The sequence below is a fragment of the Cupressus sempervirens genome, chromosome 5 (genome assembly GCF_028749045.1).
Source record: "Cupressus sempervirens isolate cs-2001-9-10 chromosome 5, ASM2874904v1, whole genome shotgun sequence".
NCBI lineage: Eukaryota > Viridiplantae > Streptophyta > Pinopsida > Cupressales > Cupressaceae > Cupressus > Cupressus sempervirens.
The window spans coordinates 436,774,432-436,846,520 of NC_143122.1; the positions used below are offsets into that span (position 1 = coordinate 436,774,432).

General features: G+C 36.7%; 1 protein-coding gene across 2 annotated transcripts; it reads right to left on the reverse strand.

Annotated features, from left to right (window-relative positions):
* Positions 1-4,493: 4,493 nt before the first annotated feature.
* LOC149556654 (uncharacterized) lies at positions 4,494-59,026 on the reverse strand. 2 transcript variants are annotated; one of them, XR_016364740.1, is made up of 3 exons: positions 58,632-59,026; positions 5,146-5,226; positions 4,494-4,878 (listed from the first exon to the last, which is right to left on the reverse strand). XR_016364740.1 is itself a non-coding variant. In XM_089831078.1 (2 exons), the coding sequence occupies exons 1-2, from the start codon at positions 58,882-58,884 to the stop codon at positions 4,820-4,822; spliced, it is 312 nt and encodes a 103-aa protein (XP_089687204.1). In that variant the 5' UTR covers positions 58,885-59,026; the 3' UTR covers positions 4,494-4,819. The 2 variants fall into 2 exon arrangements, 1 of the variants encoding a protein (XP_089687204.1); XM_089831078.1 differs by lacking the exon at positions 5,146-5,226.
* Between the last annotated feature and the right edge of the window lie 13,063 nt (positions 59,027-72,089).

The following is a 72,089-nucleotide window of genomic DNA, read 5'->3' on the forward strand; positions in this document are numbered from 1 at the left end:
TGTCACTACGAAATTGGTAGAGTAATCAAAGTCTTTGCCACAGCTTGTGTATCTAATCAGTGCACATAGTTGCGTCACTCCTTAGAGGGGGCCTGTGCTTTTGCCTTTTCGTAAGCTCAATGACACATTATGTGAGGGTTTCCCCAATGTCAAAATGGTCACCTCTGAATTCCCAAGTGGATACTTATGACAAGTGTTTTCAAGAAAGAATCTTCTCCCTCCTTGCACAAAGATTAAGACTACTTTCGAGGATCCTCTATTTTTAAGAGAGTTCTAAACTATAGGTTGTGATTATGGCCTCCATTCACAACTATCCCCATAGTCCTGCAAGAAGGATTAAGGCCTCTCGGTCATACAAGTAACCAAGATAACATAGTCCTGCAAGCAAGATTCGAGATGTTCGCCCCTACGAATACCAAGAGCATATCAATGGTATAAAAACCAAGGATAGAGCTAGCTATGTCCTTCGAGACTTTACTACCGAAAGGCTTCTTTTTATAGCAGGTTGGAAGAGCTAACATCTACTCATTCCCACTTGAGTCATACTTGAGAGATGTTTTTATTCCCACTTGAGTTATACTGAGGAGATGTTTTTCTCAACCAGCAGGCTCTCTAAGGTTGAGAGCAATAAGTGAATTGGCAACATCTAGGGTCTATATTTATGATTCCCTGCTAGGGAGAAAGGCATGCTCTCCTGCCCATGTTGTTTTGCTCCAAGACACACATTCATTCCAAGGTATTTCAAATGCCAAGATAATTGCCTTCTAGGTTTTTAATTTTCCTACTTGGAGAAAAGAGCATACTCCCTTCGTTGTCAACTAAAACACTTGCAAGCAACCTTACTTTACTAATGTGCCTAATAAATCACTTAAGGAAAACACATAGTTTTGGTTTATGTAGTATGACACAACCTGCAACCACAAAGCATTAGTAGTTGAAGTATCTAGGTTGCATGTTTCTAGATTTAAGTGTGTCAATCTTATTTGCATAAATGTTTCAAATCATACTAAATGATCCATCATCAGGATGAAAGAGAGTTGCATGGAAGAATTGAGTATGATCTAAAACGTTGATGCAAATAAAATTGATGCAGTTAAATCCAAAAACACACAACATAATTGCTATGGACTGTGGAAAGTTAATATCAACTAGTTGAAGTATCATTCTTTGACCAAGGCAACCTATGAGCATATTAGCAATTTGCAATCAAATAGGACACAAAATACTCTACACAAAATCAATTAGGTTACAAAATCATAAGGTTAGGGAGCATATGAGATCGTATCAAGCATTAGATAATTTTTTTAAAGGAAGCTTTAGACCCAAAAAACCACTCATTGGTTTTGAAATGATGAAACACAAAGATCGATTTTTCACAATAATATTGTACGATGAAGCCTACTTCTAGAAATGATAAAAGAAACAAAATCTTTTATCGTACAATGAAACTTTGAATTGGGTACAACAAAGCACTAAAGTGTTTGATTGTACGATGGGATGCTCCTAATAGGTACAATGAAATGGACATGCAAAATGATGAAACACTCTAACTTGTTTCATCATGCAATATACAACATGTTCCCAAAAAATTGGGCAAAAAAGGTGCAAAATGGACCTAAAACCTGGTTCTAGACCCACGATGAGTGCCAAAAATGTGTGTAAATCATGGTCAAGTGTTAAATCACCTATACTCGATAAATATTTACTTCTAAGGAGTTGGTGGCAATAAATGATTCAAAGCAAATAACAACCAAAACGCAATAGAAAACAATCTATTGCTTCCTAATTAAGGGGAGTAATAGACTTCTTATTTTGCTCTCAAATTTGATATGCAAGACAATCAACTAGATAACCCTAAAATGCAAGATTCAAGATGACGGGATGCAAGAATTGCATACTCTACTCAAAGATCATGTTCCATCAATGAATTTAAATCTAAAGATGATAGGCAAACCAAATACAAGTTATGAAAATAAGTACAATATAAGTAATGATGTTAAGCTAAAGCTATCAATGCAAATCTACCTAATGCTTATAAGTACAAAATGGCATTATGACTCTACAACGCAAATGATTGATCTAAAGATCTAGGGTATAACATGCTTTTATAGGTTTTTGGCTAGGATGCAAAGGGTACGAAGAGTTGAGATTCTCCCTCCCTTATCCATGTGAGTCCACTTTATAGGTAAAAATGGTTTCCTTTGTCTTTCATATGATTTTACCTTTTTATTGAGTTTCCAAATAGTTGTGTGCACATGTCAATGAGTCTACTTTTAATTAAAAGGTGTGAGGACTTTTAAAGTGGCTTAGTTATTACTTTGCAAGATAGCCTTCAAGATTAGGCTTTTATGATTTAATTATTTGATTAATTACACAAGTCGGTGGATACATAATAAGGTCAAGCAGTAGCATTCAAATTAATTATTCAAGATTAGGGGCACCTGCTAGGCCAATTTTAAGTGATTACAAATTGGGCAAGAGCTCCAAGACAATAAGAAACCAGCCATTCAAACTTGATTCAATGAGCCAATGATTAATATGAGAAGCATCATATTGACAACATTTGATAGGCCCATCACAATACATAAGCATGTGTTTTATGTGTTTCCTAGAATGGGGACATCTCAATGGAACAAATACATAATACCATACCAATCCCCAAGATCTAGCCCCCATAGAGGACTGTAACCAAAATGTCCTTGCAAAAGCAAGAACAGGACATTTCTCTTTGGGGAAATATGCTGTACAAATCCTCGCATTCCCAATACAGTTAGAGGAAACATAAAGACTCAGATAATGTGAGTAGAACTTCAAAAGTGATAAAATTATGAAAAATGTCATGAAGCGTGATGACTTCCGTGTCCACCCCAAAATCTCAACATTGGTTTCCACCTTGATTAATGCTTCTATTATGTATTCAAATGATTCAGAAAGTAAATACAATTATCTTAGTGAAGATGCTTGGATTCTAATGTGTACAATTGCGATAGAAATACTTATAGACTTCTTTTACACTCTAGCAAATCCCTTACCTCGGAACATGTCAAAGCTATTTGCAGATGTTAGAAAACAACCCAATCATAATTGAGCTGGCATCAGTGCCTTTTTTAAATTCATTTTTATAAATAATGTTGGGGCCTAAAAATCTTTTCTAAAGATGCTGAAGCAGCAAGTTTTATTATCCTTGGACACAGCAACCACAGAATAGGTCAGAATTTGCTTAGATTGTTCATGGCATGGCTGACATTGAGCTATCGGACAATGCAAAAGATGGTCCTACAAATTCAAATAGTAAAGTCTTGGTCAATTGAGCACTCGATGCTTAAAATAGTGGCGAAGGCTCATTATTAAATTTGCTGTCTCTTCCACCTAGCTAGAGACAGCAGTAATACATTGGAGTTCCATCACATGTACAATGTGAATAAAGAACTAAATATTTCAAGTGGACACTATCAGTGCAATTAAGATCATTAGTGATCAACCAGCAAATCTCAAGGTTCTTTATGGGAATTTTTTGGCACATGCAAATATATGACAAAGAGCTCTGAAAGAAAACTCTCTTTATACAACCAAATAATTCCTTGGAACAGAAAATCTATGAACTGGCAATTCTGCGGAAAGAGTACTTTTGTCTGTTCATAGGCACTTGATAGCCATAAGCAAATAATACCTCTCATATTTTATTTTTCCAGACTTAAAACGACTCTAGCTTTTAATTTACCCTCTTTTATCATATAAAATATGTGGCGAGCTGACATTGTCACAGGTTAAGAAAAACTATCATCATTCAAAACCTATGTTACCAAATTCTTCCTTGGCAAGCCCAAAGTCTGGCCCCATTCTTGCAGAAGTCTGGTCCTTACAATATTCTTGCAAAAGTCTGTCCAAATTCTGTTAGATGAACCCAACACAAATTTTGTAGTTTCTATGGCAAATTGCCAAATCTGCAGCAGGACCCATGCTGGATTTTACCAAAAAATGGAATTTGTTTATTTTGTTAAAAAAAAAATTGGTCCATCTTAGTCAACCCAATCCTCCAACCCTAAAATAGACCACAAAAAAGGCTAAAAAGAGAAAACATATGCTATTTGGACTAAAGCACTAATATATATATATGGTGGTGTATATTGCTATGTTGCTTTACTATTAGCATAGTGGTGTATGAAATTATTTTCTGCTGCATACATATACATATCATACATACATACATATATAAAACATATGTTTTTGTACGGACGAACCCAAAACGAATTCGAACCCACCCCAAAAAAATCTTGAACAAACCCGAATCTCAAACTCACATCCGAACCCGATTCCAAACCAGAAACCTCGTTCAAAACAGAATGTGATAGGTTACTATAAAATATCACAGGCATACAGGAAATTGTGTTCAGAAAACTAGCACACAATTATATAGCACTGGCCAGAGAAAAATTAGCTCTGGCAGTTAATGCATTAGACATGACAGGAAAATGTTTCTTTTGCAATAAATCTATCCAAATGGAATACCTGTACAATAAAGTCAATAACCAAAAGCCACAAATGGTACAAATTTTGATGAGCAAAAAGATGCAGATTCAAGAAGGTTCCTTGTCAATTTGGTTTTCCACCATAAGATGGAAAAAAAAGCTAGGAAATCTAAGAAAATATGTAACATAGTAACTTACATAATATTTAATAAAGTAGCATATGAATTATCATATTGTCTGAACATTATCCAAACTATGGAATGTCCATTGATAAATTTCATCAAAAAGGAACCAGGAAATGTCTTGCCCTGATCAATTCCAATGTGCCTCTATATTGGTCATTCCAGTGGTCATCGACTTTTACAAAATGTACATAATTGATAAGAAGCATAAAAATAACCCTGAAGACCTGCATAGGACTACAGCATATCAGTAGCATTTACCCAAAACTCATAAAATATAATAACAATGAAATTCTCTGGTTGTAAAAAGGAATGAAAATGATAATAAGTAGAAAACAATGCTGCAAACCTCTTTGTATTAAAACCCATAGCATGAGTTAGAATCTCTTTACAAATCCTAGACGTGTCAATTTAATGTAACCAACTTTTGATTACCCAGTATGTTACAAAACTAATAATAGCCAAACAGTTTAGGAAATGACACTAAAAATGACCTGTGTTCTTCTGACTTCATGCAGTTGCTGGAATGGATTACTCGAGTGCAGAAACTCAACCCTTATTGGAGATGGCCACAGCTGAATTAATTTGAGACATCAAAGTTTTCAGAGGTACTGATTAATATATAAATATAAATTAAAAGTGTTGTTAGAGTCATGATGAACAAAATCATCCTGAGACAAAACCAATTGTTCCAGGATCATTCTTGCAGATGTTAACGGTCGTACATTTGGAAGCCCCTTCTGTAGTTGAGACAAGATAAGAGCATCTAAACACGAGGCAATTGAATGGTTATTCTAAAAGCCTTTGAATTGCAAAATTGATTTCGAATAGTCATTCTAAAAGCCTTTGAATTGCAAAATTGATATCAGGATTCCAATTCCCTACAAAGCCTTGAAAGAATTCTGCCATGAGCACAAACAAATTGCAGCAATGCTATGATTTATTCCAAATGTGAACTGTGGCAGATATAAGCCAGTTCAGCGGTATTCGTTGCAAGTGTGTAGATAAGTAAAATGTTTCACATTTACACATCACTACAACCTAGTTATGTCAAGCCTTTCACTGCAACCATTGTTCCAGATTTCATAAATGATCATTAGCCTACACGGTTGACAAATTGTGTATGAAATGAGTGTTTGTATTAATATCACATTGACAACCACCTCGCACGTCATCCTGAAATTTGATTTTTTACCTGAGACAAAGTAGAATACGATTTGCCAAGAATATCTATAAGTATAAAGAACACATGCATTGCTCATGATGATGAGCTGATTGCAAAAAATGATTATCTTCTGAAGAAAACCTGTTTATGCCTCCAAAACAACAGAAAACAGTCATCGTAGCCATATCCTTCAGCTTTCCCTCTACTTTGTTCTGTTTGGACCTCTATACTTTCACATAATTACAGTTTTATTCAGAGATCGTTTAAATCTTACCTTTTCAATCTTCTGTTTTCTCATATTTTACATGCCCTTTATATGCTGTTTTTAATTTTGAAATTCCATCGTGTTAACCTGCAATTACATACACTTCTGAAAAATATTTACCTATTGGATGCTTGACCATGGAGGCCCATTGTTCCCTCCATACTTTATTTAGCTAAACAAGAAATACTTGTCCAAGCCTTGATCATATTCATGCCACTTATCCTATAATTTTCCAGAGCAAAAATTTTATCAGTCTCTTGAATAAATTGGAATAAGCCATATGGTTAGTTTTATATTTGGATTAAATCAAAGAAGGAGAAGGAAATCATTTCATGCTAAAGATTTTGAAGGCATAGGGAAGTACAAGAATTTGGGCAAAATCATTAAAGCATAGATAATATTTTACATTTTCATTCAAATAAAAATGACATATTTATAGGATTTCCATATCCTATTTATAGGGAAGCTCCTATAATAACTCTCCTAAATATAATGAGTTGCTTTAACAACTCAAATCTCAGCAAATACTTTGTTTGAGTTGTCTTAACAACTCATATTATTATTCTCACGTATAACTGCACATAATATTATATTAAGTCGCTCCTCAACAAATTAATATTTACATAACTTCACCATATAATATATATATTATAGTAAACCTAAACACAAGTGCAAACACAAATTTCTAACACCCCACTTGTGTGAACATGGGGTGAAAGTATATCACAATAATTGACAACCACATTTGTAGTTCATCATAAGATATGAGAAGGGAGAAACATATCTACTCATATCAAATAACAGTAGACCAAGCCTCGCCATGCTTACTATACTTTCATCCACAGATAGGGACTAAGACATCAATCCAAGGTATTATATCAGGTTTGTATAGAGACAGAAACATCTATCTAACATCAGTCATGAACAGGGACACACACATCTACTCACAACAATTATGATTGGGGACAAACACATCCAATCCTAATCACCAACTATTGCGACTCAGGACAAACACTTCCAATCACTTCACTACATCATGAATGGGGACAAACGTATCCATTCACTAACACTCAAGAAATGTGATTGGTACATACACATCCAACCAAAAATAAAAAGTTTGAGAATCGAGTCTTCGTTATCTGTTGGAAATATGTCTGGTTGTCTTGATGTCAAATATTGTGGTCTAAAGGTGATTGAGGTGTTTTCTCTAACACTGTGGTCCAGAGATATTTGTTTCTGTCATGTTCTGGTAAATTTTTTCTTCAGAAGAAGGATATTGGTTCGGAAAGAAGGAAGGTTGTGTGTTAGACATGTTAGTGCTTCAAAACCTAGAGAGTTGTGTAAGATAAGTATCTAATCAGTGCTACAAAAGAATAGAAGACAGGTATGTATTCAGAAGAGTGGACTACATATATCTATTCAAGAGATTGTGAGAATGATGTTCGCCAACGCTTTAGAGTTATTTTATTTGGTCTGGAAGTCAATGGTTACGTCTGGGTGTCAGTGGTTCAGTGACAGCTATGCAGTTGAACATGACAGTTATTTAATTGTGTTTTTAGGAAGGTTTCTACTTGAGAAATCAAGGTTGAAGATGTACACGTGATTTAAATTGTATTCAGGTTTTGGTCTAGGTTGTGGCATTTCCTAGTGATTTGGAAACTATTCTTAGTAATCCAGAAACAGTGTTATCAAGTGATGCAGTTATGATCAGTTTGTGGCCTGATCTGGAGATGTGCTGTGATGGCTTCTGATGTGGACTGATGGCAAGTGACCTGGTTTCTAAAGTGGCCTGTAGAACTCACTATAGCACATGGAAGTCTGGATACAGCTGGCAACTGGTGTGATTCTTAGGGCAATGTGTTACTAAATGTTTGAGATGGCTATGAAAGTTATTCCAATATTTGTGGATCTGGCATTGGGCTATGTGTAATGTACTCATCTCTCTCGTAGAGTGGATCATGCTTCAAGTTTTTGGTCCGGGTATTGCATTTAATGTTCAACTCTTATCTGAATGGGTCTGTGCTATGTGTGACCCATTTACTTAATGTTTATCTCTTATCCAGATGGGTCCATGTTATGCAAAATCTATGTCTTGGTCTGGATGCTTCTGGCAAGGAACCTTATTGCATTTTGTTCTTGCCATGGCCAACTTGTGCATGGCCAACCTTGTTGTATACTCCAATGATCTATCTTGTATATAAGTATTGTGTGTGCATTTGAAAGAGGTAAGAGGATTGTGAGCAAGCAAGTGAAGATTTATACGCAAAGTTTTGAAAGAGTACAGTTTGGTTTATGAGGCTTCTATTTTGGGAGTGTCAAAGAAGAAAAGGCAGTAACAATGTCTGGTTGAGGTTGACGGTGACTTGTGCACATCAGCTTCATTATCTGGAGAATTTCTATTCACCTATTGAGAAGCAATGTATGTACCATGTCTCTAGGACAATGAGTCTTGGGTGCACAAATTGTATCTTTCTAATTTGGTAGGGAGCCTTTGTTTGCTAGTTCGGAGAGCTCCTATCTGTATTCAGTATTGTATTGGCAAAGAACCTCAGGTTGAAAGTATGAAGCAATGAGCTCCTACTGTCTTTGTAATCAGACTATTTGTCAGTAAGTTATTTTGTGGGCAAGTCCTCACTGTGGTTTTTCCTAGTTTGAGTTTCCCACATACAAAAATCTTGGTGTTCGTGTGTTATTGTTTCAATTCATCATTTGCTTAATGTCTTAAGTAATGAAGATTGAAGATAGTTGATTACTTAAGAGAGAAAGTGGTTTATGTTGATTCACCCCCGCACCCCCTCTTAGCATCCAAGGCTTGTTCAACAATCAGTAGCAGAGCAAAGTTCCTCTTGAAGAAGCTTAATAGCTTGAGGCAGATCTAGGAGGGCACAGAATTTACACTTGCATGCTTTGATATTTGATAGCTATAATTTTCCTTATTGCAAGGACAAGATGGAGGCATATCTGGAAACATTACAGAATGGCATTTGGGAGGTTATTCAAATTGGTTTCTATCCTCATTTTGGAAGACCTTTTACTATTTATGAAAAAAAAAAGCTAATGTGAAAGCAGGAGCAATTGCTTTTAGTAGTTTATGTGACACAACATTTGAGAAGGTGAAAGTTTTAAAAGGTACTAAAAAGATATGGGATAAGTTGGTCTTGGTATATGAAGGAGATTTAAAGGCAAAATAAACAAGATTAATGAACCTAAAACAGAAGTATGAGGTCTTAAAAAAGACAAAAGATGAGAGTATTGAGATCTATATAAGTCACAGATTTTGCTGATAGAATCCTAAGTGTTGGTGGATATCTAGAAGACGAAGACGTTATACTAAAGATCTTATTAACCCTACTGAAGGAGTTCATACAAATGGCATGTTCAATAAGGGAAAGCAATGATCTAATTCAGTTTCCAATTGATCAACTTATTGTTTCACTTTTTGCATTTGAGATTGCAGAAGATGAAAGGGAAAAGAGAGTGATGGTGTTCAGAGTTGTTGAAGAAGTTGAACATGAAAGAAACAAGACGTTGGAGGAAGATAAAGCATTTCATTCAAGAAGACTCAAGCAATGCACTGGTGGATACAAAGGCAAGTTTCCTCTTAAGTGATTTAATCGTGGAAGGATGGGAAATTTTACTAACAATTGCAAGTATAAGGAATATCATACTGAATCAGAAGATGATGATAGAAAAGGCAATCAAAAGAAAGGTGATTTCACAAACAAAATAAATTTCAAAGACAAGGGTAAAGAGAGTTTATGTCCCATAGAGATTACTGATCTGAAGACGAGGATACTAATGAAATAATTGAGGAATCTTTGTGTCTGCCTATTTCACAAAAGAAAGCGGAAATCGCATTACATACTACAATTGTTACAGGAGCATTGAACATAGATTTTGGATGTTCAAATCATATGACGGGAGACAGGAAAAAATTATCAAGTTTGAAGAATGTGATGGTGGGGCGATCAGATTTGCAGGAGAAGAGAGAGCACATAAACATAGAATTGATGATGTTTATGATGTTGAAGTTTAGAAACATAGTTTGTTAAGTGTTAGTCAAATGTACAAGAAAGGTAATGAAATTATGTTCAAAAGTGATAATTGTGCTATCAAGAAGAAACAGACTAGTAAAAGGGTTGTCGAAGATTTTAGAACTAACGGAAATATCTATTATATTGAAGAAATATGTGAGAATTTGTGTTTTCTAACTCAATACAATGGAAGACGGCGAGATGAAGTTGAGATGGCACTCAAACAAGACAAAGTGGATTGGCATTACTAAAGAATAATCATAAAAATTGGGGGAAGTTGAATGGGTTTCGGTAGCTCAGAAGCAGCAAGAAGACAAAAAGGAACAGGTGGAAGATTAAAAAGGATTTGGTAGACCAGAAGGAGGTGGAAGATAAAAAGGAAATGGTAAACTCGAAGTAGATGAAAGACAAAGAATTTGGTAGATCAGATGCGGGCAAAGGACAAAAAGGGGCTAATGAATCAAAGACCTCCTATTCATTCCAACTATTCATCTTTTGATAGAGTCTTTTCTTCTTACAATAATGTAGGCCATAGAGTTAATGAATGTACAAGACAAAAAAGGAAGGCATGCTTTTAATGGAAGATATTATCATTGCAATAAGCTTGGAAATAAGGTAGCTGAGTGAATAAGTAGAATGAATATAAGTGTACATAAAGGAAAGGGAAGCAATGTATAGATGGGTAAATCACTTCTCCTTTTCATGAACTGTACATTTTGGAAGGAAGATGTCCTACTAGGTTCAAGAAGAGAGTAAAACATTAATTGGGACAGTGATCCTTCTCTAAAATATGTAATGATGAAATGGAATATAGGAAATGGTTAATTAGGCAATTAGCCGAAAAACTGAAATTAACAGAATAGTACAGAAGGACCAAGAGCTGAAATGTATAGAAATGAAAACCAAAATGCAGATCTAACCTGTGGCTAAAATCTGGGAAGAGAATGCAAGGAACATGACAGTAATAGTGACATGTACCTTGGACATGATGGCAATGATGATCTGTATCAGATGTTTTCAATTGAAGTTCCACGGATCATCTGGCAGTTCCTGTCTTTCATGATCTTATCCTACGGCTCCACAACATGTTGCTACACAAAAAAAAAGGAAACAAGATTTGCAAAAGGGGTTTGCCTTAGTCAAACCCCTGTTTACAAAGTAACCTTGAAAATGAAAGAAAATTGCCTACAAAAGATGAAATAGAAACTAGATTTAAAATGTGAATCACCTTATATCTTGACAGTGTAATGCTTCTTTCGATGTGATCACAAATGTTAATGCAATGGCTTGATCCAAAAGGAATTATTTGAATAATTAATGCTGTAGTTTTCAACATTGCTTGATGTAGACGAAGAGGTTTGCTTTGAAAGATTGAAGAGTTGGATACTCAATTATAGAAGAGATCTTCAATTCTAGTTGCTTGATTAATCACGAATGCTTAGAAACTCAATAGTGAATGATTGTATTTGATAATGAATCATCCTAGTTCTAGGAGAGATAGGGGGTTTATATACTCAATCCATCATTTCAGGGGTTAAAACTCAGGCAAGCACCACAAGACCAAATCTCTTGCTAATACCCCGACATAGGGCCCCAGGCCAAATTTGGGCCTCAATTCTATGGAACATGGTACCATTGGTACCATGTACTAGGTAGAAGATGCCATTGGTGTCTTGTACCCACCAATCAGGCTCAGCTTTGGACTGTGGGACCCGGACAGTCACCAAGTGCACGATTTTCAGGTACAGCTCATTTTGAGGTCATGAGAGAATTTAAAGCCCATAAATGGTAAGATAGGTCCTAGGAGATGAATTGAACTATTTGATTGGAGGAAAAATAGAGGAGCACACTCAAGAATATGGGCTAACCCGAATTTTGAATCAATTGATTTAATATAGATTTTATAATATTGACTAGAGGGTCCAATAAGTGTTAGCATGAAATCAATGCAGGAACCCATACATAATAAAATGAGGCTAAAATGAGTAAAAAACTAACGGTGCTCATCTTTTAGGATGGTACAATAAGTAGAAATGTTAAGAACTTCAGTAGAGTGAAAGTGAAAAGAAATGTTGAAAAATTCAATGGATATTCCTATGATATGGACACAAAAAGGTTGAATGTAAAATAAACATCAATGTCAGGAATAATGAAACTGCAAAAATGAAAAAGGATGTTCTGGTTTGTTGTAAATATAACATGACAAGATTGCAAGGTTTTGCAAAAGTATGGATAAATGGGATGAATGTTCCACGATTGCAGAAGACCCAAAAGAAAAGAACAAGACATATTTGATGAAGAGCACAAAAGGTGGTTTGGCATCTATTCGGGATGTTGTTTCCTCCTCTGTTGAATGATTCAAACTGCAGGGTTTGGGGGGAATTTTTCATGTGAATCTGTTTCCCCCGAGGCTGGATGTCAAGTATCTTCTCAACATGGCAATAAAGCAAGAAGGTTTTTTTGGAGGTAAGATTTGTGTTTTGTGGTCCGGAAAGATGATTATATGGTTCTATAAACAATGTATTAGTTGTGTGTTTGTGTTCGAGATTGTTCACACTAAGTTGTGTTCAAATATGGATTGGCAAAATAATATGCAATTTTATTGCTTGGATAATAGTGGTGTTGATAGTGTTGGTTCCCAAAACCACAGATTGGAAATCTAAGAGCTTTGTCAATTCTCCAATAGGATTACTCGATCAGTTCTAGCCAACGAATGGGAATAATTTTGATTCCACTGCACTTTAGGCTTTGCTACACCTAGGCGGGTAAACCTTCACCTCGAACCTGATTGCCTTGTTCAAAGCTTTTATATAGCAAATTTAGACTTGGTGAGTTCTTAAGCTAGCAAGGTCCTTGAAATCAAGCAAAATAAAGTTAAATAAATACTTGAAATGACTCAACATTTTAACAAACTTTTAACAATTGGGTTGATGCTAGCAAGAAAGAAATATATAGATTACTAACTATAAGCCCAACGATTATATTTCAATAAAAGACCAGTGCCTTCGCTTATTTGGGCAATAGAGTTGACTACAACAAAGATTAGTACGTACAATTTTACAAGACTATATATTTTAAGATATCATCAATTACTCCTATGCTTTGCAAGAGATAAATCTTATGTGCAATTTGATGTTAGTTCAAAAGGAATTTTAATTTTCTTGGTGAGAAATCCAATTAGACAAAGATGAGGAAACACAAATTTATTTCACACTATCCTTGTTTGTCAAACAAAGAATGCAGAAAAATCCAATTCAAAAGCTTTGGCAGAATAATTCAATAATCTCCTTACTGATCATAAAGGACGAATCCACACTATAATTTTAATCTCATTACCTTAGATAAATATAAACAAAAAAAGCTTTTTACTCATTATAAAAAGATAATATTTGAATTTATATTTACAAAGCCATGCCTTATCATCCTTATTTCTCAATACAAAACAATCTGGATATCTTTTATTTAATAATTGTACTACTATCTCCCTTAGTTCAAACAAATACTTGTCTATATATATCTTTTAATTTCGAAGTGCTATATCCTTTGCTAAAAGAGACATTTCTTATAACCTTATCGCATCTTTTCATTAACAAAAATATATCACAACCTTATTATTATATAAATTGTGTTATAACCGCTTAACTACTTTGGCATTGCTTATTATCTGACATGTTTGATAAATACTCTTGTTGTCACGTCACTGGGAAACAATGGTGACCTGACATCTGGTTGATTATCATTCAAACTATGAAGACGCCTGATGGCATTTCGTCTTACTATTGCCAATTCATATTGTGCACTCGTCTTCACTATTGTTGTCGTATAGCCATAGATTGTTATTTCTGCGTATTCTAGATTTGATATCTTCTATTTGGGTTCCATCAAATTTGATTCACAATTCCGCTAACCTGTGCTTTTATACTCCATGCTATTTAATAATGGTTGCTATGTTGTGTTTGTATGATGGTTTATGAGGAGATTCCACGGTGTTGTGTTAGACAGCAATGACCTTCACACGTTGGATACGATGTCCACCTTCTCAAACTTGTTGCCACCAAGAGTTTTGATCGATAAATCCATATAGATATGGCACAGCGCATTTGATTGCTTTAGGTGTGAATGGGGAGGAGTGCTCAAAACGTTGACGGTATATGTATTCCAATCATTGTTTTCCCGTGATTTCTAGTTGTGTATTGTTTCTAAATATCGCTAAGCAACTGCTCATATAATTTATCAAGTAGCACATGCAGACATGACCCTAAAAAAATTTTGCTGTAGAATCAATGAGAAATATATTGTTTGCATTGTTTTTTATCAAAAAATTGTTTGGTTCTTAAACTAAGATCAAAATGCACCAATGCTAATCCTCTCACTGGCAATTCTTTCTACTCTCACCAGTAAATTTTGAAGCACTGTTGAAACCTGTGTGTGAGAAACACTAATCCATCATAAAAAATTCTGACAACATCCATCATCTATATCGCTTGAAACATGGGTGTCTGGAATTGTCACTATGTCCTGGAGACTATCGTGTGAACTCATTTTGGGGAAGCCACTTTAACCGAGCACTATGCAAGTAGGGACCAGACGTAGGCGCTTTCCCAGAATTCATTTCATATTCACCCTCCATTTTATTGAATTCATCTGAATGCATTCGATTTGCAAGGCAATGTTGGATATTATCTTATTTTTTATTCATCTACTAACTGGCATATCTACAACCTTGAATATTGGTGATCCATCTCTATGTTGAAAACTCTCTATTGGGACAAATCCTTCCAAACAATAATCATGCTCTTTCTAGAAACCATAGCCTCTATACAGGCAACAAGTAAAATACGATAACTAATTCAGGACAAATGCTCAACAACAAAACATAGCTGATTTTTACGAGCAGAACCCAAATCACTTGAGCAATTTGAAGGTGTTGTTTACTTCAAGATATCATGAAGGCTCATCAAACACGTATTTCAGCATTTGTACTACAATTATTTTGGTTGCAGACCACTGTAACTTCACTTCTGATAAATCACCAACACTCTGATGATTCAAATCCATATTAGCGCTTGAACTCAGATTTGGCATCTCCTTTAAACTTTTGGAAGGCATGTGCTCTATATCGTTTGCATCAAATGCTTGTCACCTATACTGATTATTTTTGTTGATTCATTGATGTATACTAATCCGTTGTTCACACTTTTCCCAGCATACGCACTTGATCATGATTTCTTTAATTTGATTCCCTTGGTATCTAGGCCATTCCTGTATGAATGTGATCTTCATTGAAACATCTTAATATATCCTGTCTTTTGTCTGTCTCTTGTCTAAAAAGTCTGCAGACTTGCAAACAGGTACAGCAATATTGAAAGTTGAGATTTCAGTATTTTATGAAAATGGAGAAATTAGCTCAATATGTCAGTAAGCTCCATAAAGGTTGGGATGAATAAGCTCTTCCATGTGTATCAATGAGACCGATAGGGGTAGGAAGAGATGCACAGGTATGATAATAATCAATTCACAAAACTCCTACAATATCTGGGTGCTCTATCTCAAAATCTTGACTTCGTATTTCATCAATAAATTGAATCATTAAAATTGTAGCATCCCCAAATCTGTCCATCTATGACATGGATGATGTAAAGCACGTAGTTTTGTTCATGCTCATGAAATCTTTGGATATGAATCTCAAACACTAATTCACAAATGGAAGCCTTTGCATAATTTTAGGGCTTCATCACACTGTAGAAGATTCTTGAAATAAGGTGAGTTTGTGGATTTGGTTTCCTCTTGTGGAAATTGACAAGTTTAAGGGGATTATATTTTTGATAATGAAGGCAGGGAAAAGGTCCTAAACCAGTAGAACCATTACAGAAAGTTAGCACTGCCCTGGGCCATTACAGCCAAGCTGCAGGCTAAAGCATCATAAACCAGCCATGTAACCTATACCTTCCACAAAATTTATCAAAAATAGCTAACATCAACACTAACCAAACATCACTATGATTTTTCATAGTATAAACAGAAAGATTACTATTCCAGGAAATCGTAGAACTAAGCCTATCAAGCAATTTACTTAAACGGAAATCAAACCAAAAAATGTCCCATAATGTTCAGCCAGCAAAGATCATTGTCATAACAGTTATCAAACTTAAACATAAAAAAGTTCAAATTGTTCTTTAAAACATAAATATCTCTGGACCCACAGATAGCCAAAACGAGTAAAAACAAAAGAGGAACAGTTATCAAGCCTGCTTGATACAGTGCAATCCTTCTCCAGTTGGTAGAGTTCATATTGCCAAGTGGTGATGTCTCCAGCTCCCTAGTCGTCCTCCTTGTCACACGTCTCGCTTCCCTAGCCTTCTTCATCTTGCTCCTGCTAGTGGCAACTCAAAACAATAGTTCTTTCCAAGATCTCACATTGAATTTGGCAGAGGGTAGAAGCCATGACTCCCAGCTCAATGTTAGTACTAGCCTCCTTGTACATTTTGTCCAGGGAATCAATTTTGCTCTATATATTATTCAAGCGGCTAGGTAAACGGGATTCCATCTCCTTTATCCTTTCCTACAGAGCTTCCATATCAGTCTTCCCCTTATCCTGCTCTTCCACAATTTTATTCTGACTCTCCTATTTTTGGGCTTCATCCTTGGTGGAAGTCTCCTGGTCTGGATTAACCATGCCTAAGTCCACCTCAATGCGCGCCTCCTATTCTTCCATTTTTGTGTCTTCATCCTCCCCATCCAAGTCGGTTTCCTCACTGTCATCTGACATTTCAGTTTCAGCTTCCAAGTACTTCAATTCCTCTTCTGCAACTGTCATGTCCTTCTTGTCCCCCTCATACTCATTTCTTTCTTCTTACAGATGCATTCCGACCTCTCCGCTGAGATGCACTCCTGGTTTTTCCACTTAGTCCTAGTATTATCATCTTTGCTAGCCTCTTCCTTGGACCCAATTTATCCATGTCTATAATTTGCCTATCAATTTTCCTGTGTTTAGGGTTAGGGCCTTGGGGATTATTTTGAGGTGACTTCTTCCTCTTGGGTGGGGTTTCCAGCAGAAGGGATTCTTCAAGGGAGGGAGCTTTAGGGTTGTCACTTTTAGGACTTGAAGGTTCCTCGTTACCATCTTTTTGACCAAAGGTGTTAGGTTCCACAAGATTATCCTTCAAGGGAAAGGACCTAATTTCTTTGATTTTCACAAAGGAACTAGTGCCAAAACCCTCCTTCCTAAAGGTCAAACTCCTAAAAGCAAGGCAATGTGAAAAAACATGGTTGTAGAGCACAAAAATCAGACCCTGGTGGAGCGGGAGGTTGTCACCACAAGCAATACTACCTTTAAGAGAAGATAGTAAGAACGACACATATATCTTTTCTTCATTACGCAGGAAATTTAGCAAGGGGAAATGGTAAGCATGGTACGGATTAAAGCATCCTTCACAAGTAAAATACTTCATAACCCAAAGACAAACAATAGCAACAAAGGGAGGAAGAGCGAACTTGTCATACCCATTTTTGGACTTTATCCTTTCTGCCTTCTCCTTATCCTTGAAGAAATTCTTTTTGTATAGGTTGTACCTAGCCTGGCTCTTACGTTCCACTCCGGCCTCTTCGCATTTTAGACCAATAGCCTCTGCAATTGATTCTGGGGTGACCACCAACTAAATGCTACCTCCCGTAATTGTGCCCTTATGCCAGGAATTAGCGAACGTAGAGGATAATTCACAATTGAAACCTCTCATGTCTTCAATGTAGTTGTTCAACCCAATTTTTTGGAAGTAATTTCATATTTCTATGTTCTACATCCGTTCTCTACTATCCCTCGGTTCCACCTTCTTCAACAACCCTACCATGATTTTTACTTTGCCCAATTCCTCAAGCACTTCCCGAATATCTTTCGTTTCCTCAGCTTTGTCCACCTGGTTATAAGCAACTTTATGCATTCTCACTATAAAACCTTTACTTTCACAGGAATCGTTGCACAGAGAAAGCTTCAAGATTCACGAAATTTAGCAAGTTTTTTAGGCATGACAAAAAATGAACAACATTTATTATTAATAAAACACCCCTCAAAAAATGGATGTCCTTGGGTTGGCTGAAGTGACATAAATCTATGTTGGCAACTCTCGCGCAGCTATCTTTTATTAAGGACTTGATATAATTTATTAAAAAATTGTACTTTTCTTCTCCCTTGTTCTTATGAAATCTTTCTCAAATCTTGTCATTAATGTTGCCATAAGATATCTCTTTAATGGTGGCCCCATTAGAGAAAAAAAGCGGATTACCAAATTTAAAAAAACGGTTATCTTTTCAGACATCCTTTCTAGAATTTAGAAAAGCATTACCCTTATTTAGTAAAATATTCCTGAACCCTTCGTAATTATCCTTCCTGCATTTCAAACTCCTCTTGTAAATAGCATCGTAAGACGAAGACGCGTAACCCCCCCTTTTTGGCCCACATTCTGGAGACAGGAACGCACCGGGGACTTGGGGACTCTGTTCCCTCATCCCCAGCGGCACCACCAAATTCCGCCACTCCCTGGAGGATGGGGAAATCTCCCGGTGTTGACTATTTACCATAGTAACACAGGAACGCATCCCCTCGCCCCTTTTTTCCCCACACACCGAGGACAGGGATGCAGTGGTGACTTGGGGACTCCGTTCCCCCATCCTCCACCAACTCCATCAAGGATGGGGGACATCCCAGTGTTAACTATTTACCGATTTGACTATTTATGTTCAATGTTTGATATTCCAATTTAATGCAATGTTCAATTATTTACTCTTTTACATCATTATATCTTATATTGCAATACAGCTTTTCATAACTAGCATTTTAAGTACCATATATATAGTATATACAACCCCTCTTGTCCACCGCTACCATCCCCATATTAAAGCCTATCTGTCCCCCCATTCCACCATCACCCCGTTCCCCACGGCAATGTAACTATGGTAAATAGCCAAAGGTAACTTATTTGCCTCATACCCTAAGTTGCCGATTCGGGTTCGAGGACAGATTCGAGTTCGGGGTTTGGGTTCATGGGTTCGAGCAAAAAAAATTTCCCCATTTGAGTTCATGGGTGGGTTCGTGAGTATATATATATATATATATATGCAAAAAAAAAAAAAAAAAACTCACATAGTTGTAAAAGTAAAACTAAGTCATTCCATAGTATGAATATATCAATGTTACTTGATTATTGATCAATGCCAAATGTCAAAGATAAACATTAAATACTCACTCATTAATCTATGCTAATGTTGTAAATAAAATCATACATTGAATTACTAAAATGCAAAATGGAATTTCAAAACATAGACTACTTCATCAAATTGATAGATAATAAATTATGACTTAATAAAGTTTGAAACTGTCAAACATGGTGATAAATCATAAATGACTCAATGAGTCAATGATAAATGTTTAAACATAGTTTATCAAAGATGCAAATGCCCTTCAAGGGTCAAATGGGTCAAAAATACGAGGGATCAATGGCTTCATCCTCATCTATATCATTGACATTTTCCTCATCATTGGAATCCAAACCGATTCCACTAGCCCCAGATGCAGCCACATCCTCCTCCTCGTCCTCAACATCTAGCAAGGCAATTCTAGATATATCTTGGACAATCATATCCAAGTCAGAAGTCTCAGGTAGTACATCCCACAACTTCTCTGGTCCCTTCTTATATCCTGGATCCTTGCGTGATAGGAGGCACCAATTGTTGTGAATAAATACCACGTCCTCTACTTTCTTCGAACCCAACCGGTTACGCTTCACTGAGTGGATAAAGGAGTATGTACTCCAATTCCGCTTAACAGCAGAAGAGCTCGCAACCTAGAGAGACAACCAACAAATTTTAAAAAATTAGCTAAGTAATTTTACAATGCAATAGGAATTTAAGAGTGTTAATTCAACAAGCTAAGTGGCCATAAGAAAAGGAAAAAAACTTAAATACATACTTGTGACAAGATCTTAATGGCAAGAGGTTGGAGGTACATGTAACTTTCCTCGTGTAAGTACCACCATCCAATGGCATCCAATCTACTTTGGTCATTGATTGCATCAGGTTCTGCATTTTTGCCTGAGACAAAATCAACAAACTCTCTCCTAACATTTGATGTCACATCAAGATAACTAAAGAGCCTGTTAAGTGCCCTCTTATACCCAGCAGCAACTTCAAGATCTCTATATGGTGCCACTCTACCAGGAATAGCAAGTATCTCACTGCTATAATATCTAGGAGAAAGTGCCTATGCTAGGAGGTGTAAAGGTGCAGTCATCTTGTTCCAACGATGTAGAAAAATTTTCTCCACCTTAGTGTACAAGGTATCAGGATCCTGCTCTCTCCTCTGAATGACCTGGGATGTCAAATGATGTACATGTAAGTTATCTTGATGTAGTGTTAATAACTTAATTAAAATCAAAAATAAAATCTCTCAATAAACAAGGATAAAGTATTGTATAAAAATTTAAACTTATTGATTTCATTCTTTCTAGCATGGAGTCCATGGCATCATATATGTTCCCCGAACAAGGCTCATCCGTGTCGGCATACCCAAGCATAGACATGATGGGCTCGATGAGTTCTAATGCATATTCCACCCTATTCCAAAAATCATCACTCAAGATCAAATCCTTTACAGTGTTGGCCTTTTTTGTATCAAATTGCTTCCATCCACCGCATTTGTTGCTAATAACCATTTGACACAATGCCTCTTTCACCCTCACAAGTCATCTAAGGATGATTTTGTGTGAAGCAAACCTTGTTTCAGCAACCTATTACCATGTTAATTCAAATTGTAAGTTAATATGATAAGTTGATAACACAAAAATTTAAGAATATGTATTAAATTTTGTAAAGTATGACACAAAAATTAAAATGATAAATGAAGCTAAATAAAGTTTAAAATTTACCTTCAATAATTCCAAGCGGGAGAAAGTTCTGAAAATTGCTTGTGAAATATGGTGGTTTGTCACAAACATTTGGATCTGCTCACCCTCTTCATACACATTTTTCATCCATTCAATTTGGCTGCCCATTGTTTTCATCACCAAGTTCAAGGTGTGGATAGTGCATGGTGTCCAAAAGATATACTCATATCGTGCTTCTACCAAAGCACCTGCAGCCTTACAAACTTTAGCATTGTTTGTTATTACTTGGACAACATTGTCAACTCCCACGGACTCTATGAATTCAATGAGAAGTTGGGCAATAAAATTTGCATCCTTTACTTGCCCTTCACAATCAACCGCCTTCAAAAACATTGTCCCCTTGGGGCAAACAGCAATCACATTTATTAATGGACGGTTTTTGCAATCTTTCCATCCATCAGAGACAATGCTCAACCCCGTTTGGATCCAAGAATCTCTTATTGGTTTGAGGAGGTTTTCTACATTCTCTCTCCTTATGCAATATGGTGGTTCTCAACTTTTCATATCCAAGGGATCAGTAACCATGAGGTGCATCATTTATTGCTTTCACCATCTCTCTCCAATAAGGGGATCTCACTAAATTGAATGAAACACCATTTGTAATGAGGCAACGCCCAATCTTTATGTCAGCAATTTCTCTCTTGTCATTTTCAAATGCCGTATCTAATGGGCCTCTCTTGCAGGATGGGGGTGTTTCTATCTCATCTTAATCCACAGATGGGGTAGGTAGGAAGGGATGTGGTCTATTGATTGTTTGAGAGGGTGGTGTTGGTGGTTTTTGCTTTGACTTATCTTTTTTTGCCTTTGACACTAACCTATCAGCCTCTTGTTGTTCTTTTAACATGCCCGCTATTTGAGGAGCCGACAACCCTTTTTTACCTTCCTCTGGGGGCCCCTCACACATGGAAATCCCTTGACCTGGTGGACCTATCAAATGATGTTTAACCCGGTAATAGGAGCTTCTATATTGGTTTTGGCAAAAATTGCAATTCCATATATACCCTCCCCCTCCAACACATTGCTCAATTCTTGTTGTATACTTCCACAAAGGAGAGCCTTTATCAATTTCAAATCTTTGGGACCCACTGAACCCTGACTATTCATTCTCGGATTCTTGCAATCTATAAAATAAAATTTTAAAATAAAATTCAAAACTTATACAAAACTTGATAAAATTTTAGAACAATAAATATATTAAAAAAACTAAAAACAAACTATGAAAGAAGCAAAAGGAAGGATCAAATGAATACCTGGAACACTTAGCACTAATTATTTGAAGGATTTGAGACTCCACAAACAATCTCTACAACCTTCTCTTCAAACTTGCAAAATGGCCACACCAAAATGAGAGAGCCAAATGACAAAGCAAATGAGAGATTAGATGAATGAAATGAATTAATAGGCCTTACTTTAGGGTTTGGCAAAAAAAATAATAATAATAACATATTTTTAATGCTTTTTGTGGCCACTTTTTGGCCCCACCTGCCGCGGGTACGCCCGGATTCACTTGGGTCCGCGACAGGTCCGGGCAAGGTCCGTGTTTTGCCCTACGGGTGACCCGCAGGGCAAAACACGGACCCTACCCGGACCTGTCGCACCCGTAGGGCAAAACACGGACCCTACCCAAACCTGTCGCGGACCCAGGCTCGAATCTGGACCTGGAGGAATCTGGACCCAGACTTGAGCTCCAAGATCCGAATCCGACACTTAGCTCATACCTTGTAGAACTAATATACTTTTTAATACCTTCCTAGAGAACCAATTAAAGATTCTCTTTAATTCTTTCTTGTCTAATCTAAAAATTTTATGTATTATCATTGATTAAAATAATCTAGAGTTCCTCAGGGCAATCCATACTCGACACATAGCTTCCTTCAGAATAATGTAATGTCCCATTTTTTTTGGAGGAGTTAATTATAAAGTTATCAATTAAAAAAATATATGTTACCAGGTAACTTTATAAATTAAATAAAAAAAAATCTTCTAGAGGTTGCTGGAAGAAGCGGAGAAAAATTAAAAAGGAGGCCGACCTATCAAGGAAAAAAAAGAATAAATAGGCATTGAGGGCTCATTGCCTATCATCAAGTTTTATTATTGAATTTTTGCTGATGTGAGTTGTGGAGCCTAGGGTTTCTGCAAGTAGTCACAATTGGCCATTGAGAACGAAAACTCTCAATTGGTACGCAATTTTGAGGGTGTGAAAGATCACCTGAATTATTGCAACTGTGGGAAGGATATTTTAGTCCTTTCACTTGTGCTTAATTGTTGGTTTGGAGTTTCCAGTGGAGTTGCACTTTCACCATATCATCTTCAGCATTCAATCTCCACCATTTGATCAATCCAGTGGCCTATTGGTACGGGTCATTACAGTTGTATCAGAGCGGTTTCCTGCCAACCTAATAGGGTTACCCAGCCACCATTTAATTTAGTTTACAAAAGAACCAACATAACTGAGAATATGGCTGAGAGACATTCTCAAAGCCCATCCAGAAGTGTGCGAGATGATGAGACTTTACAGCAACAGGAGAGGCTTCTACAGTCAATAGAGGCAAGTACACAGGCAATGATGGTTATGATGCAACATTTGATTGGGGAAAATAGGAGGAATAATCATAATAATGACAACGATGACAGGAGCATAGCAGGATCACAACATAGGACACGGTCTGGAACAGTTGACAGACCCACATGTCCTACATTCAGAGAAGAAACTCCAGCACGCACACCTGATGCTATGGTAACAGACATTGTAGATGAACTTCGACAAGCGAGGAATGAGTGGGATTCATTACTTGAATATGTATAGGATGGATGGACATTTGAAAAGTACCTGAACTATAGAGCTACCAAGCAAAAGCAAGTAGATAAACACAGTGAGTTGCAACAAGTCACCAACAAGTTGGTATTACCCACATTTGATGGCAGTGGAAAAATGATTGCTCGTGCTTGGATTCATAAGGTGGATACTTTCCTATCTTTGAAGACGATGACAGAATTTGAAGCACTCAAGTATGCCACTTTACACTTAGATGGGGCAGCACATGATTGGTGGACACATGGCATGATCACATTGCAACACAATCAGGTAACCACTTATCAGGAGTTTGTGGATAGATTGATAGAAAGGTTTGATAAAAAAAATCCTGAAGTTTATTTTCGGGAGTTAGCCCAGTTGAGACAGTCAAGAGGCTTAGAACAATTTATCAATGACTTCCAGAAGCTTGCAGTGATGGTGCCTGACATTTCAGAAAGGAGGCTAGTCATTTTATTCACAGAGGGATTAACTGAACCACTCAAGGGGTGGGTAAAGGCCTTTGATCCTCCTACATTACAGGAAGCCATGAAGAAAGCCCGCAGTATGGAACTTGCAGCTCCAGCAAACCAGTTTAGTTCAAAGAGTTCTTCATCATTTGGAGATTACAAAGGGGAATTCAGCAAGGGTAAAGAGAAGGTTAGTGACTCAAAAGACAAGCTAGCTGCACCTTGGGATAAGGAAACACTTAATGACCTATGTAGGAAGAAGCTATGCTTCTTTTGCAAAAGTCCCTATGAGTTTGACCATGATTGTCCTATGAAACCTAAGGGGAAGGCTAACCGAGTGATGTGGGCTTATTACGAAGGTTCAAATTCAGACATCTCAGAGCACCATGATGAGAATCCTGATGAGGCAGAGGGTGAACAAGAGGTAGATAGTGCTAAGAAAAAAGAGGCTCCAGAGATACATTTACAAGAGGCACATCTGTCTAGTATTCAAAGAGAGGGATCTTTCAAATTTCGGGGAGTCTTGGCAGGACAAAAGATTATTACTCTATTGGATACAAGTGCCACGCATAATTTCATTGATGCACGATTTGTGGAGAGGCGTGGACTCATTATTGAGGAGATTGAGGGACTGAGAGTTAAGGTAGCTGATGGATATACTCTTCGTTGTGATAGGATGGTGTGAGATCTACCTTTGTGCCTAAACAACTATGAGTTTAAGGTGGACTATCATGTGGTCAACATGGGTGACATGGACATAGTACTTGGGATGCAATGGCTACATTCTTTGAAGGAGGTTACCCTGAGATTGGAGGATATGGAGATACGATTCGTGGTGGATGGCAGGACTCATGTGCTGAAGGCTATCCGTAATGGTGATGTCATGACTATCTCATTTAGGCGGTTGGAGAGATTAGCCAAACATAATAATATAGAGTGGGCGACAATATGCACTTTGATGCCTACCCAAGAGGGGCAACATAAGACTGAATATCATCCAGATATTCAGAAATTGAGAATCATGTATGGGAAGGTATTCAGTGAGATTCCACCAGGCAAGCCACCAGACAGAGGTATTGAGCACATTATCGAGTTGGAGGAAGGTGCTAAGCCTGTCATGATCACGCCATACCGGCACCCAAAACGACTCAAAGATGAGATCGAGAGGCCCATCAATGAGTTGCTAGCAATGGGACACATCAGACCAAGTAAGTCACCCTTTGCATCTTATGTTGTTTTGGTAAAAAGAAGGATGGTACTCTACGAATGTGTATTGATTACAGGGTGTTGAATAAGAGAACTATAAAGAACAAGTATCCCATCCCACGCATCGATGAGCTGATAGACGAATTGCATGGGGCTTTTTATTTCACAAAAATTGATTTGAGATCAGGGTATCACCAGATCAGAGTTCGAGAGCAGGATATTGAAAAAACTGCTTTTAGATGTCATTAGGGGCATTTTGAGTTTGTAGTCATGCCTTTTGGTTTGACTAATGCATCTGCCACTTTTCAGTCCACTATGAACAAGGTCTTCCACCATTAGTTGAGGAAATTTGTGCTAGTGTTCTTTGATGATATTTTGATCTATAGCAGGACATAGCAGGAACATTTAGAGCACTTGGAGACAGTATTAAGCATTTTACAGAGCGAGTCCTTGTATGCCAAGGAGTCCAAATGTGATTTGGGGATGAAAGAATTGTTGTATCTTGGACACATCATTAGTGCAGAAGGAGTGCGAATGGATCCTGAAAAGATTCGTGCTATTGTTGATTGGCCACCACTAGAGAACCTTACACAGTTAAGAGGGTTCCTTGGTCTATGTGGATTCTATTGCAGGTTTGTTAGTGGCTACTCACGACATGCAGTGCCCATGACAGATTTGCTAAAGAAAGGGGCATTTGTGTGGACTCGTGAGGCACAGGAGTGTCTTATGCAGTTCAAGGAAATAATGACTACATGCCCAGTATTAGCATTACCTGATTTCACAAAGCCATTTGAGCTTCAATGTGATGCTTCTGGAGAGGGAGTTGGTGCTATACTCATGCAGGACAAGCATCCTATAGCTTATGAGGGTAGGAAACTTAGAGGGGGTGAGAGATCATTCAGCATATATGATAAGGAGATGTTGGCCATCATGCATGCTTTGGCCAAATTCAAACAGTATCTTGTGGGCAGCAAATTTTGTATTAAAACTGATCATAATAGTTTGAAGCACTTTTTGGGACAGCGGGACCTGAATGATCGTCAGCAAAAGTGGGTGAGTAAGTTATAGGCATATGATTTTGATATCACATATGTTTAGGGGACATAGAATATTGTTGCAGATGCTTTATCCCGTAGGCCACACCTCACTTCTATGATTCAAATATCAGAGGATTGGCGACACTTGATTGTAGCAGAATATGCCAAAGACACATGGGCCTCTGCTATAGTGGAGGGGACAACAATCGACACCAGATACACTCTCATAGATGATTTGATCATTTACAAGAACAAAATTTACTTAGTCCCAGGATCGAAAGTAAAGCAATTGATTTTGAGAGCATTCCATAATTCACCTACAGCAGGCCATCCTAGGTATTTCAAGACTTACAAGTTAGTACGGGAACAGTTCACTTGGAAGGGACTTAAGGTTGATGTTTTGCAGTATGTGCGTGTCATGTTTGCCAGCAGAACAAACAAGAGCACACTTATCCAGCAGGGCTCCTACAGCCACTTCCTATTCTTGACAGGCCATCCTGGGTATTTCAAGACTTACAAGTTAGTACGGGAACGGTTCACTTGGAAGGGACTTAAGGTTGATGTTTTGCAGTATGTGCGTGAGTGTCATGTTTGCCAGCAGAACAAACAAGAGCACACTTATCCAGCAAGGCTCCTACAGCCACTTCCTATTCCTAACAGAAAGTGGGAGTGCATCTCTATGGATTTTATTACGAGCTTGCCCAAGGCCCAGGGGCACGATTGTATCTATGTGGTGGTGGATAGGCTGACAAAATATGCTCACTTCTTCCCTATCGCTACTACATACTCAGCAACTCAGGTGGCAAAGGTCTTCTTCAAGGAGATTTTTAGATTGCACGGTTTGCCTCGGAGCATTGTGAGTGACAAGGACAGCCACTTCATGAGTCACTTTTGGCAGGAGATATTTCGGTTGTGTGGCACTGAGCTTACACCTAATACCAGTTATCACCCACAAACTGATGGTCAAATAGAGATTGTAAACAAATGGGTGGAAGGGTATTTGAGGAATTATGTGGCAGATCAACAGCGAGCTTGGGTCATATAGATATATCTCTGTGAGTATTGTTACAATACTACATATCATATGACTATACAAATGACACCCTTCATGGCACTTTACGGTTATGATACCATATTACGAGGTAATTGGTAAATACTTGCTTATTAATAACAGAGATCGAAAGGTCAATTTATACAAAAGGAAGAGACGATGTTTCCTTAGGAAACGATCGTAAAGAATAGAAACATTCTATCCTAGAGAAAGCAAAAAACGAAAGCAAACTAAAGCTAAAGATATTTACAAGATAACCATTAACTAATAATAGACGTCTTATCTATTATTGTAATATATTACGAGGTAATTGGTAAATACTTGCTTATTAATAACAGAGATCGAAAGGTCAATTTATACAAAAGGAAGAGACGATGTTTCCTTAGGAAACGATCGTAAAGAATAGAAACATTCTATTCTAGAGAAAGCAAAAAACGAAAGCAAACTAAAGCTAAAGATATTTACAAGATAACCATTAACTAATAATAGACGTCTTATCTATTATTGTAATACCCTCCCTTAATGGTTAATCTATCTAACACACCAAGCTGTCCTCTGAATTTGACAAACTTATCAGGACCAAGAGGCTTGGTGAGAATGTCTGCAGTCTGATCTGAGGTAGGAACATACTGCAGATCTATAATTCCGTCTTCAACCAGCTGTCGTATGTAATGACAATGAACATCCACATGCTTGGTTCGTTCATGGAAGACTGGATTCCGTGCTAACTTGATAACGCCTTCGTTATCAACAAACAGAGTAGTCGGTCTTGCTGATGACATCTGCATATCCCCAAGCATCCAACGAAGATAGACAGCTTCACATCCTACCTTAACAGTCCCTCTATATTCAGCCTCTGTAGAAGAGAGAGAAACTGCTTGCTGCTTCTTACTGGTCCATGTGACTGCACCGGATCCCAAACTGAACACATATCCAGATATTGACTTTTTATCATCAACAGAGCCTGCCCAATCTGAATCTGTGAACCCACTGAGTTTAGGATTAGAACTCCGAGAATACAGAAGTCCATAATCAAAAGTGCCCTTCACATAACGAAGCACACGCTTTGCTGCCATCCAATGATCAGCCTTAGGAGCTGTCATAAAGCGTGAAATATAGCTGACTGCGAAGCTGATATCAGGCCTAGTAGCAGATAGGTAGATGAGGCTGCCTACTAGTTGCCTATACGTAGTATCATCAACGGAAGGAGAATCAGACTTGGCTGATAACTTGAGACCTTTCTCCATAGGTGTAGATGCAGGTTTGCAATCCTGCATTCGGAATTTGTCTAACAAGGCTCTGGCATATTTGGACTGAGAGATGAATATACCAGAAGACTGTTGCCAAACTTCAACACCTAAGCAATAATGCATGAGCCCAAGGTCAGTCATATCAAAAGACTGGCATAAGTGTTGTTTGATTCCCTGAATCAAAGATGCCGAACTGCCAGTGATGATCAGATCATCCACATAGATAACCAGAAGGATGATGTCACTGTCAGTAGTCTTGATGTACAGATTTGAGTCTGAAGAACTCCTCTTGAAGCCTTGATCACTGAGGTGCGTATCAATCTTGATGTACCATGCCCGAGGGGCCTGCTTCAAACCATAGAGAGCTTTTACCAATTTGAGAACCTGATGGTCTTTACCTGCAACCTTGAAACCAGGAGGCTGCGTCATGTAGACCTCTTCATGGAGATCACCATTCAGGAAAGCACTCTTTACGTCCATCTGATGGACCTTCCAACCAAACTGTGCTGCCATGGCTAAGACTAATTTGATGGTGCTCATCTTTGCAGTAGGAGCAAAGGTCTCCTCATAATCAATGCCCTGACGCTGTGGAAAGCCCTTTGCCACTAAACGAGCTTTGTACTTATCCAAAGTACCATCTAATTTGTATTTGATTTTGTAGACCTATTTGCAGCTAATGGGTTTCTTCCCTGGGGGAAGATCAGAAAGGACCCAAGTGTTGTTCTTCAGGAGGCTCTGGTGTTCAGATTGCATGGCCTGTTCCCACTTTGGAATTCCTTTAGCCTCGAAATATGTTTGAGGTTCAAACACACTGTGAATGTTGGCCATAAGAGCAAAGTTAACAGAATCTATAGTTTTGCTCTTTTTTCAAGTAGTTCTCCCATCAATGAGCTCATCATCATGAAGATCAGCAAGTGTCTTAGCCCACCACTTAGGCCGGAGAGGAGAATGACCAACAGTAGTACTAGGAGATGCTTGATCAGCAAGATCCTGATCAGAAGAATCTGGATCAAACTCAAGTGAAGCATCTTCAAAACGAGGTGATCCTGCAAGAGAAGTCGGAGGTGGCTGTACAAGTATCACTGGCAGGACTGGAGCTGTAGGAGCTACTAGAGCCCTCCCATCAGGTGGACCTAATGGAAGCCGAACTCCCAAATCATGAACCTACATAGGCTGGTCTGTTGGATCAGGAACAGGAGAAACAGGCATGAATGGTCCTCGCTGCTCATCAAAGACTACATCGCAGCTGTATATGAGACGAGATGTCTCAACATCAATAAGGCGGTAGGCTTTGTGAAGACTGCTATATCCAGCAAGCATCAATTTCTGACTCTTGGCATCCAACTTGGTGCGTGAAGCATCAGGGATCCAAACAAAAGCAAGAGAGCCAAAAACCTTCAGGTGACTGATTCTGGGCTTGCGACCTGACCAGGCCTCTTCCGGAGTTTTACCTTTGACCGCCACTGTGGGTGACCGGTTCAACAAATAAACTGCAGTGTTAATTGCTTCTGCCCAAAAACGCTTCGAAACATGTCTGTGTTCGAGCATGGAACGAGCCATCTCGGTGATTGTCCTGTTCCGACGTTCAACTACACTGTTCTGTTGTGGCGTGTGGGGTGTGGTGAACTGGCGTTGGATGCCATGTGTATCCAAGAAGCTGGAAAAAACATTAGAACAAAATTCCCTCCCATTGTCTGATCTAAGAGTAATAATAGATTTCCCAGACTCTTTTTCAACTGAGGGTTTAAACTTCTGAAATACAATAAATGCATCAGATTTCTTTTTAAGGAAATACACCCACATTTTTCTACTGAAATCATCTACAAACAACAGAAAATACCTGTACCCAAGAATAGAAGGAGTGGCCATAGGGCCGCAGATATCAGCATGAACAAGCTGAAGTACTTGAGAAGCTCGCCAAGAATCGCCACTGGGGAAAGGTGTGCGATGTTGCTTCCCAGCCTGACATGCGTCACAGACTCCAAGGTGTTGGGTTTGAATCTCTGGCAAACCAAGAACAAGCTCATCCCGAGCAAGATGTGAGAGATAATGCACATTTAAGTGCCCATATCGCTGATGCCAAAGTGTGTTGATGGAAGATAGCCGAGCAGCCATAGCTAAGTCCTGAGAATCACCAAAATCAGAAGTCTGAAAAGACCATGATCCTCAAGACCAACTACAATAGTAGACTTAGTCGCCCGATCAGTGATGGTGCACTGATGTGAACTGAAGGTGGCTGCCAAGTGTGGAGAATGTCGCAACAACTGACTGACCGAGAGTAGATTTAGTTCCATCCCTGGAACGTAGTACACATCAAGGAATATGAGCTTCCTCCCAACAGACTGAATTTGAATGTTGCCTTTACCAACAACCGTGTACTCTTCTCCACCACCAAAGATAACAGAATCTGAATAAGGCTGGTAGTCAGTAAACCAGTCTCTGCGGTGAGTGAAATGTCGAGAGCCACCTGAATCAATGTACCAGGCAGATGACTGTACATGATCTGCGGGTCTTTTAGCCATGAAGGCATAAAAGGCAAATTCCACCTGCTCAGTGTGCTCTGCACTGTTTGCTTTGGGTTGTGAACCTGATTGCTTAGACTGGGCAGCTAAGCGTTTCCGACATGCAACCTTCATGTGACCATACTTGTGGCAATAGTTGCATTGAATGTTCTTCTTTTTGGTACCATCGGATGCTGGAGCAGAAGACTTCTACTGAGATGGTTGCTGAAACTTGCCCTTATCCTTCTGAAAGGATTTCGCAGCAAAGGCTTGCTCAGTGGAGGTGGAACTGGAGTTGCTACCGAACTGTTGTTTCCACCGATCTTGCTGAAGTAGCAGGGTGCAGAGATCAGTGAACTTTAGATCAACACCAGTAGATGTGATGTTGAGAGTCTCGATAAAATGCTCATAGGAATTTGGTAAACTCCGAAGAGTGATTACCACAATATCCTCTTCCTCCATCTTGCGACCTATGGCAAGTAACTGATCACGGATTTCCTGAATCCGATTCAGGTGTGCCTGGAGCGAGGTGCGCTCATCCATGACAATAGAAAACAGAGTGTTTTTCAAAAAGAAGGCTCTGCTCTTGTCGGAAGTCTCATGAAGACTTTTTAGATGTGTCTAGATTTCGGCCGCTGTCTTGCCGGATGGAATCTGAGAAAGCTGGTCATCAGCTACGGATAGTTTGAGAAGCATTACTGCCTCTCGATTATTCAAATCCCATGTATCTTGATCAGGACCCGGAGAAGTCGGACGCTACGTAACACCCAGAACAAGTTGATCAGTGTTTCGATATTCGAAGATTGCAATGATGCGTTGCTTCCAGGTTCCATAATTGTGACCATTGAATTTGGAATTATGCTCGAGCAGAATATTTGTCAGAGATGCCATGGCACGTTTTTCAATGAAAAACTGTGAAAATCTGTGAAGGCAAGTTCTTCGAGGCAAAAATACGGAAGACCCAGAAGAATCAGAGAATGACCCAGAAGAGAGCTCGAAAAACCCAGAAGGAATCTGCTGTCATTTTTTGAACCCGCTGGCTCAAAAATCGAGGCACCCAGAAAAACGGACAACAACCCAGTTGAGCTCTCGAAAAACCCACCAAGAATCTGCAAACAAAATTTCTTTTCGACCCCAAAAATTAGGGTTTCGAAAAAAAAGGCCCTAGCTGAAAAAAACTTGAAAAAACTTCAGATTTCTTGATGAAAAATGGTCGAATCTGCTTCCCAGAGCATGATGACAGACTGAGACGGCTAAGAGCATGAAGATTTGATACAGAAACATGCAGATTTTCACCCCAAAAACGCGAGTCTTCAAAAAATGGCCACGATTTCCACGCGATTTGCAGACCCGTAATTCGGGAATTTCTCCAAGCAGAAAAACCCTAGGTGGGTTTTGGAGAAATTAGCTGAAATAATTTTGGAAAAATTTAAACAAATAATTTCAAGAAGAAATTATAAATTTTTCCGAAAAAATTTAAGTATTTAGCTCTGATACCATGTTACAAGATTCAAGAAGAGTTGGCAGATTAACGGATTTTCGGATGACTCGTTGATAAACAGAGGAACAAATGTGTTCCTTATAAAGAATTACAAGGACGTTGTTTCTGTAGACTGAAGACGGAATTAGAAACAAAACTAGAGACAAGATAGGAAACATTCCTATCTGGACTGAAGAAAAAAGAGACGGGATAGGAAACATTCCTATCTAGACTGAAAGACGGACTACAGACAAGTAGTTGACTATTATAGAAAGTATAAGATATTATCTTAATATGAGGCACCTAGTTTCTTAGATTTGTTGTTGGGAGACAGTCGAGTACCCCGTGCAGGTGAACTATTACAGGAAAGTAAGGTTATGGTTGCTACTCTCAGAGACAACATTGCTAGAGCTCAAAACCAGCAAAAACAATATGCAGACAAGAAGAGGACTGAGCGTAGTTTTGAGGTAAATGATATGGTTTACCTCATGTTGCAGCCATATAAGCAGTCCGCTCTCAAGAAGAGTGGTACAGAGAAACTCAAGCCACGCTATTATGGACCATTCAAGATCATCAAACGAGTTGGTGAGGTGGCTTATGAGTTGGAGCTTCCCACAGATAGTAGAGTGCACAATGTGTTTCATGTATCACGCCTCAAAAAGGCGTTGGGTCAGAATGTGATGCCTTCTGCAGTATTACCTCCCTTGGATGATGAGGGGAATTTGATCTTAGTGCCAAAATCCATTCTGAATAGTAGAGAGAAGCAGCTTCGCAGGAGAGTAATCAGAGAGTATCTAGTTAAGTGGAAAGATTTACCTATTGAAGATGCTACTTGGGAGGGAGAAGTGATTTTGCAGCATCCAGCATTAAGATTGCTTGAGGCCAAGCAATTTTAGGAGGGGCGGACCTATAATGTGCCATTTTTTTTTGGAGGAGTTAATTATAAAGTTATCAATTAAAAAAATATATGTTACAAGGTAACTTTATAAATTAAATAAAAAAAAAATCTTCTAGAGGTTGCTGGAAGAAGCGGAGAAAAATTAAAAAGGAGGCCGACCTATCAAGGAAAAAAAGAATAAATAGGCATTGAGGGCTCATTGCCTATCATCAAGTTTTATTATTGAATTTTTGCTGATGTGTGTTGTGGAGCCTAGTGTTTTTGCAAGTAGTCACAATTGGCCATTGAGAACGAAAACTCTCAATTGGTACGCAATTTTGAGGGTGTGAAAGATCACCTGAATTATTGCAACTGTGGGAAGGATATTTCAGTCCTTTCACTTGTGCTTAATTGTTGGTTTGGAGTTTCCAGTGGAGTTGCACTTTCACCATATCATCTTCAGCATTCAGTCTCCACCATTTGATCAATCTAGTGGCCTATTAGTACGCAGGTCATTACAAATAACCTAGGCCCCAATTTGCTAAGAAATCAGTAGTGTCATTACCTTCCCTCAAGGTGTGTTTTATCTTGACATTCCTAAACAAAGATAGCCTTCTTTTGCAGTCCTCCATTAGACTTAGGATTTTCCAAGGGCAGGCCACTTTATTTGTGAGGATATCAACAATGAGCTTTGAGTCAGCTTCCATTATGATATTATCAGCACCAAGCACTTGGAGAATTTTAAACCTTTGCCACATAGTCATTCCCTCAGCAATTGTTAAAGTTTACACCTATGTCTCTGGAAAAACCTTGAATCGTTTCTCCTTTATTGGTTCTCATCAAACCTCCTATTCCAAAGATACCAAGGTTGTCCTTAGAGCAACCATCCACATTACATTTCAGCTGGTCTAACTCAGGTGGGTGTCATTTAGTCTCTTTCTCTTCCTTATACTGGCCCAGTTCAAGTTGATTAGGCTTCGATTGATATGCCAAATCTGTTTCACTCTAGAGTCAATCAGATTGGGGAAGGAGGTGCACACTATCCCTACCCAGTCTTTTGACTATATGAAATAAGTTTTGTGCCGATTTTCTCTCTTCTCTAAAAATCCTTTTATTCCTCTCCTTCCACAGGGTCCAAGCAACAGTAGGTACAATCTGAAGCCATAGATTGTACATAATTGGTTTGTTTAAAGGATAATTTTTCCAGAACCAGAGCACTTCTTTAACAGTATTCAACATAACCCATTGAGTTTGAAGTGATTAGAACAGAAGAGCCCAAAGATCATTAACCATATTTCAATTTAGGAAAATGCGATCAATTGACTCCTCATCCTTTTCACATAGTACACATTTGTTAGGGAGGTAGAAACCTCTTTTGGGTAGATTGTCCAAGGTCAGAATCTTGTTATGTGCCACCACCCACCAAAAACAATTGATCTTAGGCATCAACTTAGGTGTCTACCCCATATTCTGTATAGGATCAGGTTCAACATTCATGTCTTGGGATAAGAATGCAGATTTAATTGAGGAAGAGCCATTACTGGTATGTTTCGAAATCCATCTGTCCTCAGTACTAGCAGAGAACAGCTGGGGGCACGACAGCAAATCAGACAAAGCAACAATATCTTCTTTTCTAATGTTAGGGATTCTTCTCATTGCGCGGTGCTTTTCCTAGAGATCCTTTAGGTCAATCCATCTAGCGTTGTCCCCTTCCCAAACTAAGTATCACACACTGTCACTCCCACTATTTTATTCAGCCATTCCATCATTGGATTGTTCATGAACATATCTTTCAATTGTCTCTCCTCTTTCCATAATTCCGACCAGAGGCGAATATTTCTACCATTGCCCATAACTTTTCTACTCGCCTTTCTGAGAATACCTTTAGTCTTGTTGATGGCTTTCCAAAAAAAGGAGTTGTTGTTAGTGCAGTTCTTTTCGAGGAAGGTTCCAGCTTGGTCAAGTGGTAAATAGTTAGCTCTAATTATACCGGCCCATTCTTTTTTTCCTTCAATCAGCTGCCAACTCACCTTAGTTATAAGGGCTCTATTCATTTCTTTGAATCTTCTAATGCCAAGACCTTCCTGAACTACAAGTCTGCAAACTTTCTCTCATCTAACCAAACATTTTCCTTTTGTCCTCAGTTCCTACCCACAGAAAAGTCTTTTGTAATTTTTCCAGAGACTCTGCAACTTCACTTGGCATGACAGCCATAGAATGAAAAATATAGGGATGCTCTGAAGACATGCCTTTAGAAGTTAAAGTTTTCCTCCAAGACTTAGGAGCTTTCCTTTCCAACCTGCAAGTTTTTACTGGAAGCTCTCCACAAGTCTATTCCAGAAGGATATAGGGGGCTTGTTAGGGAAGAAAGGAAGGCCAAAGTAAATGTCAGCGATAGGGGATATTTCACAATTAAGAAAAAAAGATATTTCAGCATGTATGTCTCTCCTAGTATTAAAGAAGAACAGCTTACTTTATTGAAGGCTACACCGTACCCCTGTCCTGGGTGCGTCCCCGTCTCGGATGCAGCAGCCAAAAACAGCGGGGAAGCGTCCCCGTGTTACCATGTATAATAGGGTATGAAAGTTTCATCCATATTAGAGTTGCATGGACACTAGTATGGATACATGGATACAACTATTTTTTGAGACCTCTCATTTAGAAACAGCAGGATACAACATTCATAAAAAACATATATACATACATACATACATATATATATATATATATTTGTTTATTTATTTTTAACAGATTTTCATATACACTAAAGAGGATTTTCATTGGAATGAAAACAATATGAACACATAACTGCAAGATATTCCAAAATACTATATTTAAATATAGCTTTAATATTTAAACTTAAAACTTCAAATACATTTATAGTTTGGTAGAATCACATCCTATCAAAAAAATCATCACTGTTGTCTTGAAACTCGAGCTCTATATCATCACGATTCTCTGAAGAGCTAGGATAGTTGGATCGAGCGTGGCTGCCAAATAGACTCTCAGAACCTACTCAAGATTCTCAACAAGAAATTGAGATGTGTCAATGTATTTATGGATACATCAATGTCACTTATCTCAGGTTGTCCATCCTAAAGTCTACTAGGTCCTTTCATGTAGTTTGAGGAGGAATGTAACAAGAGACAAAGATTGAATGCACATATAAAAGGTCCTTTGCTTTGCTAGCTTCCAACCTATTTCGTTTCACAGAATGGATGAAGCCATATGTACTCCAATTCCTCTCAGATGCAGAAGAACTTGAGACCTGTAATAAAAGAGTTTACGTTATAAGTTACAAAGACCTTAAAAATCAAATAAAATTGAAATAGGAAATAATTATAATTAGCATAACTCATATAAAATTAAACCTGTAATAGAAGTTTGACAGCTAGCTTTTGCAAATGTGTAGTCATGGCACCATGAAAGTTCCACCACTTTATAAGGTCCATTTCTTTTTAATCTGCTATTGCATCAACATCAGCATAATTTCCATCAGAGGATGCAAATGTCCCAAACTAATCTCAAATCTCTGCAACAACTCTGGGCTCTGTAAACATTTTCTTGAAAGCTTTTTTATATCCTTCAACAACCTCAATGTCCCTATTTGGTGTTGTCCTATTTGGCAATGCTAACATATCAGCATGGTAGTACTTGGGGTTTCAAGCATATGCCAAAAGTTGCAAAGGAGTTGTCATTTCATCCCATCTCTTCTTGATTATCTCATATATTTGCTTGTTAAAAAATTCAGATGGATCTTGTTCTTTGCTATAATAATATCTCTAATTTGCTCCACCATTGTATCTATGCAATCATAGATGTCACCTAATATTGGCCTATCAGTAGCACAACAATGAATGAGGGTGTATATTGGCACAGTGAAATATTGTAAACAAAATATTTGAGCCCACCAATCTTCATCAAGAATTAAAGTTCTGACATAATTTGATCTATTTGTTTGTGATTGTCTCCATATTGTCCAAATCTCACTAATCATCATACTTTTCAAGGCTTCCTTGGCATCTACAAGCCTTTTAAGAACAATGTAGTGTGTAGCAAAGCATGTCTCAACCAAATTCAATCAAACAAAAACATTTTTTTAAAATATATAAATCTTACATATGTTTTAATAATAAAAACTTTTGATAAAAAAATATTTGAATACAAGAAATTTACCTTTAATAGCTCTAGCTTGGCAAATTGTCTGTAAATGCCCTACAACATGTGATGATTACAAATAAACATCTGAATTTCTTTGGCTTCTTCATAAATCTTTTGTTTCCATTGAATTTTGCCATTTTTTTGTAGTATCAAGTTCCAAGAGTGAACTACACAAGGGGTCCACCAAATGTTTGGATACCTTGTTTCCACGACTGACCAAACTGCTCTACATACTTTTACATTACCTGTGATCACTTGAATGACACTTTCTAACCCCACAGATTCAATTGCTTCAATTAGAATGTTGGCAATAAATTGTGTATCTTTCTCTTCAACCTTGTATTCCACTGCTCTCAAAAACATTGCCCCCGTCAAACTCATTGCAACTATATTGATTAGTGGCCTATTTCTAGCATCCTTCCATCTATCACAAATGATGGAAACCCTTGAAATTTTCCATGAACCTCGGATCACTTCCAATTGCCTATCAATAATATATTTTTCTTTAGCCAAAAGGGTAGCGTGAACCTTCTCGTACCTAAGGCTTTTGTATCCTTTTGGGGCTTCATTAATAGACCTAACCATCTCCTACCAATATGGGGAGCGAACCAGATTTAATTGAACTCCATTTGCATATAGACAACGTGCAATATTTTCAACAGTATCCTCTTGACTTTGCAAATTAAATGCTTTTTCAATAGATCCTATATTGCTCCTCTTGTGACCAACGAATGTTCCTGAATTTGTATGCAAAGGTCTATTTTGAGATGACATTTGAACTTGATTATTAGCTTCGTCCTCTTCTTTTTGATACTTTGCAATCTTCTCAATTGATAATCCCTTCCCTAGTTGACCATCAACCTTTGGACCAGGGCACACTTCACATCTTGTACCTTTTATGTGACAAAGTGCCCACAAACCTTGGTATAAGAACCATTATAATCAATTAGGCACTCATCACACCTCTATTTAAAACCTCCACCACCTTGAAAATTTTCAAGAATGGTTACATGTTTCCATAATGAATATTTAGGATTTAATTTGATCCACTTGTCATTTTTTGAAGCTCTAAGGTCAGATGAAGACGATGCCATAATTAACTTCCAGCAAAAAAATTATAAAATAGAATATCAATTTTAGATTGAGTTTATAAAGCACAAATTTTAATTTTAATTTATAATTTTATTTAATAATATTATTCAATGTAATTTAAATAATCTATAATATATGGTCAATAATAAGTTGGTCATCAGCCCACAACGCAATGGCAGTTGCGATCCCCTGCTAATAGGGGTGTCCCAAGTTTGAAACCATTGAAGGGACTGCTGGAGGTGATAGGTGGTAAGGGGTCGTGTTATCGATGGAGATCCAGAAGGGTGACATGGACGACAGATTAAGGCTCCAAGGATGCAGCGGTTACAAGGAAGAGAGATTTACAGGTGCGCAGGTGTTACACACGGGAGTTTGGAGTTGACTGGAGAAGCAAAGGTGGCAAGGAGATGTGGAAGATGATCGCTGCAGCAAGATGGCAAAAGGTGTCGATGAAGAATGATAGGAGAGGTAACATGGAGGATGGGAAGGAAGGTAGGTTGACAAATCATGGCGGAGCTTAGTTGGCGCGGAGCAGTGTTGACATCACAGAAGGAGAATTTGCGTGGGTGGTTGAGGAATCGTGAAATGGATGACTGAAACGAAGTTGGCATGGAGGAGTGGAGGAAGAAGGTGGTGATGTGGAGGAGAAAGATGCAAAGCATAGACAGAGAAAGCTTGGGGTAGATGTTGCGATGTACAAGAGCTCTCGAGACCAGTGTTACACCGGCGTGGGGTTGCGGCTATGTGAGGGGGCCTCGGAATGAGCTTCAGATGCTAGAAAAAAAAAGGCCTTAGTTTGGGGGCGGTCGAAGGACGGCAGGGGTATGGCGGCTGGGTGTGGAGGGGGCAAGGAGGTTGCATAGTATACATATATGACTTGAAATGCTAATTATGAAATAATACTTCAATATAACATACCAAATATACTTCAACAATGACTATAGAAAATCGAAATGCCATTCACAAACCATAAGTTCAAACTTCAAACTTGAAACTTCATAACCAATGACCATTGAACTTAGTAACATACTCATAGTAAGTTGTAACATTAATAACATTAAAGTTTTAGACATAATGATAATAATAAATAATAAATATAAATCAGACATAGTATTATGTAACTCAACCATTGACTATCAAATGACAAAGACGAAAGATTCAAAATTCATTGTTGAAATTATAAATATGATATATTATAAAGATCAAGATTACAATGAGCAAAGGAGCATGAAACAATGTATCATGGCCATATCAAAGTGAGTACAATACTACAATCTACAAAATGTGAATAATGAGAATGTAAGGGTAGGAGCTCTCTAATCGTCCCCTAAACTGAAGTCGTCATCACTAGCACTACTAGACTTTTCATGGGTAAGATAATAATTTAAAACTTAAAAACTGACTTTTCAACATGGGAATTAGACGCACCCCACGCATCCTCTGGAAGCACCCAGCACGCACCCCCACACCGGTGTGGCCTCAGTGCAGCATTGCTCCGATGGCGGTGACGAAGCGCAGTGCTTGACATACCCGCACCTAGGATGTACACGCACTAGGCGCACCAAGGTTTTACCATAGGTGTGTGCACCTAGGTAACACTGCTCAAGACAAATGGATAGGTAGAGATATAGAAATTGTAGATGGGGATGGGGTATCCCATTGTAGCCCCATTAGTTCAAAGCTCTGGTTAAAAGCAATTTAACTACCAAAAAAGAAATCTCATTTCAAATTTAATTTTAAAATGTATTACTTTGAAACTTTAATCTAAATTATTTATTAATTCAAAATTAATTAAATTTAATAAATTATTTAGATGAATAATATTAATTAATTTCATCAAAATTATATACCTACTATTTCAACGATGACTGTTAAAACAATTTAAATTATATAAAGTAAAAATTATTTTAAATTTTTAAAAAAAGTTGACTTCAAAATATTATTTTAAATTTTTTTTTTTTTAAAGTTGACTTCAAATTTCTAATAAATTTGATTTTATATATAAAATCATTTTAGAAAAATAAATAATGTTAAATTTAAACAAATTAAGATTTTAAATATATTTATTCAAGGATCTTTCTTAGTTCATAAACTCTTAAGTATTAGTGTTTAATGATTTTTAGAAACTCGTGAAGATCTAAATAAAAATATAAGTATAAAGTTAAGTTTTAACAGTTGTAAATTTAATTTAAAAAACTAAATAATATTAATATTAAACTATTAATTTTTCCTGACTATTTATTCAATTTTATAATTAATTTTAATATTTATAATTTTAAAATGTGATTTCAATATTTACAATAATTATAATTTGAGCTATATAGCATCGTATAATATTAAAAAGCAAAACCTAAAATCAAACCAATAAATTTAACACAAACAATTATAACTTACCTCTAGGCAAACGGAAACGAGACTACGGAAGAAGAAATCAGACATAGACTCCTAAAGCTATACTAAAAATCAATAAAGGAACCAGGTTGCACCAGAAAACAACAAAGGAACCAGGCACCAGAAAACAACAAAGGAACCAGACATACACCCAACACTGATAAGGAAAGCCCCAAAAAAATCCTTGCAGTCTCCAAAACAGATCAAGGAAACGATGCAGAGCACACCAAAATGATCGCCAATTGAGTGTTGTATCATTCAACGGCTTTGGGGTTTATTTATACTAATTTATTTTGGATATCTTCCCTAAATATGTAGTTAAGTGAGAGTTTTTCTATATTCGGCTAAATCTATTTTTAAAAATTTATTCACCGATTCCATTATAGGAGTAGAAACAGTAGTCTAATTCTTGTTTCATTTTAAATCTACATAAGGTCTATTCAAAAATGAAACTTTAGTTTGTATTTTCAGTTAAATTTCTAATTAATGAAAGATTTCTATTCTAAAAAAACAATTTAACTTGCAATTTCAGTTAAACTCAACAATTTGATTTTTATTTTATTTTAAATCTATATTTAACTAGAAAATATTTGTGAAGTCAGCTCTGTTGTTTTCTAAAATTGCATACCGTGATTCTAGCACAAGTGAAAAAATGACAACATTTTAAAAACGGGTGGAAATGTTTCTCCCATCGTATTTGTGCTATATTGTATCTATATCAGTAGCAGATATGGCAATACATGTTGAAGATTGTAGCTGCGATAGAGATCTTTATCTCTACTCTTTTAAAATGGAAATATACAATTTGATTTTTATTTTATTTTAAATTTGTAGTTAACTACAGAATATTTGTGAAGTCAGCTCTGTCTTTTTCTAAAATTGCATCCCGTGATTCTGGGACAGCTGAAAAAACGACAACATTTTAAGAACAGGTGGAAATATTTTTCCCACTGTATCTATGCCATACCGTATCCGTATCAATAGCAGATATGGCAATACGTGTTGAAGATTGTAGTTGTGATAGAGATCTTTATCTCTGCTCTTTTAAAATGGAAATATGTTATGACTGTTAAGGTCGCCTTCAGCTGAAAGAGATATTTGTGATTAAATTTAAGTTAATATTATGTGGAAAGACATGTATCACACATCATTCAAAGAGGCATGCGAATGGAAATGTGAAATGTTGAATATGAGGAAATATGAAGGGTCTTACTTTTAGACTCAAAGAGACCTTCGTGTGTAAGTTGAAGAGTGTTATGCAATCTATTTATATGATTGCTTGGTATATTGTAACTCACTTAAGTGAAAAGCCTTGTACTCAAATCATTTTATCTTCAATAAAAGAGTTGCTTTGCTGGTGTGGCTAGGTTTTTCCCTAAAAGTGGAGGGATTTTCCAAGGATAAATCTTTTGTGTATTTTCTTCATTTTATTTACTTTTCTTATGTTATTTATCTAATTTTTGGGCATATATCATAAAACATTAACAATACGCATGTCACAAGTTAGGGGGTGGCGTTTCTGGTAACTCTCGTCCATACAAATCATGCAGCCATTAAGTTCTTGATGAATAAACCTGCTATCTCAGGGAGGTTAGCTAGATGGTTGCTTCTTATGCAAGAGTTTGACATAAAGATTGTCAATAAGCCGAGCAAAGCTAATGTAGTGGTTAATTTTCTCTCACGTTTACAAGTTCCAAATGATCCTATAGTCATTGATGACAGTTTTCCAGATGAACATCTCTTTTCCTTATCTACTCAAAAACCATGATATGCTAACATAGCAAATTACCTTGCTACAGGAAGAACACCTACCCATTTCTCTCCAAAAGAGAGAAAAATGCTCGTTGAGAAAAGTTTCAATTTTTCTTCAATAGTCGGACTAATGTTTTATACAAGGCCTAACCAGGTAATGCACAGGTGTAAGGGAGGATGAAACATATGATATTCTCCATGCTTGTCACGATGAACCATGTGGTGACACTTTGCAGCCAAAAGAACAGCACTCAAAATCCTAATAACAGGGTATTACAGGCCTACATTACAAAAGGATGTTGTAAGATATACCAAGAAATGTCATAGATGTTAGCAGATGGGGCAACCAAAAAAATCTGATGAGATGCCTTTGCAGCCTCAGGTAGTTGTTACTCCTTTTGATAAATGGGGTATTGATATTGTGTGACCTATTGAACAATCTTCAAATGGCAAGTCTTATATTTTGGTTTGCAATGATTATGTAACTAAATGGGTTGAAGCCAAACCTATGAAGCATACTAGGGAAAATAATGTTGCTGAATTTCTATATGAAGTTATCTTTACAAGATTTGGTGTCCCTGGAGAATTAGTGACTAATCAAGGAGCTCAATTTACATCCAACTTGATCACTACCTTAATGAATGAGTACACAATTCGGCATGGTAAATCCTTACCTTACCATCCCCAAGTGGAAATCATAAACAACGAAATAGAGGCCATATTAGCCAAAACTTGTTGTTCACAAAAAGGATTGGGTAATGAGACTTCCCGAAGCCATATGGGCATACCATACTACATGGAAAACAACAATTGGTAGCACACGATTTGAGTTAGTCTATAGAAAATCAGTTGACATGCTTGTTGAGTTTGAACACAAAACTCTCTGTACAACTCTAGAGTTAAACATTGATCTCACAAGCCCCCAACAAGAATGGATCCTGCAACTTAATGGACTGGATGAGTACCGCAAGTCTGCCCAGCATAACACAGGAATAATTCAAAGGCAGTGGAAGTAATCACATGATAAGTTTATTAAGGATAAGAAGTTTGCCATTGGTGATTAGGCACTTCTTTATAATTCCTGTTATCAACATACACCAGGGAAATTCAAAATAGGTGGCTGGAACCATATGAGATTGTATCAGTAATTGATAATGGTGCAATCCATCTCTCTACTATTGATCCTATTCGGTTCAAGCTTTTGGTCAACGGTCACAAGCTCAAGTTGTATAACAAACCACAAAGTTGGAATAAGTTCCTGCAGTAGTTTCAATTTGGAGAACAATCCATTCCTACAGTGGAAGGCTCTGGGCCACATGCCAGATTCTAGCTAACATTTGAATTAATTCCGAGGTATCATAATAAATCTTTCACCTTCGGTGAAAGCATACTTCTGCATAATAAATGCCACCTCACCCTCTGTCCACCTCATCATTTCCATTTGGCACAAGGATAGCTTGCGGCATACATTCAACAACCATAACAAGGTATGTTGTAACTCTACCATCGCACATATGTTTATATTGTTTTATTTATCAGATAAGTTTTTTTTGTATAAGCTATCTTTTGCACATGTTGGCATGGTGAGACCTCATGCCTAATTAAGTTGGGGGTGTACATTTTCATTTTTCGATATTTTTTATTTATCTTTTTGATTTGACATTTCCATAAGTTTGAAATTCATATTATGAGGACATGTCATAATTTTTGAATTAAACTTTTGATTGATGTGACCTTAAGTTCGTGTTTTTCAGCTTGTTACAAGTCATTAATACAAGGTCATGTAATGAACTGTCCTAGTAATTATAACATGAAATGCTCCTTCAAATTTTGAGATTGTGTTTTTTGTTAAATGCTTTGTCTCTGAAACCTACTAAGTGTTATCCTCAAACCGGAACCCTCCAGTTTACTTCATTTTCTAGCCTATGTATATACCTGAGTCGTTAAAATTTGATGTAGTGAAGATACTGTTACATAGCTGAGACGGGGTGATTTAATTCGGCATGAACTGACTATACATGATATAATCTTAGCCGATCAAGAATGCAGACCGAAACTTGAGGACAGGGGATGGTTGGGATACTTTCAGAGATTAATTGCATATGATCAAGAAGTAGCATTGCAGTTCTTGAATACACTGCAAAATGGAATAGCTAGGGTCAAGGGTTTAAGAGTAAAATGCAGTGAAAAGGTGATTGTAGAAGTTTCTGGGTTGCCGCAGGAGGCAGAACATTTTTTAGAAGATTTCGACCCGCGGCCTACAAGAACTCAATTATCTCTGCATAATGACCCACGTCTAGAGGTAGATAGGAAGCAAGGCACAAAGAGAATCTCTTTGCCTGACCCATATCAGTAGTGTGTGTTATTCATTGTGTAGTATATAACATGCGAAGGCCGCCATACCTACTTGCATGGCATGCACTTCGAATTGTTAAGCTGCCTCAGACATGATAACAGGCCAGTGAATCTACCCAATTTCCTGTTTTATTTGTTGCAGAAAAGAGCAGTTTCAGTTCAGGAAGGTAAGCCCAATTCAGTCTCTCATCACTGTTTAATTAAGTTATTGGTTGAAAGGGCATTACATTAACATTCAGCTGTTTCTTGGGAAGAGTTCTTGTTATCCGATCAATTTGTACCCAGAATAGGAGGACCAAGGGGACAATGGGGTAGGAAGAAGAGTACAGACTAAGCATGGTACTCAGAAATTCATTGAACGGTTTGAACCTTCTCCTTCTGCTTCACATGATAAAAACCCTAGGTCATCTAAGAGAAAACCTCTACCAAGTATCCCAAAGCTTCTACTTCTGGTAAAGGGAAAAAGAAAGTCGTCTGCCAAGATGACCTACAAACCGCTCAATCTGGCATAAGAACTAGGGTATCTGCCAGGAAAGAAAAAGAAAAGTCTGTTGGAGAGGGCTTGCAAACACAAGAGGGCAATCAAGAAAGGGAAGAAATTGACCTCACTTTTAACATACCACTTCCTCCTAAGCAGAAAAAGTTGCAGAAAGAGACTCCAGCAGCAACTGCTGGAGGAGAGTCCTCATAAAAAAAGAGGAAGCGAGTTTTTGAGCCTTTAAAAGAGACACCTATCAGGAGAAGTATAGGGTTCAATAAAACTCCTAGAGTCCCCTGGTATCTCCACAGTTAATGCAGAGTCCTTTGAGTCCTTAGAGCAAAGAATGACTGGGTCAGAGGACAATGTAGCTCAAGAAATTTTTGAGCAACAACAGGAAACTCAGTTACCAAACCCTGATGAAATACCACAAGAATCTGAACAAACACATAAAGAAAATGATACAATTGTCATTGAAAGTGATCATGATTCAGAAATGAAACAATTTGTGTTTAAATGTAAAGGAGAAACTTCACAGAAAATGAATATTGATCAGGACTCTTTAGATAATGAAAAAGAAATGATGTAAGAAGATTATGTGTTCATGAATGATGATGTTCAGGAAGAAATTCCTACAGCTTCTGGTAACAACCTTTTTGATGAGAAACCACAAATAAATATAGAAATTGTCAATAAAGTGGTAGCGCAGGTTTTAAATGAAGGTTTAGACACCTTGGGTCAAGCTGCCCAGCAGATTGAGGTGGAAAACCCTAAGGGAGCAATGGTTTTATGGACTGAAAAGCCAACTGACAAAATAAGGAGAGAAAAAAAAACTGCTCCTCTTGGGTCTGAATGGATTAATATTGAAGAACAGGGACCACTTCCACCACTAGATTTGTCCACGCCACTAACAGCAGGTCTTGGGTTATATCAGCAGATGCTTATAGAAAGAGCAATGTGGAGAGAAGAAAAGAGGAAATTGCAAAAGGTTGTTGATGATCAATAACAGGAAATACTTGAGAAAGAGGATGAGATAACTATGTTGAAGGATAAGGTCACACAAATTACCACAATGATACCTGAATTGATGCAGTGTAGACTGCTAGCACAAGTATATACCCTGTATCTTATGGAACAGTTTCTCAATTTCAAAATGACTAGAATTGTTCAGGGTCCTAATCCATCATTACATACACCTCATGAATTTTATGATGCTTTTCAGTCCTCTCCTATAGCCATCAAAAATCTGTTGTGTGAACTTTACCTTCATAATCATGCGATTCCGGATGATAGAGAGTGGAATCTACTCATGCATGTAGGGGATATTCAATAGCATGCATATATGTCCTGGGTGCAAAATGAATTTATTGAAGAAAGGCAAACTAGATCATATAGACACAAAGAACTAGATATCCCTCTACCTGTCAGACCTGAGGCTAGAGATGCCAAAAATTATAATTATGATTGGTTAAAGGTCACTAAAACTGATTCAGGAAGTCGACAGATCTATCCTCCTAGGGAAGCTGCTTACGCGTATTATGAGCAAATGGCAAGGCATGAAGTACAGGAAGGTGGCAGCTCCATCACTCAAAGGTGGATCAGGTTGCCAGAAGATTTACAGGTTAAGGAGCCACATTCTCCCCAGAATTTCATCATGGCTAATAGAAGGGCACCACAGTATATACTACTTGGCAGGACTAGAACAAGCTTCTGGATTCCCTTGAGGTTTTAACCTCCATTACTCATCTCTCCATTCCTTGAAGTAAATGAAAATGTTGATGACCATGACATGGCAGCAGAGGTTAGGAGATGGGAACAGTTGAGGGTAAGCAAGGGTTACTATTGGAGCTTTGATGCACGAGGTGCAGGTCAGAGTATTTCAGTTGACTTCAGAATGATGGCTAGGTTCAGAAAATATATTGTCATTGGAGGTCCAGCAAGACATTAAGTTGGGGGGATGATGAGTCCAAATAATGACTCATATATTCCTTAGTTTTATGTTAGTTGAAGAGTTCTGTAGTTGTTTCCTGGGAAGAACTTTTTAACAAAATTCTATATAAAAGTTTTATACTTCTGAAACTTATGGTTTGATACTATGAACTTTAATACTATGGATAATACTTGTGGTGATCGATAAAGATGATCAAATGGTTTGTGTATGATGGATTTGTTATCTTTCCTCCTAAGTATTATTGTGTAGGTTTTCCTGCAGCCAAATGTCCTAGGTGTGCAAGAGTTAGTATATTAAAATGCTTTCTATGAATTTATGGTATGGATATATGTTTAGAAATGTGGCATGTGTTACAAATCTTTTCAGGAACAAGTCAAGTGGAACATGGAAGCACCAGCAAACGTTGAGTTGACAGATTCAAGCAAATAACTACATGAAGAAAGGTGGTATCTAGCTGCCAGGTCAAAACAATAATCAACTACCTATGCATGAGTCCAGTGTCAAGATGCACCTATATATCTAATTAATATGTTTAGAGGAAGAATTGTTCATTGGAATGAGGAAATATCTCAGTTATTGTAAAACTTGTTAAAAGACTTGTGCTATATCATTGTTGCTAATAGTATAAATGTTTCCAATTCCAAGGTTTAGAATAGAAATAAAGTTCAGCATATAGTTTTCATGTATTCCATTTCCATAGCATAAATGACGACAATTATCCTGGTTTAGAGCATATACTTCGCAAATACCATTTCAAATTTACATTAATGGTTTCACATAACAATGAGCCTAAATGGTCAATTGGTTACTACTTACGGATGTCCAATCCATAACTAAGGGTAAAACACCTCAGTTTCCAATCTGCTTAATTAGACCAAGCACTTCCCATACTTCCATCTTCCGGATATACCACACATTGACTTGTTCTTATCACCAAACATCAAATGAATCAAGTAACCATATTATACAACACTTCAAATACACTTTCCTACATATCAGAATTCAGATAATCTTTCTTACATATCAGACTTCAGATAATCTTTCCTGCATATTAGACTTCAGATACTCTATACTTCTCACACCTAACTGCATTAGGTTGACATTAATGCATGTATCATGTTGACATCAACAACAACACTAAATATACGCTGCTAGCACTAAACTCTTCTTTAAGACTCCTCCCTTTTGGTAGTAGGATCAAAGCCAATGCCCTAATATCATCAGTAGGATCATCTTGAACCTGCAATCTTTCAATTGATCTATCTTCTGGTCTGATAGGAACTATATCTCTTATAAATTGATCTCTCGGAGAAGATAGAGTTGATGGGGGATAATCATCAAGTGGAGATCCAACTTGTTGCTCTTCTTCTTGTTTGCCTTTTTCAGCTTCCTCTACGTCAATGATCTTCACCCATGTTTCCTCCCTTGGCATCTCAAGCAGTTTCTGCTTTTTAGTTGGTGCCTCTTCTGATGTTTGAGGTTGTGTACCACTCTTTGTGATCTCATCTTCAAATAGGCCTCTACACTCATTATCATTTTCTCAATTCTGACCCAAAAGTCACATTCATCATGGAAAAAAACCCTCAAAGTCAAGCTCTGTTTGCCTTCTCATCTATTTGATGTCCACCATTATGTTCCATTTTCTTCTCCTATCATTTATAATTTCAATGGTGGGGTACTTCATAATGATGTCTTCCTCAATTACAATGTCATGTATGTAACTTGGCATGAGAGTTCTTACAAAACCCTCTGCATCATTAACTTTGGCTTTCTCATATCTCATTCAGTATGTCCTCAAAAGCAAATAGACTTGCTCAAGTGCACATGGAAATCTGCAAATTTACATTGTGTCAGGAACAAGGAAGACTTTCTATTCCTCCTGAAATTGGCATAATCCATCTAATCAAGCTGTTAGATGACATCAAGAAATGCAATTCAGTAAGGCATGTACTTTGGGAGCATATGGGGTATCACTGGGGTTCCATACACCCAGATTGCAGTTTTGTTGGTGTGGAGAAAGAAAGCTCCCCAGTTATGCAAAATCCCAAAATCCTTCCTCCTATAAGCAAGTCTAAGAAAATCTAGCACCTGTCTTTGATTCTTTCCTATGGGACAGCCAAGTAACTTATAATTTTATGTACAAAATGTTCTTGGAAGATGACAAATCTGAACAAGGATAGTTCTTGTCTCACAAATATGTCAAACAGTGCACTGGTAAGATATCTCCTTTATAGTCATTGAATCTGACCTCCAGCTTGCCATCCCATACATATCTTCCTCTAAATACAAATAAGTGGAAGATGAGAGAGTACCATTTCATATCAAACTTACTGATGTTGGATTTGTCCTTGAGAAAACTTCCGTTCATTTCTTCTTCTAGAAATCCACCAAAATCAAACTCGGCATTCTTCACTGGATCTTGGATTTCTGCTGCCATACACATTATACCAATTGGCATTGTCACTTGAGCGTCAATTATCAAAATTTGACATAAACTAAAATATTTCTTCACAAAGTAGTCCTGAAAGGTGTCTACATAAAAGGCTCTTTTTCAAATTGTGAGGTTGGAACTGGTTTCCTGATTGCATTCTTCCATCTAAAATTTGGGAATCAAGACCTTATAAAACTTATGTATGACATAATTATTTTCACACTTCTTCAAATCAACTCTCAATGATGCAACTTTTTTCCAATTTAAAGCATTTGTAATGTGTATCTAAATGTGACGCTGTTAGGATTAAACCACGGACAAAAATAACAATTACATGCAAATATAAACAATATCAGAAAATAATAAATCACGCAGAAAAGAACACAAGACGCCAAGATTTAACGCGGTTCACCCAATCCCTGGGCTACGTCCACCAAACAGCAAGTCCAATATTATTACGATCCAGTGATTACAGCCTGATTACAATCCGTAACCCCTTATAGCTCAATACTGCCGCAAGAACCAATTTTTGCATCACAACACTGAAACAATCCCTAACCCTAAGCCCTTTTATACAAGTATTTTTACTGCTTTAGGGTTATAATTAATAATTACATGTCGGCCCAAAATCCCAATAAAATAGGGCCCACAAAAAATTTGAGGGGATGCCCCGAGCACCAAAGAATTTATGAAGTATGTACAGTACTTTCCTGATCAGTCACCACAAACTAACAATCTCCCACTTGGGGACTAATCAGAATCCACACTAGACAACAATCTCCCACTTGGAGACTGATCCTGTAGCAATAACGCTAGCACATGGAGCTCCCACTTGATCAAACCACCCTGGACTTTGTTGTTCTTTTAATCCTGTTTAGTCTAGAAGACCAACCGAAGCTAAAGAGGAATTTAGCTTCTCCCTTGTCACTACTTTTGTAAACATATTTGCTAGATTGTCATCTATATGTATCTTGTCCAACTTTAACTATCCATCATCCAAAACTGACCGAATGAAATGGTACCGCAACTATATGTGTTTGGTCTTTGAATGCAAAGCTGAATTCTTTGCAAGATGAATGGCACTCTGACTATCTATAAACAAATAATTATCCTTCTGAGGGTGTCCCAATTCTTCCAAGAAGACCTGAAGCCACACCATCTCCTTCGTTGCCTTTGTAGCAGCAACATACTCTGCCTTTGTCGTGGATAAAGCATTAACCTTTTGTAACCTAGAAACCCAGCTCACGGCTGCCCCACCAATTGTAAAGACATTACCTATAGTACTCCGCCTAGTATCACTATCCCCTGCCAAATCTGAGTCAACATAGCCGTGTAATTCAGTAATACAGCCCCCAAAGTGTAAACACTTATTGGATGTTCCTCTCAAATATCTGAGAATCCATTTGACTACATTCCAATGCTCAATTCCTGGATGACTCATATACTTGCTAACGACTCCCACTGCATATGCGATATGTGGCCTTGTACATACCATGGCATACATCAAGCTTCCTACAACTAAAGCATAGGGTACCTTTGACATCTCCTCCTTTTCTTGTGTCTTGGGACACATCTCCTTAGTAAACTTCAAATGACCAAATAAAGGTGTCTTTCTGTCCAAAAGATCTCAGTCGTCATTTGACATAGAGCCCTGATTCTTGGTTTTGCCTTTCAACGAATTCCATAAATCCTTCTGATAAAGATAGTCTTCCATTTGCATCTTCCATAACTGGAAGTTCTACTCATTAAACCTGTCAACCCTCAACTTACCCTCATCTACCATCGCTCCCACTCAACTGTGAGACTTTCCTGTAGAGGATAACTGAAAGAACAACCTCGCTCTGATACCACTTGTTAGGATTAAACCACAGACAAAAATAACAATTATATGCAAATATAAACAATATCAAAAAATAATAGATCGCACAGAAAAGAACACAAGACACCAAGATTTAATGTGGTTCACCCAATCCTTGGGCTACATCCACCAAACAACAAGTCTGATATTATTACAATCCAGTGATTACAACCTGATTACAATCTGTAATCCCTTACAGCTCATTACTGCCGCAAGAACCAATTTTCGCATCACAACACTAAAACAATCCCTAACCCTAAGCCCTTTTATACAAGCATTTTTACCGCTTTAGGGTTATGTCGGCCCAAATCCCTATTAAATAGAGCCCAAAAAAAATTTTGGGGCAGCACCAAAGAATTTATGAAGTATGTACAGTACTTTCTTGATCAGTTACCACAAACTAACAAACGCCATCTACTACCGAGATTGCCCTTTTACCAATATCATATCTTTGCACAAGAAACTTCATGAAGTCAACATCCACAAATACATTTGGGACAAATTTCTATCCATTGATCATAGAAATCTTTGCATCTCTTTTCTTGTAGAAAAGAGATCAGTCAATTGTCACCCCATCCCTGGTAATTTGGCATCCCTCACACCAGCTAGGTTATCCAATAACCTATCATTTGAGCCCCCAAGTCCATGAACAAGGTGTAGGACTCTTTTGCCATCGAATTGTTTTATTAAGTTTTTGTCTACCTTTCTAGGAGGAGCCTTGTTACTCATTTTTGTAACTGGATTGCTCACAGAGTACAGTTTCAATGCAGATAGCCTAGGGTTTTAGTGAACTAGCTTGAAACACACTTTCAACTCTTGAAAGCCCCTAAGACTAAAAATATATTGAATTTAAGTAGCATGACTAAGAAATTGCACAGAATTCGCTTACTTACCACTCAATTGGTGCTATCTTCAATTTCATTGAAAAACCCTAAACTCAACTGCAACTCACTCGAGCTTGAAACAACAATTTTAGATGACTGTAAATAATTTTGGCAAAGCACAACAGTCCTTCACATATGATTATTCATTTACAACAATCAGATTTCAAGCTACTCATGTCAAACTTACTGCATTTGTGTGTGTTTTCAGTCTGTTATTAACAGTTTCCACAGTAATCAAATCATGACACTACAGGGATGACTTGGCTTTGACTACTCTAGCAGCATAGGGGCACGATCCAATCAGGAAGAAGCTACTCATCATAACATATCTTTGAACCTGCAACAAGCCAATTTGAATCAACAGATAGTGTTGCTTCAGAGATCTGACATTCCTGAAAAAAAATCAGTCAGCAATGCAATGACAGTCGTTGGATCTTCTGTCTCTACTTAAAGAATGAAGCATGGGTCCACCTTTAAATTGGACAATCGGCTTCACACACGAGACATCTTTGACAGGAACCCGAGCCGAATCGCAATGAGGAATGTTGATCAGATTCTTCAAAATTTAAAAGTAAGCTTTAAAAACAAAATTTAAAAGCAAGCTCTAAGCACCACACCTCATGGTATAGACCGAAGAGTCCCATGGAGCCAAAAGGGAAACAAAAGGACTGCCATTGGGTTTAGGAAGGATGGACTTTCTGGGAACCTTGTTGTGAATGCTCCTCATGACCTTCATCATGGTAAACAAATCCACAAGGATGTTCAATGATAGAAGTGGCAAGATTGAGGAGAATGGTGATAGGATGTCTAACCAGGTACTACAGCTCATATGGATGGATGGGTCACACGAGGCTAAGGGGGATCGTATATCCACTCTTGGGCCTAGGGTACAGGGTCTCTAGGGCACCCTATCTTATCTCGTCTTTGGTTGAGTCATCTTAAAATTGATTTCAGCAATCTAATGATTTAAATTACATTTCCAATATATGCTTATTCCTAACTAAAGAAATCTATTTATGAATTATGACAATAAATGATTCCTAACTTGCTTGCAAGGTCGCAATAAAGTGAAAGGTATCTCTAAACCCTGAATGTTCTGAAAGAAAATCATAACCTGAGGCAAAATTTAGGGTCTCATAATTTGGGGACATTATGCAGATGAGTGTTATTGCTCAATGATTTGATCTTCCTTGATTGATAAGTCCTCTTCAATGCTTGGCATAAATCCTCCCCTACACTTCATCGGTGGAAGGGTCACCACCTTGCATAAGGATTGAGTCGCCACTTTTCGTTATTGCCTTTGAGAATAATATGTTATTCCCTAAATTGATCTCCCTCTTGGATGTCCTCAAATGAAACCTTCTCCCCTTTATATCCTCCAATGTGAGGGAGAGTCGCACCTCTTCATAATGGTCATAACCTTTCACAATTACAACCCTTCAAAAGGGTCACAACTCTTCATCATTGCTGCCCCTTTGAGAGCGTTACTTCCTTATCTTCTTCCTGTTAAAGTTTGTAGCTGCGATAGAGATCTTTATCTCTCAAAATTTGGACATTATTACCGTAATTGTTATCTTCAGTTGAAAAAGACACTTAAGTTTAATTTGTAACATTAAATGTAAATGACATGTGTCATTCTCATGCATTGAGGCATGAATATTCGAAGAGTTATATTTAATTATAGGAGTTATGAGAATCTCAAGAGACCTTTGGTTATAATGTGAAGAGTCCCTTCTTTTGTTATATATATCGCATTAAGCGATAGGCATTGTACACTTAAACTTTTATTATCGATAAAAATATATTTTGTTGTGTGGCTGAGTTTTTCCCTTCATTCTTGAAGGGTTTTCCTAGGATATTTTTGGTGTTCTTTGTTGCAGTTTTCTTTTTTCTTGTTGCTGGTTATCTTTATGGATTTCTGGGCTTTAGTTTTAACATGGTATCAGAGCCTAGTTTAGATAACAGAAAATAAAGGAATGTTAAATTTTGAGTAAATGTGAGAAAGATCTTCTTTCCTGATCATGCATTTCAGATATCTTTGGTAGATTTACTTTGTTCCTTGTTTTTTATTATGGAGTGACAAAGTCATATTGAGTTTATTTCTTCCTTGGTCTGATGATATCTAAGTCTGCAGTGATACTTTTCAGGCTGATTTAGCTCTTCTTTCTAATTTTTTTTATGCTTCCTTATTCAGCATTCCTTCCTTTAATCGTTTCCTCCAAGTGATTTATTCTTGCTCTTGGGCCCAATGCTATTGCAAGCTCATGATATCATAGATTCATCGTAACTGGAATGACTTGTCTTTGTGATCATGCTTTGCATAGTATATCAACAATTCATTATTATTGGTCACTGTACATGCTTTGAACTGTATCAGTCAAGACTGTAAATTGTAACAGTTGTCTCCTTGTTTCCATGGTTGAGACAATTCGTTTAGTGGAAAGTTTTCACAGTATGAGCCTGTGACAAGGAAAAAAAAAAACCTTTGCACAGCATATCAAGGACCTGTGTTAGAATCGATGATCTCATCTATGTGTATTGTTATATCTATTATCACCGTCTATTTGTTTTTGTGTTGTGCCTATTTTTGTTAAATTATCCAACGATTCTTTGAATGTTTCAGTTGTCTCTTTATATTTGGCGGAGCTTTCTGAAGATTTATTTATTGAGATTGGGAAGACATCAATATGCATGAGATTACTATGGTTGAAGAGCTGCTCGTTTTCCTTGTTGGATGTGGAGGTAGCGTCTATCCGAGAGGATGGTTATCTATCTTAAGCATCAGAGGTTCTTCTATGATTTCACATCTCTGCACGCATCTCATCAAAGTAGATGTCTCTTTTATCGAGATTATTTGTCATCGTCATTGCCTTCAAAGAACCAATCATATCAATACATAAAATTATCTAGAGTTATTCTCGTCTGCTGCGGTTATCTACTGACAAGAGGAAATTATCACATATATACCTGATTCATTAGTAACGGATGTCAACGTGCAAGTTCATAATCCCGTCACCACTTGCATCAGGTATATTAGCATTCATGGTATCGGCAAAGCGCATTATTCACATAGATATGGTGACTCTTTAATAGCGTTCATCTTGCATTTTTATTTTTATTTTTAAAACCGACAAAGCTATTGTGTTGGGAGTGACCAATGCCCCATCCTGCCCCATCATGAAGGAGCGATCTATTTTGACGCAAGAGTGGGCATTATGTCAAACAGGAAAAGTATAAAGAAGTATAATGCTACTGTAGTCGGGTTGTCGGAGTCGCTAGTTGGTGCTTGATGATCTTCATGAACATCTGGTGAAAGATGAGGATCAAATCGACAGAGAGGTAATTGTATGTCTTTATCAGGTATGGTGGTTGTGCATACATGTTCCATTATTGGCAGCCGTGTTTGGTTTTTTTTTTCTTTTAAAGATAGATTATAATCTTCTCTAGAAGCTTGAGAAGAAGATTTTGTTTCAAGTGATTGGTAAAATGTGGGGATTGTTACTATTGATTGGAGACTTCAGTTTTGACATTCGATTCTGCAGAATTATCAATTAATGCCATTCTGTGTTATATCTCAATGAAATTAGAGTCAATACAGTATTGAATGTAAGAGATATATTTCTACATATGCATTGCAGTGTAAATCTGGTTGGAGTCATCTGTGATTATAATAATCTTAGTTTTAAACAGAGGCTTTATAATTGGTACTGTCTTTGACTGATATTGTGAAAAATATTCTTGTGTGAAAGGATTTTGTTGAGAAAGCAACATATACTTAAGGAGTAATGTTTGGCTACATGGGAGTTCAATGGTTTTATATAGTTGAGAATAGTGTTTTCTTTTCAGTATTCATTTCTTTATATAATAGATTAGTTTACTAATCTCTCTTCGTTGCATGATGCAACAAGAAAAGCAATGATTAAGAGATAGGCGTTTTAGCTTCAGAGAGAGGCTTCATAATTAAGAGGGAGTGCTTATGGAATCCCCTTCATTGTCATATCTGCTTGTGATGCTTATGGTATTTGTAAAATTGACTTAAATGGAACTAAGTCTCATTTTGTTATGCCCATTTCTATTATTGTGTAAATAAATGAGATTGTAAGATCAGCTCTGATAACTCTTTCACTATGTGATAGTGAACATCATGTTGAGAGAGTCCATGATGTCATCACGTTGAGAGATTCCGTGATGGGAGTTGAATGTCATGTTGAGAGATTCCATGACAGTTCACGTTGAGAGAGTCCGTGAACAAAGACTTAGCTGTGAGTCTTGCAAATCTTTTCATGTTGATTGATTCCATGAATACGATTGATTGTTACAGGTTTTCATGTTTAGTGATTCCATGAATATGATTCATTATTACAGGTGTTCATGTTAACTCCATGAATTATGTTTTGAATTCGTATGATCAGAATTTACCATTGACATTTTTTCGTTGCAGCTTTATGTGACTGTTCAGCTAAAGATCTCTCTCTTGTTAAGAGGGAGTGTTAAAGTTTGAAGCTGCGATAGAGATCTTTATCTCTCGAAATTTGGACGTTATTACCGTTATTGTTATCTTCAGCTGAAAAAGACACTTAAGGTTAATTTGTAACATTAAATGTAAATGACATGTGTCATTCTCATGCATTGAGGCATGAATATTCGAAGAGTTATATTTAATTATAGGAGTTAATTTGATTCCTTAATGCCATGTTATCTAACTACTTAATACTGAGAGCAAATTACTATTTTCTACAAGATCTTGAAGGATAGCAAAACAATGGAGTCAAGCTTATCATGTATATGACATATATCCTTGCTCATTTGTTTGCAAGCACTTGATTTAGAGCTCAATTGGGGCTGTTGATTTGATTGGAGGTCTTAGGCTTGTGGTTCGGCTATGTAGGGATTTCAAATAGGTTCATATTTCAACATACACACCTTCAACAAGTGTTGTATCTTAAAGATTCTTCATTATCATGGCAAATAAATTCATGCAAACTACTACTCATAAAATGCCGGTCCATGAGTTTCCCACCAAAACTATCAATTCATATTGATTAAGATTTAATATTTATATGCCAGTTCATACCCATACTCAAAAAAATGCTGTACCATAACCTGAAACCCATACCCATACGCAGGGGAAAAAATGTTGTACAGCATATCTCAAGCTGTACTCCATAACCATACCCATTGCTATACCAGGAACGGCATCTTGGGTTTCAAGGTTTCGTACCAATCAAGAGCCCATCCCTTGAAATGCAAATTTTAATAGGAAATCTCTCATTAACGAATGATCTGCTAACCTAAGCAAAACGTGATAAGGTACTCCACTCTTGGAGTTGAAGACTGGAAATTGCCCCGTTTCAATTTTTTAAACTCGAAAGCAAAAGAATAAATGGGCAAATGAATTCATAACATTACACATCATTTCCATCTTTCACAACAATCTTCGTTGTCCCTTTAATGTTAGTGATTGAGTCTGAATTTATATATCCATGGTGGCTAACAGATTTTCGGTGGGTTCCATGAAATGAAATTATTATATATGCAAGGATAATGGGACTGAAGTGGGGAATACCTGGACAGAGGGCGCGGCAACTACGGGAATTAGCACTGAGACGAGTTACGAGTTTTGCTGAAGCCACCGCATCGTGCAGAGGGACCATCGTCCCTGCATATTTTCGTCTCTTCATGTCTTGACTACCATTATTTTCGAACAGATTTCTCCCTCGGCGTGGAGGCCTACTTGCAGGATTTGACGACGATCTGAATGAATTAAATGCAGACCTTGCAGTCCTTGAAAATGAGAATGTCCCGTATCGAGCCGCCATTCAGAAAAAATTTCAACCGTATTCAAGATATAAATTTGCTGTAGCTCAAGGTTTTGAACTGCAATCAGGCTCAGAGTTTTGAACTGGAATCAGATTTTGGCTTTTTTTAAAAGATCTCTAGCCAGCCCTATCGTACAACCTCGTTTTGCTACAATGAAAGAAGTTATATGGGTAAAAGGATACACGGTTTAAAATTTAATTATATATCTTTAATTGTATGTCATGTATGATGGACAAGGTTTTTCCTATTAATTTATAATATTAAAGTATATAATCTAATAAAGGGATTAGGGGATATAAGATCATCTCACAATAATCACACAGTTCGCAGTCGAAAGATAAAGCAACTATTCATAAATATATAAAGGCAAAGCAACCATTCATAAATATATATATATTTATAACCATCTCAGGTAATCAATGCAGTACCAATCGAGGGGGGACGGTTATTTTGATCATCATTACCTCATCCATGATTGGGGTCAGCAGGGGGCTTAGGAGTAAACCAGCCATCCTCATCATTTTTGTTATCCTCTTCACCCCTGGGAGGCAAAATAGCAAAGGTCAAGTGAGGAAACCCTTTAGAAGAGGTGGTAGGAGGCCATGAAGAATCACCAGGAGTAGACCAAACCTTAGGAAGAGGTATAGCCAGAGTAGCAAGGGACCAACTAGAGTTGCAATACGGTGGGGAAACTAAGTGGCGATGCTAGTCGTCATCACTGCCACTAGAGGAGCGATGGGGTGCTTGGGACCTTGGGGTCTAAGAGCGGCAAGCAAAGGAGTTGCATCCATGGCGGCATCTATGGGGTGGAATGTAGTTGACAGAAATGGACTTTGGCACCAATCTAGAAACCATACATGGTGCATTTCCCCAATCTTGCAAAAGCTCCTGAAGGTGGGCCACCTCTAGAGACACTTTGGTTGCTTGAACTTGAATCTACATAATCACATTGTTGCATATGCAAGCTTTAGTATACATAGAAACCTTAATATCTATAAAGTTCTGAGTGAAAAGAACAACATTTCTATCCTTCCAAAGAGTAAATAGAATCTTCATCTAGAAAGCATGCCGAATTTGGAAGAACTTAAAAGGGGGCAAAAGCACGAAGTTGTCACCCTTGAGGATGGTTATGGCCGAAAGTGTTACGATCAAACCCATGTGGCACCAAGTGGCATCGACGTGGCACAAAGGTGGCAAAATGGTTTTGGTATTAACACTTTTGACTATAATTGTTGTTTGAAAATTAATGAAGAAAAGTGTTTCTCTTAAATGAGGTCACACAAGTGGGTATGAAAAGTCACCTTGAGTTTTCGCTAAAACTGTCTATGTGGCATCCTATGTGGTAGCCACACAAGCAAAAAAATAGTTTTTTTTCAAATTTCTAACTTCTAAGGCTAATTTCTCCATTAAAAATTAAGTTTCTTTAAAAACAAAAAATACTCTTTTGTAGATCTCAAAGTCAAGATTATGGTCATATAAATTTTATAGTGTTTTAAGTAGTTAAAATATTTTATACTTTTAAAATATTACAAGTAGATATGTTAAGATTCAAGAAGATGTCACTTCAAAAAAGGAAAAAAAATAGTAAATCATGTTCAAAAAATAAGAACCTTATATGTACCTCTAGAGGAGAGAGTCATCTTCAAGAATATGTAACTTATTTTGAAAAATATGTTGATTTGATAGGAAATGTTTGGTGGAAAAAAAAACTGTCAATTTGTGATAAATTCGACTTCAAATACTAAACTTCAAAAATATACATCTAAAATCAAATTTATATTTTTGTCCATTAGATATACATGGTGTTAAGGTTGTAGCTTCAGTCATATTGATTTTACCATGAGTTACTTTGTTGATAAATCATCATTACGATAAATATCTTATCTATATAATATATATTTTATGCTAAATATAATATAAATAAATATATATTATATTATATTATATTATAGTATATTATATAGATGGTTATTTATATTGCTAATATATTAATATGTTAACTAGTGATGATTAACTATAGAGACATGTCTCCTCCTCTCTTATTTATAAGCCTTCATTTGCATTTGGAACACAATTAATACAATGGCAATTATTAGTACATTTGCAACGATCCTAAAAATCAACATGGTATCATAGCAAGGTTCCTTCTATCAAGCCTAAACAACTTGAAGGTAGATCCCAAGCAAAGCTCATAAAGGAGTAATCATAGACAAACCAATAAATATCAAATCAGGCATAGGGAAGTACAAGTAGCATAGATTAAGTAATGTGGGTCATCCCATCAAAGCAATAGACATTAGTCTTGCCTAGAAGAGTTAAGGGACAGACTGAGTGCATCCTCCATTCACATCGTTGTTGTGTAACAAACCAATGCCCTCAGATAACAAGAATCTAGTAATGAACTCCTAAAGTGGGTAAATGTAATTATGAGGCATATGCATAAAATTATCTAAGAGAAGAAACTTTGGCGATGAAGGAGATAGAGAAGGTACTTTGTAACATGAATAATGCCCGCAACAACAATCACTACAGGAAACCAAACAAAACTCGATAATGACACCATTATAATTTTATCATTGGGAATCATATAGATCATCATCCACTTGATTTCATGTGTGTTATTTATAATGGAGAAAGTTGTTGACCTATATACATAAAACATATTCAAATGAAAGGCTCCCTGTGAAGTCGTGCTCTTGGTGTCTATCAACATAATGGAAACCATGACTGTGTGTGTTGTTGACTTGGTTCTACCTATGTTGAAATGGTATAGACGTGGATGACTGAGTAAATGGAGTACTTTGTGTGCCAAGAAAAGTAATGTTTAAAACTCATTGATCGAGCACATCAGAGATGTGCCATTGTAACATGGTGAAGGGAACACATCAGATTCAAATGAGTGCAGAAAAATAAACATTTCAAAATGGACTAGCCTCCCATGTATCCAATAAGAATGGCACTAAATAATTATCATACCATATTGCGTATAACATTTCTATTAACCCTTTAATGAAGGATGTGAACTAATTCAGTGACACATGATCAAGTAAACTACTTTATGGTAGTTGAATGCTATAAGTGGGTATGGAAATACTATATGCTAAAATATGTGGCCAAATTACATATTTTGAAAATGGTACTCTACTCGAGCCTCATGCCAATAAAGGTATAAGGAGGGATGATTAAATATTCGATGGGGCTCACATCATCCTAAGGGAAAGCAGAAAATCCTTGAGCGGACAAGGGTGTTTTGCAGACCCTAGTTTCTCGCCAACCCTTGTTTAGTATGTTTGATGGTGTATCATCTTAAAATGGAAGCACTTCCATGTTAAGAGCGTTTAGGCCTCCAAGTAAGTGGTTTGAGGTCATGTCAAGCTCCTTGAATAGGTTTTTGCATGGATCTGGTTGTTTTCCCCCTGTTTTGCTTCTCTGTCTATTTCTAGCCTATTTCTGATAACTTTCTCTATGAAACTGAGGACATTGACTTTTTGGGTCAAGGATGACATGAAGAGTCAAGGTCAACCTTGACCCTGACCCAGGTCCAATTTCAAGTTCTAGGAGTTTCGGGATATCGAGCTTCGAAAAGTTTCATTTTCCTGCTTCTGGGTTGGCTGTTTTGGGCATTGTAATGGTAGACTCTTAAATTGCATTTAATCTAGGTTGATTTCTATGGGTTAAGGTTAAATAGGATTTGATGCTCCCATGTCAACCTTCTTTAGAAGTTTGTACCCTAGATCTCTATATAAGGAAGCCTTCTTCTCTCATTTTGACATCTACTCTCTATGAAGTTTACATATACGATCCATGAACAACTACTTACTAGGAGCGACTACTGACTTTTCATAAGGAGATATTATATCAGACGATCCATTATCAAGCATTCAAGTTTTCCATTGAAGATCAAGGATTGAAGCATTCAAGCCTTTGAAGGGATTTGGTTCAAGCATTTAAGAATTATCATTCAAACCCTAGATCTAACCATCATGGTGGTGTGATCTTTCTTCGAGATCCTTTGTTCATCTTCGAGATCTATACATTCTTCTATCAAGGTGGATTCCAAGCATACAATCATGGAGGTTTTGATTTACATTTACTAATGTTATGTTCAAGCTTTCATATCAATATACTTGTTTACATTTCAAATACAATTGCATATCTATTAATTATCATAACTTCATTGCCAAATATTTTTCTACTACTTGCTAGAATTCTCTATTTCAATTTCATTATTAAGGTTGATTCCAAACTGAGGTTTTACCAAGGCAAACCCCTCATCCAAACAACAAAACCCTTTTTCTTGCAGATACAAGTGTGGAATAATGAATTAAAGTGCAAATTTTGATACAATTTTTGTCGAACTCGTAGGATCTACAAACAAAAATTTTGTCATAGCAGTGTAGGTCAAGGTCAACTTTTCAGGGTACAATTGTGCCTTGGGATAAGATTGTGCCCCTCTATATGGTCAAGGTCAACCTACCTTCAAAAGGACAAAAGTTTTCTAGGTTTTCTTTGTCTTGACATTTCCAAATTGAAATAGGTTGCAAAATTCCCTAAAACTGTGCACAAACATCAGAAACCAACATTTTCCAGCTTTGCCCTACTTTAAGGTTACTATTTTTCTTCTATTTTAAGCACATACTTTTCCATGGAAACATTACCTATTCAAATGGTGAATAATATTGACTGACAAAGGTATTTATTATTTCAAGGTATGTGTTGTATCGAATTTACAATACTTAATTAGGTTATACTCTCCCCAATGTCTATGAAATAGCAGGCCCCTCATTTGCTCGATGATTTGAGCGTGGAACATTTTTTACTTCCCTTAGGCAAATATTATATGGTGGTATGATAAGTTTCCTTTGTTATTATTATTTTTTAATAATATGTTAAGCGGTGTATTATTTAAGGTTCCTCTACATTTTTGGGTTGTATATATATTTCTTCATTTAAACTTTATAGAATATGGAAAATCATGCCCTTAGGTAAACCAAGAAAAGGAAAAATCAAAAGGTATGTTTATATTTAATCGTTCTTATATTATATTGGAGACACTATAAATTTCATCTCTCTCTCTCTCTCTCTCTCTCTCTCTCTCTCTCTCTCTCTCTCTCTCTCTCTCTCTCTATATATATATATATATATATATATATATATATATATATATATATATATATATATATATATATATATATATATATATATATATGAACATGCAAGTATTCTAGGATATTTCTCTACTCATTGTACTCTCTCTTTGTCATATTTCTATGTGATTTTTAATACAATATGAATTATGTGCTTTGATCTTTCCCTCCAAGAATGTTATTATAGAAAGAGGGAGATTTGAGATTCAAAGAGAGCCTGACATTTTATTAGAGGCAACCTTGAAAGAGAGGGAGCAGATAGAAGATATGACTCAGTCACCCTTTAGTGATCTTGGTCATATTAATTCAGAGGGAGTAAACCACGTTGGAATGGATTCTCTAGTGATCAATAAATTGTAGTAGTCAAGAGGACCATGATCCATGAATTTACCTCAGGTCTACATAATATCAACATATGATATTCACAAATTATATAAATTTGGAATACATAGATAGTGAGATGCCCGTAATATAGGTTTAATCAAAAGATCAAACAAACACCTTTGCATGAACAAAGGAAATATGAGTTGTTGTTGTGAGAGGTTAATAAAGGTTTTTAAGGATTCATTTAAACCATCTATTAGTCTCTATTTGATGAATGAGACTCAATGTATGAGTTGTATATTCATTCATGTGGCATAATCATTATCAAGATATTGGTGTATCATGGATAAATTAAGAAAATGGAAGGACATGTTTGCTTCTATTATTATGTTTAATGAATGTTTAGACCTTCAATCGATGAAAAGAGCAAGTTAAAACTTAGAGAGAATTTGATGTGATACAAAAGTGTTCAATGATATAAGAGTGGGAATCTTACATTGTGGGGGGGAATAATAGTCAATGTTTCATTCCAATTGGTTGACAAATGTTTATATAGAGACATCATCTTATTTGATGAATATGGACCTTCATTGGAGCAACTTGTATCAAGAACATTAATGTGCAAATAAGTATTTATTATTATATTTACTTACTTATTGTAGTCTCTCTCTTATTTGCAATTTTACACATACTATAAGATTTATTTGCCTCGATCTTTTTCTTTGTATTTGAAGTTGATCTTGCAGGAAAAGAAGAATGACACATTAGGAAGCTTATGATAGTAGCTTAAAAGAAGTTGTGATTAGGCTGGATAAAGTGAGGCTCTTGAAGCAAATATCTTTGATGATTGAGATTATGAATATCATTCTACATTAAGAGGGAGTATAACACTTCTTCGAAGGCAACACATGAGCTTAGAATATTAATACTCAGAGGGAGTCTAGAAATACATGTGTGTGACTGCATGATTTTGATGGGCCAAATCTTGAGTGCATCATGAGGAAGTATTGACTTATCACTAGAAAATCAAAAGATTGACATCAGATTCATAGTGAGTCTAACAAGAGTCTTTGGGGGAAGAGAGCCTCTAAGGGAGTAACTACAAGACCTGAATTCTTAGGATCATTGTTTAGAGGGAGAATTTTGAGGTGCAATCTTCTGTGAATGATATCTTCTCTATAAGGAGAAGTTCTAAGTGAAATTCCTTGTAATGCATTCTTCTATGTGAAAGAGAATTGAGGTGAAAGCCTTTGCATCACCCTCTGACTTGGTTCGTGGTGGTTACTATTTCACATATGATATGTAATGAAATGTAGCAATTTTTTTATTGACATATATAAACAAAAGGTAACCATTGAAACGTGGCAATTTTTATATTGACGTATATAAGCAAAAGCTAACCATTGTAAGGTCCCAATTTTATAAATGGTAGACCTCTTATCATGACAAACTTCATTGATTTATTGTCCCAGAGTGCTAGAAGTCATGATAACGAACACATATAAATAGAAGGTAACCATAGTAAGGTGACAATCTTATAAACGGTAGACCTTTTATCATGACATACTTCATTGAGTTGTTGTACCAGAGTGTTGGAAGTCGTGATAACAAACATATCATACAGAAGGTAACTATTGTGAGGTAGTGATCTTATAAATGGTAGACTTGTTATCATGACAAACTTTATTTATTTATTGTCCTGGAGTGCTGGAAGTCACGATAACGAACATGTCATGACCAGACTTCATTAAGTTGTTGTCTCAGAGTGTCAAAAATCATGATACTTGTCATGATAGAGACCATGACATTATTATTTCTTGTTATCTTATATACTGAACTAAATTGTTGTCCTAGAGTGATGGAAATCAAATAACTCATATCCTTCTAGGATATAGCATATTCTTTTGGTAGGCATCAAAGATTTGATGCCAGTGCACATACCATAAGAATATGCATATGATTAAATATCATATGATTGATATTTCTTGTTGAATCATACTTCAGATTATCTTAAAAGATATCATCTAAGTTGATGGATTTATGTTGATATCCTTAAATATGACATTCCAAGAATATCATACTGAGATGATTTCTCTTCATATATTTGAGAGAATAATGTGTTCTACAAATCCTCCCTGTCTAAGAGGGAGTATTAAGGTTGTAGCTTCAACTAGATTGATTTTACCATGAGTTACTTTGTAGATAAAACACCATTAAGGTAAATATCTTATATATATATATATATATATATATATATATATATATGTATGTTAACTAGTGATGATTAACCATATAAACATGTCTTTTCATGAGACATGTCTCCTCCTCTCTTATTTAGAAACCTTCATTTGCATGTGGAACACAATCAATACAATGGCAATTGTTAGTACATTTGCAACGATCCTAGAAATCAACACGTCAACTATAACATTGACAAAATCAAAGCAAAATATGGTCGTTTGCATATATTTGTTTGGAAGGAACAAAACTCTATATTTTCAACATTTTTTTTTTTTAAAGGACTTTAAATATATATATATATATATATATATATATATATATATATATATATATATATAGACGTAAACATCATCCAATTTTACCCATTTCATCATTTTACATCATCTTCAAATTTGAAACAAAAATGTCACTTTATATCATTAAAGTTGATCAAATTAAGTTTTGAGATCCTTTTCTTTATAAAAAATGACACAGGGTTGTGCTTTTACCCCTAAGTGAGTATTCTAGGTGAATCACCAAGAAGAACCATATGCCAAGAAAAAGCTTTAGGCTGTGTATATGTGAAAACTTAACTTGTCGGGAGCACGCATAAATAAGCAAACATTAGTTGTAACATGTGCATATGAAAGATCAGAAACAAATGTAAATATAACTAAAATCAACTTGAGTTTAACAACTTATGCAACCAGAAATTAAAAGTCCTCACACAACCTCAAAGCATCTCAACAAGGGTGCCCATAAGAGGCATTGCTGGTGTACTCAAGTGTGAGGGATGTAGATGTGCTCTCCCAAACACAACTATTGAATCCCTTGATGATGAAAATGCAATATGTGATGAATCTATACTAAGAATGTGTGGAGAATACCTTCAAGAAATGGCTATGAGTAAGCCAATCCTCAAAGAATTCTAAGAGGTGAGATGCAAATGCAATGCAATAAATCAAACTAAGGTACCAATGCAAATACAAATAAACTAGCAACTATCAAAGATTAACAACAATGCATAAAATCTCTAAAAGGCTCTAGAACTATACTAGCATGATAACAATGCAAATGAGGGAGATGTCTAGAATGAAACTAACATGATAACAACGCATATGGAGGAGATGGCTCTCTAAAAGCTCTAAGCATTAACTAGCATGATAACAATGCAAATGAAAAAATGATGTTGTTTGCTTGAGACAAGGGCTCTATTTATAGATTTTTGGAGAGGTTTGGGGAGGTGGCACCTATGTAGCATCCACATAGGAGACACATCAGCCATGCAGGGGTGGTAAAGGAATTTAATAAAGAAAGGGAGATAGTGGGTTCAATTTAAAATTGAAGGTAATGGGGACATGTCATGGTGGAGGAATAAAGAAACAAGGAGAGTGGAAGACATGTCAAAGTGGAGGAATAAAGAATGAGGTGAGTGGGCGACATGTCATAGTGGAGGAATAAAGAATGAGGTGAGTGGGCGACATGTCATAGTGGAGGAATAAAGAATAAGGTGAGTGGAAGACATGTCAGAGTGGAGGAATAATGTTATAAATGTCATAAATAAAACATTTATGAGTTTATTCAAGTGGAGACATGTAAGGGATAAATGAATTAAAAATTCATTTAAGGGCTATGTGGATAAAGGAGGAATAAATGATTTTAAGAAATCATTTATTAAATTTGGTGGAGGATATGTTAGGATTAAGATTAAATTAGATTAATCTTAATTGAGTTTTAAGAAACTTAAGCATGTGGAGGATTTAAATAAATTGAATTTATTTAAAAGGGAATATATGATGTCACTATGCATTAAATGAATTTAACACATTAGAGGGGAGTATTTGTTAAATTCAAAATACATTAGGGAAGTGAACTTATTTAATTAAGTAAAATTAATTAAATAAGTAGAAGACTATCACAAAATACAATTAATTAATTAATAATTAATCATAATGTCAAAGGAGATATTAAATTAATTAATATAGTGTTTTAGGACAATTTTAAGTGTCTACATTTTACCCCTCTTTGATGTAATGCTGGGATGACATTGCATCAAAGCAAAAAGAAAATACAGATTGCCCCAACGAGGAAAGGAGTCAGAAGAGTCGTGCCATAGCTACGACAAGGGAGGAGGGTGCCCCCTCAAGGAAATGGGGGGAATAAGGAAAACATTTTTTTTTGTCCCATTTTCTCGAAAATAGACACGGGAAGGAAAATGGAAAGGCTTAAACAAGACCCTTGTCTCAAACAAAAAATCACAATGAAGCACTAGTCTACATGAAACCTAACTACATGAATGCACATGATTCAGTTGTATTCATATAGGAGAGCATACCCTAGTTTGATATTGCAAAAGGAATGATGCACCAAATGCTATAGTAGCATAAATGACAAGGTTCCTTTGTGTGGACTACACTCTCAACACAATAGATGTAGGTTTCAAAGTGAGGATGGAACAAATGATAGGTATGCATTGGAGAGGTCTAGGCAAACACAAATTCTTTTGAAGGAATTTGGTGGTAAGTGTGCTAACCCATTGCCCCCAATGTGTAACACCCTACCAAGGGATCCAAAAGAATCAACCTAAAGTTTTGCTAAGTTTTCCAAGCATTTTTTTTTTAAACAAGAAAGATTAATCATTCATATCAATCACATAGTAGCGGAAGAATTAACATACAATCAACTGTAAACATACATAATAGGTTACATTCCTTAAGGATCCGAAGATGTTGAGTCACATTTAAATTTAATTAATACTAAGTCTAACCATCTACCACATCCACATGAAAGAATAATAGAAAGTCTAAAGTCCATAATAAACATTTGTTCCGAATGCCTCTTGGAAAATTAATTCAGAATGCTCAATCATCCACTATACATGTCATAGGGTATGAAAGGCTAAAAGAATATACATATGAAGAAATATAAAATACAACATCCTCCTCGGATCCATGATACAAGTACAATAAAATAAATGAAACTAATAACATACATGGGTACATCTATCCTTCATAAAGATATAACATTGTAAAACACAACTAACTAAATGTGTGGTTCCTCCCAACCGTCAATAGCATCATTAGATCATCGTGGGTCCTAGCCATCCCCCACGCATAACATCCCAAGCCACCGATAAGTTCGTTGGTACTATAGTAATAGGGACATCACTATTAAAACATGCTACAACATACACATAAAGAAATCTAACATGCTAATCATCAATGTAAAGAAATGCACCAGTAAATAACATCACCTAAACATGATAAATAACATCCCGAGCAGCTCTAGCCACGGTAACTATGGATGGATCTCAATGGTAAGAATAAAAAGCACTACCACTCGACCGCGTGGAACCTAAATGGTCCACTCCCACCGCGTTGAGGAGATAGTCTCAAGTCCCATACAAGATATCAAATCACATAGCACAAATACTCTCTAAGTCCAGGAAATCCTAAAAGTATACTAACTCAAATGTTCCAACACATAGATTGACATCTAGACCCAGAGGCACACAAAGACACATAAGAAACCTACTATCACACAAATCACATTGGAAGTTACCCAAGCAATCCCCTAGGAATCCCAGGTCCCCATTGATCATGTGGCCACTAGTATCCTCTCATATTGATGAGGCATACTACGAAATGCAAGGTCGTAACCAAGCATTCTTCCTACCCCATCCTAGTATGTAATAGCACTCAAGGCATGGGGGAGAATATACAATTATCTTATTAGGTTCATTTTAATCCCCATTTAGTGTAAATGTTATCACTTATTAAAAAACAACTTACAATGAGTCATCCCTAGAGCCACTTAGGGTCTCTCGTCCCCCATTGCAAGCCACTTCTCGACACTACACATAGATAACCTACCCTAGGCTCATGAATCACAAATAAAAAAACCATAATAAAATCACCTAAGTCATATACACAAGTGACTGGAAAGCATCAAAAGATAATCATAATAATCACATCAGTTCTCCATGAGCAACTGAAAAGCATCAAATGATAAATCACAATATCCATCGGTTCTCCAACGAGTAACCAGAAAGTATCCCACAATATCCATTGGTTCTCAATGAGAAACCATAAATCATCCCAAAATAATACTGATCGAAGACTCCAAAATGGTCAAGTCAAACATGTCACAACATGACATCATCAAGAACAAAGCAAACACTTCAGTCTCGTCAAGGTGACTGGAAAGTAACCCAAGCATAACTAATCGAGACTTAAAAATGGTTAAGTTAGGTATCTCATATACATACACCTCAACTTCACACAAGAATATTGGAAAGCAATAACAAACAATAAAAACATCACATCATAGAGCATACTTAATCACATCGCCATGGTTGGGTTAAGAAAGATCAAAACTAAATCATCATAACATTACATTCACCAACCCCCCCGAGCTTCTGGTAACAACCTAAGACTGGTCAACACTAGGACAAACCCCAAAACCTCAAAAGAAACATAGACAATACATAGAAAACATCATAGTCTCATAGTTGGGTTTGATTGATAATATATTGTTGAATTAATGTAAGGTTTCAATTTTTGTTTTCAGTTTAAGTTTCAATGTATTTTTTTTGAATAAATAAGTTTCCCAGTTTGCCCTACAAGTCAACCCCTTTCATTTATAGAATTACCCTTATTAGTTAGAATTAATTTTCTAAAATAACCTAAGGGTAATCTATTTATTTAATTCATATAAATAATTCTTATTGATTTTCAAAGAAACTAATCTATGAATTTATCAAATCAATATTATAATAATTTAATAATTTAAAAACTTAAATTAACAACTTCATTTATTAATTAATCTTGAATTATTCTTATTTAATTAAATTAATTAATAAAATATAGAATTCATAGTCTACGATCCCAAATCATTGTAGTAATAATTTAATTAAAACTTAATTAAATATTATTAAAAACTTTAAGTCCCTTAATTAAATCATTAATAATTATTATCTATTTAAATATAATTTAAATTGTTACTAAACAACTATTAGTTTAATTAACAATAATATAATATCTAATAATTATTTATTGACAATTTATAAATTAAAAACTTTTTAATATATATATATATATATATATATATATATATATATATATATATATATATAAAATATTAAATAACATTAATATACATCATATAACATATAATAAAATTATCTGTTAACCTCGATAAGCAAGGTGATGGATAGATTCAAAAAGAAGACCACCGCAAACCCAGCTCTGCATGAGGGGCTGTTGTTGCTTATCCACGAGCACTTTAAGGCTCAAACTATAAGCATCACTCCCCCTCAGGCAGAGAAGGTGGAGTCTGATAGCTCTAGTTACTCCTCTTACTCGGATGAAATTCAGAGCCTCAGCTCTAAGGAAGGAGGGATCTCTTCTTCGGAGAAATTAGCGACTCACCAAGCTAAAAAATCGCTCTCCCCCATAACCTCTAGCAGAAAAAGGCCTAGGGATCTTGGGTAGAAGCCTCCTGAGAAGGATTAG

Excerpts from the sequence above, each read along its gene's own strand:
- LOC149556654 (XM_089831078.1), bottom strand. The coding sequence starts at position 58,884 with ATGGCGGCTCGATACGGGACATTCTCATTTTCAAGGACTGCAAGGTCT. Across the intron at positions 4,879-58,631 it reads TTGCCGCGCCCTCTGTCCAG|GTCTTCAGGGTTATTTTTAT; the intron begins GTATTCCCCACT and ends AGTCCTATGCAG.